At 43.1% G+C, this 67,297-nt stretch overlaps 1 protein-coding gene across 3 annotated transcripts; it reads right to left on the reverse strand.

Moving 5' to 3' along the window:
* Positions 1–39,931: 39,931 nt before the first annotated feature.
* Positions 39,932–56,627, reverse strand: DDX3X (DEAD-box helicase 3 X-linked). 3 transcript variants are annotated; one of them, XM_081793007.1, is made up of 17 exons: positions 55,747–56,627; positions 52,611–52,668; positions 50,645–50,692; positions 48,743–48,875; positions 47,648–47,806; positions 47,466–47,565; positions 46,931–47,066; positions 45,595–45,680; positions 45,183–45,281; positions 44,913–45,073; positions 44,360–44,504; positions 44,137–44,281; positions 43,759–43,940; positions 43,555–43,672; positions 43,170–43,323; positions 42,720–42,856; positions 39,932–42,514 (listed from the first exon to the last, which is right to left on the reverse strand). In XM_081793007.1, the coding sequence occupies exons 1-17, from the start codon at positions 55,789–55,791 to the stop codon at positions 42,435–42,437; spliced, it is 1,986 nt and encodes a 661-aa protein (XP_081649133.1). In that variant the 5' UTR covers positions 55,792–56,627; the 3' UTR covers positions 39,932–42,434. The 3 variants fall into 3 exon arrangements, with proteins under 3 accessions (XP_081649133.1, XP_081649131.1, XP_081649132.1); XM_081793005.1 differs by having other exon boundaries at positions 42,720–42,877; XM_081793006.1 differs by having other exon boundaries at positions 42,720–42,859; positions 55,747–56,626.
* Between the last annotated feature and the right edge of the window lie 10,670 nt (positions 56,628–67,297).

Raw genomic sequence — 67,297 nt, forward strand, 5'->3', positions numbered from 1 at the left:
GGATTTTCTGTTGCTTACATCATCCTTACTGATAAACCCACATTTATAAAACTGCCGGTTAAGAAAGGAAGTGTGGCTGTGGAGCATGATCTAGCTCAGCACTAAGCATTTGCATGGTCATAATAATATAAATGGTGAACTGTTTTAACCAGAAATTGTAAAAATAGCCCTGTTGGGGGAGTAAAAGCAGGGGAAAATGGGATCAGAGTATGTGAAAAGGCCCAGTCTTCATCAGCATGACAGGAAGTCACAAATGATGTCTAAATTTAAAAAATTAAACACAGTGGTTTTAAGTGTATTAATTATTGGAGCACCTGGCTGGCTCAGTTGGTTAAGCATCTGGCTCTTGATCTCAGCTCAGGTCATGATGTCACAGTTCATGGCATCGAGCTCTGTGTTGGGCTCTTTGTGGTCAGCGTGGAGCCTGACTGGGATTCTCTCTTTCCCTCTCTCTCTCTCTCTCTACCTCTCCCCCATGCTCTCACTTGCTCTTTCTCTCTCTCTCTCTCACAATAAACTTTAAGAAATAAATCTTCTTTTAAAAAGTGTATTAATTAGAAGTATGAAGATATATATGAGGAGAAAGAGAAAGGGCTGAAAATATCTCCTTTGGAAAAGAAGTCAAGGAGGTAGGGAAGCCTGGGACAGGGTGATTGGCATGATTCATCATGAAACTCTCAGTTCCACTTAACTCTTTTTAAAAAATGAACACATATTCTCTGATGAAAAATTAATGTCAAATCTCAAATTAAAAAAATATTATGGATTTGGAGACAAATTTCACAAACTAAGCCATGTCAAAGAGAAACACGCTAACAAAAGAAAATGAGTGATTCCATGACAGATTACTCATTAACATGCTCTAATACCATTTAATAATTATAAAAATGGGGGCACCTGGCGGGCTCAGTCAGAAGAGCATGCAACTCTTGATCTTGGGGTTGTGAGTTTGAGCCCCCACATTGGGCATAGAAATTACTAAAAACAAACAAACAAACAAAAACTTAAAAAACAACTATACAAATGGATGGAAGTTACAAAGACAGATATTTGAGGTTTGTGGTGACATATATGTATAATGAACATAGGCTATGTGGAGACAAAGCTTGAAATTTTTAACTTCCAGTTTAAGGCATCAATTTTTCAGTTTACAGAGACTAGTTTTTGCATACCACATGCTCAGTCTTATACTTGAATCTCTGTGGATCCCTGCAGTACAGAAGCCCAACATCCCAGCTGGGGAAGCAAGATTAACCAACAAACATAAAGCACAGAATGGCATAAGAAAACAGTCAAAAGGAATTGAGCGTCCATCAGTATAGTTAGGCACAGCCCTCTGGGTAATGTGGGTTTGAATTCTGGGCTGTAAAGAATGAATGGTGTTTCTGGAGGCTGGAGAAGGAGGGTGGTGTTCTAGGTAAAATAAATAGGACAAACAAAGTCATTAAGGTAGGAAATATCCTTAACCTATAAAGAGTTCATCCAAGAAAAAAAGAAAAAGACCAAGAATCCAATGGAAAAAAGGGCAAAAAATATTAGCAGATAGCATTCTCAAAAGAAAGAAAGAAAGAAAGAAAGAAAGAAAGAAAGAAAGAAAGAAAGAAAAGAAATAGGAAATGGGGGCACCTGGGTGGCTCAATCAGTTAAGCATCCGATTCTTGGTTTCAGCTCAACTCATGATCTCACATTTTGTAGGTTCGAGCCCCACATCGGACTCTGCACTAACAACAAGGAGCGTGCTTGGGATTCTCTCTCTCTCTGCCCCTCCCCTTCTTGCACACTCTTTCTCTCAAAATAAACAAACATTAAAAAAAATAAAAAATAAAATATTTGAAAGCATAGTAAGAGAAATAGCCAATAAATTCCATTGTCACCTCTCATATTGGTGAAGATCAAAAAGTTTCCTAACACTATGTGTAGCAGGCAGAAGTCTAATATGGTCCCCCAAATTCCCACCCCCTGGTGTACACACAGCTCCCAGTAATTCACTCTCACACTAATCTAGGTGTTGCTGTGAATTGGATTTTGTCGATGTAATTACGTTTCCAAATCAGGTGACCTTAAGATGATCTGGGTGGGCCTGAGCTAATCATATAAACCCTCTAAATCTAGGTCTAGGGGCACCTGGTTGGCTCAGTCAGTAGAGCCTGCACCTCTTGATCTTAGGGTCATGAGTTCAAGCCCCATATTTGGCATAGAGTTTACTTAAAAAAAAAAAAAAAAATGAGGGACACCTGGGTGGTTCAGTCAGTTAAGCGCCTGGTTTCAGCTCAGGTCATGATCTCAAGGTTTCATGAGTTCAAGCCCCAAGTCGGGCTCTGTGCTGGCAGCACAGAGCTTGAGATTCTCTGTCTCTCCCTCTCTCTGCCTGTCCCCCATTCGTGCAGTCTCTGTCTCTCCCAAATAAATAAATACACTTAAAAAAATGAATGAATAGATAAATAAATCTAGGCCTGGAGGTCAGAGACAGGGAAGTCAGAGATCCAAAGCATACGAAGGATTTGATTCACTGTTGTTCACTTGAAGAGGGAGGGAGCCACGTGGCAAAGAATGCCAGCAACTTCTATAGCTGAGTGCAGCCCAAAGCTGACCAGCCTGCAAGAGAGGCAGACCTCAGTCCTACAACCATAAGGAACTGAATTTCACCAAAAACAAGCTTGGAAGTAGACCTCTCCCTAGAGGCTCCAGACAAGAATTCAGTCTGGCTGACACTTTGGTTTTAACCTTATAATACCCTGAGCCGAGAACCCAGCCATGCTGTGCCACCTACAGAACTGTGAGCTAATAAATGGGTGTTGTTTTAAGCCACTGAGTTTGAGGCAATTTGTCATGCAGCCATAGAAAGCTAATGTGCTGTGTTAAAAGGGTGTGGTGAAATAGCTGCATTCATTTGTTGCTGGTTGTCATGTAAATACATACAACATCTATGGAGGACAAGTTGACAATATCTATGAAAATTAAAGTTGCTCATCCCTTTGACTCAGCAACTCCTTTAAGAATTCATCCTACAGATACACTCACACACGTGCCAGGTGATCTATAAACAAAGATATACATTGTAGCATTGTTGGTAACAGCAAAAGACTGTCTGCAACCTATGTATCTATCAATGGTAGGCTAGCCAAATACACAATGGAGTGGCTCCCAAGATGATGCCATGCGAGACACCCAGACATTGACCCCCAGGAATTATTTTTAGGTGAAAATGTAAGGTTTAGATGGTGTATAGAATGCTACTATTTGTCTGTAGCCAAAAAAATTAAAAGAGAAAAACATAACCATACATGTTCATAGATACATAGGATATTTCTGGAAGATACACAAGAAACACAAGGTTACCTTTACAGGAGGTGATCCATTGACTAGTGGACAGAAGAAGGACAACTGTTTCCATGTCACCTTGTTCTCTCTTTCCAGAACAAAGACGGTGTGTGTATTAGTTCAGAAAAAGAAATACAAACAAAAGAACAAGATTAGCTCTGCCCTTGTGGGTACTTGAAGAGAATAAAACTACGTTTCTTTAAAGGAAGTAAGCAGGGGCGTCTCGGTAGTTCAGTCGGTTGAGCGTCTGACTCTTAATTCAGCCCAGGTGATGGTCTCGGTTGTGGGATGAACCCCATTGGGATCTGCACTGAAAGCAAGGAGCCTGCTTGGAATTCTCGCTCTCTCTGTCTCTCTCTCTGTCTCTCTCTCTCTCTCTCTCTCTTTGCTCCTCCCCTGCTCATATGTGCTTTCTCTCTCTCAAATAAATAAATATTTAACAAAAAATAAATAAGGGAGGCAAGGAGAAGGAAAGAAGGGAGGGAGAAAACTAGAAAAGACTAAGGCAAGACTTAACTGCCCCTCGCCCTCTGTTCAACTAAATATTTCTCCTTGATATCAACGCTTTGGCTCATTTTCAGACAAAGGTCCGCTTGCAAGTCCTACAGAGACATCCTCTGTGAGAAGGATGCCCTGCCAGTTCCTTGTGCTGAGTGTGCACCCATCTGGCTCCCAGCAGGTGCCCTATAAATACTTACCCGCCAGAATAAGCTAGCGTTTATTGCTGTTTTATCCACCTTCCCTCCCTCATAAAGGTAGGATGCCAATGTGGTTTTGTTCCGATGTTAATCGAAGATTTCTTTTTTTTTTTTTTTTAGTTAAAGGCTTTATTTTTAGGTACTCTCTACAACCAAGGAAGGGCTCCGACTCGCAACCCCAGGATCAAAAGCTCTACTGACTGAGGCAGCCAGGCGTCCCCTTGGAAGATTTGTCGACATTCGCTAAAAAGTTGGAGTTTCAGTATTGGCTGCTGTCTTTTTTTCCAGCGGGCGCCAGCACGGTTAGAAGGCTGGGTAGAGGGTTTGCTCACGACCCACCAATTTTGAAATTGAGAACGGATTTTGGGGAGAACAGAGCCCAAGGTCGAGAGATACGAGATGAGGAAAGCCCACCGTAGGCCCCGCTACGCTGAAGATCCGTGTCCCGCCCACCCCTACAGCTCGCACTCGCGCCCCCTGCAGGCTGGTGGTTCTATCTGCAACTCTCCGCGGTTTCTCACACCTACAACCCTTTCCACCTGTTGGCCCCTCCGCCTGGAACCCGAGCCCTTCTCTGTCTTCTTCGCCTGACCAATTCGGGCTTCTCATCCGACTCGGTTCAAGGCTTTTTGTTTGGTGAAACTCATACGATTTCTGGCCTAGGGGTCCCTCCTCTGGGCCCCCATAGCACCCGCATTCACATCCCTCTTGTCTTTGTTTCCCCTCCCCCCCCAAAGCAAACCCCGAGACAAGGATTTGGAAGCAAATAGCTTAGGTGACCCCAGGAATCACAAGTGATTTCCTTCCTTTAAAGAACTGTGCTTTTGGGGCACCTGGGTGGCTCAGTTGGTTAAGCGTCCAACTCTCGGTTTTGGCTCAGTTCAGGATCTCACGGTTGGTGACAGCTCAGAGCCTAGAGCCTGCTTGGGATTCTCTCTCCTTCTCTCTCTGCTCCTCCCCTGCTTGCTCTCTATCTCTTCTCTCTCTCTCTCAAAATAAATGAATAAACTTTAAAAAAATTTTTAAAAAGAACTGTACTTTTATTCTCTTTGAGTAGGGAGAGTGAGACACAGAGGGAAGCCCAAAAGGATGAGTTTATGGGTTCATTAGCATCCTGGGCAGCTGGGGCTGAGGCCTGCTAGGGATCCTCTGAGAGGCCGGGAACACACCTCAAAACCATGACACTGGAGGACCAGGAGGCTGGGACATTTCTCTATCAACTTCCATGCCCTTTTGCTACCCCCCCCCCCACACACACTTCTGGTTGTGCCTCCAGGTGCTAAGGCTGGGAAGCTGAGAGGCAGGCCTCCAGGTAGAGTGGTCACCTGCCTACCAGAGCCGCAGCGGGGCTCAGGAGAGACGGGACAGGCCATTGCCAGCATCCTGCGGCACCGAGCCTAATGCTGGCACACGGAATGGTAAATTGGTTATTTTCTCCTTCCTGGCCCCTACAGACTGTAGTTTTCATCTCTGCATCCCCAGCGTCAAGCAGCACATTGTTACACATTTCGTGCTCAAAAACTATTGAAGGAAGGACGGAAGGAGGGAAGGAGGGAGTGAACAAGCTTGAAGTTGATGTCAATGAGCACTGAGGGAGAAGAATGATTTTCGTCCTGCTAGGATCAAATTACAGCGGCTTTGGGGTGCCTGGGTGGCTCAGTGGGTTAAGCAACCGACTTTGGCTCAGGTCATGGTTCATGAGTTCAAGCCCTGCATTGAGCTCTCTGCTGTCAGTGCAGGGCCCGCTTCGGATACTCTGTCTCCCTCTCTCTGCCCCTCCCCTACTCACTGTCTCTCTCAAAAATAAATAAACACACAAAAAAAATTACAGTGGCTTTGAATGCCAGAATGCTGTCTACTTTAATAATTTGAGGGAACAACTTTCACAGACAAAAATTGGCAGAGGAGCGCCTGGATGGTTCAGTTGGTTAAGCGTCCGACTCTAGATTTCCGCTCAGGTCATGACCTCACAGTTTGTGAGTTCAAGCCCCGCACTGTCAGTGCGGAGCCTGCTTGGGATTCTGTCTCTCCCTCCAGCTCTCTGCCCTTCCCCCACTCACGCTGTCTCTCTCTCTCTCTCTCTCAAAATAAATAAATTTAAAAAACAAGACAAGTCATGAAAAGTCTCAAAACAACTTGGTAAATGAGACTGTCCATATCCACCTTGTGTCACAAGGATGAATACGCCATTATTTGTCATTTCTGTAATTTCTCGTGGTCTCAGGAAGTGACGTCCCCGTTATTCCCTTCTCAACCAGGGCCTTGACAATCCATCCCCAAACTTCTCTGTGAGTCCAAATAGACGGGCTATTTCTTTTTCATTTCCTTCTTCAGTCCAAGGGCTATTGAAAGTAACAACCAAGGCAAAAAACTAAAATGACCCCAGACAGGATGAACAAGAAGCAGCAAGTCGTGTGGAAATCAGGGCTGTGTGCCTAGCCACTGTCGTCCTCAGTTAATTGCCTGACACGCCCTCCCGGCCCAGTTCAGGGATCTGGACCCGGCAGGCCTGCCCACGCAAGTGACCTGCCCACCTGCCCTTGGGCGCTCCCACGGCCTCCGCCACTCTGGCACTCGGAATTGGCCACCCTGCCCAGGTCGCAACCACGGAAGTGGAAGGAAAATTAGTTGCTCCCTTGTCTTCTGGCCGGCAGCCAGGACCCAGGCTCCCTGATGACGGGAAGTGCTCCCCTGCGCTGTTGAAGGCCCTGACTCACCTCTCCCCCTACAATAGGTGTGGCTTCAGAAGGGACTCTACCAGTAAGGGCCTGGGTGGCCTGGGATCCAAGAGGAGTACAGTCTCCTCAGAAAAGAGCACATTCAGGGTGCCTGGGTGGCTCAGTCGGTTGGGCATCCGACTTCGGCTCAGGTCATGATCTCACGGCTCATGAGTTGAAGCCCCGCGTCTGGCTCTATTCTAACAGCTCAAAGCCTGGAACCTGCTTTGTATTGTGTGTCTCCCTCTCTCTCTGTCCCTCCCCTCCTCATCTGCTCTCTCTCTGTCAAAAATAAATAAACATCAAAAAACAATTTTTTTTTAAAAGAGAAGAGTACATTCAAGGCCTAGAGAATTCAGCTTGCCCATCGTCAAATGTAAGGCAAGCACAATGCCCAGAGGCATATGAGGAACACAGCTCTTACCACATGGATTAGCCTAACTTGACCACCCAGCACAGCAGGTGTGCACCGACCACGTACAGAACTGAGCATCTGTCGTTGAAGCTGTGGCTTCCTCAAGATTCTTTGACACAGCACTTTTCCGGTTTTCCTCCTACACTTCCACTCTCTTCCATGACTGTCTTTTGTCCTCCCCTTGGCTGGGGCTGCTCTCAGGCTTCTGACCTAGTCTTCCCTAATGGATGGGTCTCCTCACCCTGTTTGTCAGCGAGTTCACCAAGCTTGGATTCAACAATCATTTTTTTAAGGTTTTTTTATTTATTTTTGAGAGAGCAAGAGCAGGGGAGGGGCAGAGAGAGAGGGAGACAGAGAATCGTAAGCAGGCTCCGTGCTGTCAGCACAGAGACAGATGCTGGGCTTGAACTCAGGAACTGTGAGATCATGACCTGAGCCAAAATCAAGGGTCAGACACCCAACGGACTGAGCCAGCCAGGTGCCCCTCAAGGATCATTTTTTGGGAGCTCAAAATGTAGTTCACCTTTATACCACTCTTTCTGTATTTCCCAGGGTAGAACTTTCTAGAGGTTCAGTATATGTTGATCCCTACATTTCTACCTATAGCCTGACTCCCTGTTCTTGGCCTAAATCCAGCCAGAACAGAAATTTCTCTACAAGCCATGCAGCACAGGAGGGAAATCCCGGACAGCTACACTCCTCCCGGCTCTATCTCACCATGCTGTAGTGCCTAGACATTCCCATGTGGCCCCTCTGTGTGTTTGATGGCAGGGGACAATGCAGAACACAGTCTCCTCTCAGGGTCCCAAATGTGAATCTGACCAAAGGCTTCCTGCTTCTGGCTTCCCATTCAACTTCTCCAACTTCTCACCCTTTCTCTGGCCATAAGCCCAGAAAAGTAACCTTGAGACCCACTGCCACTCCTCTCTTGGCTCTGCTTCCATGTTTCTTCCCACAATTCCTGTGGACCAGATGGGACAAATGTTGGACTTTCACTTCCTCTAGGTCACATCTTCCTACTCGAAAGCAACAGCCTGACCAATATTGATGGAAGGGGTAACATCTCTCCATCATGGAAGAACTACTGGGATCTGAACTCACCAGAATCATTTTTTTTTTTTTATTATTGAGGTATAACTGACATACAACATTACATTAGTTTCAGGTGATTTGATAGTTGTATGTGTTGTAAAATGATCACCACAATAAGTCTAGGTAACATCCATCCTATACATAGCTACAAATTTGTTTTCTTGCAATAAGAACTTTTAAGATCCACTCTCTTGGCAACCTTCAAATATGCAATACAAGGGCACCTGGCTGGCTCAGTCAGAGGAGCATGTAACTTTTGATCTCAAGGTTGTGAGTTCGAGCCCCATATTGGGAGTAGAGATTATTTAAAAAATAAAATAAAATCCGGGGTGCACGGGTGGCTCAGTCAGTTAAGTGTCTGACTCTTGATTTTGGCTCAGGTCGTGATGTCACAGTTCATGAGTTCGAGCCCCACATCGGGCTCTGCGCCGACAGCAAGGAGCCTGCTTGGGATTCTCTCTCTCTCCCTCTCACTCTGCCCCTTCCCTGCTCATGTTCACTCGATCTCTCTCTCTCTCTTTCTCGCTCTCTCTCAAAATAAATAAACTTTAAAAAAATAAAATAAAAATCTTAAAAAATATGGAAGACCGTATTATTAACTATAGTCACCATGCTGTACATTACATCCCCATGATTTATTTATTTTATAACTGAAAGTTTGTACCGTTTCACCCACATCCCAACCCCCACCTCTGGCAAACATTACTCTGTTCTCTGTATCTATGAGCTCGGTTTTTTTGTGTTTTGTTTTTTTAGATTCCACATGTAAGTGAGATCGTATGGTACTTGTCTTTCTCTGACTTCTCTCAGCTAGCCTAATGCCCTCAATCCTTCCACGTTGCTGTCCCACATGGCAAGATTTCATTCTTTTTTGTGGCTCAGTGATATCCCCCTACATATATGTATGCCACATTTTCTTTGTCCCTTTATCCGTTGGTGGACACTTGGGCTGCTTCCACATCTTGGCTATTATAAATAATGCTGCAATAAACACAGAGGTGCATGTATCTTTTCAAATTGGTGTTTTTGTTTTTTTCAGGTAAATACCCAGACAGGGGATTGCTGGATTATAAGGTAGTTCTGTTTTTAATTTTCTGAGGAACCTCCATGCTGTTTTCCACAGTGGCTGCACTAATTTTCATTCCCAACAGTGCACAAGGGTTCCTTTTTCTCCACATCCTCGCCAACACTTGTTTCTTGTCTTTTTGATAATAGTCATTAGAACAGGAGTGAGGATATCCCATTGTGATTTTGATTTGTATTTCCCTGACGATGAGTGACACTGAGCACCTTTTCATGTACCTGTTGGCCATCTATATGCCTTCTTTGGAAAAATGTCTTTTTTTTTTTTAAGCTCATTTATTTTTGAGAGAGAAAGAGAAAGTGTGAGTCGGGGAAGAGCAGAGAGAGAAGGAAAGAGAGAATTCCAAGCAGGCCCCACACTGTCAGTTTGGAGCCCGAAATGAGCTCGAACCCACAAACCATGACATCATGACCTGAGCCAAAGTCAGACACTTAACTGACTGAGCCACCCAGTCGCCCCTGGAAAAATGTCTATTCAGATCCTCTGCCCATTCTTTGTTGGATTGTTTGGGGATTTTTTTTGCTATTGAGGTGTATGAATTCTTTGTTTATTTTGGATCCTAGCCCTTATTCAGATATATGATTTGCAAATATTTTCTCCCACTCAGTAGGGTGCCTTTTCATTTTGCTGAGAGTTTCCTTTGTTGTGCAGAAACTTCTTAGTTTAATGTAGCCCTACTTGTCTGTTTTTACTCAGGATTAATTTTTAATTCAGTCAAGAAATTTGGAAAAACCTTTTCCTCTGCCAAGCAAATGGCTCCTCAGACTTTCCAAGGAGAAGGTGGCCAAAATAGAAACTCAAGAGGGAAAAGTCCACTTGAATTCTTCAAAGTGTCCCCTCTGTTTCATATGGATTTTCTCAGTTACTCATCAGGACAACCTATGGGGTCATTACTATTGTTATTTGAATTTTACCCTTAGAAGAGTAAAGCACAGAGGTCATGTGACTTGCCCCATGTCACAGAGCCAATTGTGGGAGAGCCAGGATTGAAACCAGGTCGTGGTCTGACTCGGGAAGCAGCCATGTTTCTTCCTTCTGTGTGCACAATGTAGGCTTCTCTCTGGTTCTACTCTTTCCCCCATTCTCCATTAGCCAATCTCATGCCAATTTCCTTTTTAAAGTCCTCTCCAAGGGGCGCCTGGGTGACTCAGTCGGTTAAGCGTCCGACTTCGGCTCAGGTCATGATCTCACAGTTCGTGGGTTCGAGCCCCGCGTCGGGCTCTGTGCCGACAGGCTCGGAGCCTGGAGCCTAATTCGGATTCTGTGTCTCCCTCTCTCTCTACCCCTCCCTTGCTCATGCTCTGTCTCTCTCTGTCTCAAAAATAAATAAAACATTAAAAAAAAAATTAAAAAAAAAACAAAACTTAAAGTCCTCTCTAAGACACTGTCAAGCCCCTGGCACAGACCCTCACTATTTTATTTCTCAATTCCTGCCCCAGGAATCTCTCTCTCTCCCTCTCCCTCTCTTTCTCTCTCATTTTAGTTTATTTATTTTGAGAAAGAGAGTGTGTGCGACCAAGGGAGGGGCAGAGAGAGAGAACCCCAAGCAGGCTCTGCACTGTCAGGGCAAAGCCTGACATGGGCCTCGAACCCACAAACTGTGACATCATGACCTGAGCAGAGATCAAGAGTAGGAGCGGAGATCAATAAACCACCCAGGCGCCCCCTGCCCCAGCTTTTCAATCGGCCTCTTACTGCCAGTCCTTGCCTTCAATGCATTTTTACATAAATGCCAGATTATTCCTCCTAAAACTCTGCTTTCTTTGCGTTGTTATAATCATCTTTGGCTCCACATCTCCCACCTCAGTGCTTCCTGGCTGGCACTCAGGGAGGACCCCAGCCCACTCCTCCAAGCCTGTCCTTCCCCAAACCCACAATTTCACCTTCCAGGTCAGTTCTAACAGACCCCAAACCATGCCAAGCTCATTGCCACCACCTCCGGACCTTTGCCAGTCCTGCCTGGAATTTGGCCCTCTGTCCTTTGTAAATCTTACCCACCCCTCCCAGGTCACCTTGACCCAAACCATCCTCTCTCTCCTGACCTTCTTATGTCCTCCCCTCTAGGATCACATAGTTTGACACTGAATTGTCCCCTAAGAGACTCCTGTGTTGCCCCAGTGTCACTGTGAGCTTGCTCTTTGGGAACATGAGTGATTTCATACAATTCTTTGCAAGCCACTCCCTCCCTGACATTTAGGGTACTTTAGAAAAAGGCAGAACTAATCTTTGACAAAACAGGAAAGAATGTCCAATGGAAAAAAGACAGTCTCTTTAACAAATGGTGCTGGGAGAACTCGACAGCATCATGCAGAAGAATGAAATTAGACCACTTTCTTACACCACTCACAAAAATAAACTCAAAATGGATGAAGGATCTGAATGTGAGATGGGAAACCATCAAAACCCTAGAGGAAAAAGCAGGAAAAAACCTCTCTGACCTCAGCCGCAGCAATTTCTTACTCGACACATCTCCAAAGGCAAAGGGATTAAAGGCAAAATGAACTATTGGGACCTCATCAAGATAAAAAGTTTCTGCACTGCAAAGGAAACAATCAACAAAACTAAAAGGCAACTGACGGAATGGGAAAAGATACTTGCAAATGACATATCGGATAAAGGGCTAATATCCAAAATCTATAAAGAACTCACCAAACTCCACACCCAAAAAACAAATAATCCAGTGAAGATATGGGCAGAAGGCATGAGTAGACACTTCTTTAAAGAAGACATCCAGATGGCCAACAGGCACATGAAAAGATGCTCAACGTCGTTCCTCATCAGGGAAATAAATACAAATCAAAACCACACTCAGATACGACCTCACGCCGGTCAGAGTGGCTAAAATGAACAAATCAGGAGACTATAGATGCTGGAGAGGATGTGGAGAAACGGGAACCCTCTTGTACTGTTGGTGGGAATGCAAACTGATGCAGCCACTCTGGAAAACAGTGTGGAGGTTCCTCAAAAAATTAAAAATAGACCTACCCTATGACCCAGCAATAGCACTGCTAGGAATTTACCCAAGGGATACAGGAATGCTGATGCATAGGGGCACTTGTACCCCAATATTTATAGCAGCACTTTCAACAATAGCCAAATTATGGAAAGAGCCTAAATGTCCATCAACTGAAGAATAGATAAAGAAATTGTGATTTGTATACACAATGGAATACTACTTGGCAATGAGAAAGAATGAACTATGGCCTTTTGTAGTAGCAACGTGGATGGACCTGGAGAATATTATGCTAAGTGAAATAAGTCATACAGAGAAAGACAGATGCCATATGTTTTCACTCTTATGTGGATCCTGAAAAACTTAACAGAAGACCAAGGGGGAGGGGCAGGGGAAAAAAAAGTTACAGAGAGGGAAGGAGGCAAACCATAAGAGACTCTTAAATACTGAGAATAAACTGAGGGTTGATGGGGGGGTGGGAGGGAGGGGAAAGTGGCCGATGGGCATTGAGGAGGGCACCTGTTGGGATGAGCACTGGGTGTTGTATGGAAACAAATTTGACAATAAATTACATATAAAAGAAGAAAAGAAAAGAAAAAAAAAGGCAGGTACTGGGGCGCCTGGGTGGCTCAGTCAGTTAAGCGTCCAACTCTTGATTTCTGCTCAAGTCATGATCTCACGAATCATGAGTTCGAGCCCTGCATCTGCAGAGCCTGCTTGGGATTCTCTCTCTCTCTCTCTCTCTCTCTCTCTCTCTCTCTCTTTCTGTTCCTCCCCCACTTGTGCTGTCTTTTTCTCTCTCAAAATAAATAAACTTAAAAGAAAGAAAAGAAAATAAATTGAAATGGCAGGTGCCCAGGTTTCATCTCATACTTGCTAAACCGGAATCTCTGAGGGTGGGCCCAGGCAATTTTTTTTTTTTTTTTTTTTTTTGGTAATAGCTTAACTGAGGTACAATTTATGTAGGATAAAATTCACCCTTTTACAGCATACAAGTCAGTGGTTTGTAGAATATTCACAGAGTTTTGCAACCCACTATCTAATTTTAGAACATTTTCATCACCCCAAAAGGAAATTCCAAACCCATTAGCAGTCCCTCCCCATCCCCCCGCTTCCTCCAGCCTCTGGCAACCACTAATTTACTTTCTGTCTCTGTGGATTTGCTTATTCTGGACATTGCATATAAATGGAATCATACAATATGTGGTCCTTTGGGGCGCCTGGGTGGCTCAGTTGGTTAAGCGTCTGACTTTAGCTCAGGTCGTGATCTCACAGTTCTTGGGTTCGAGCCCCACGTCGGGCTCTGTGCTCAGAGCCTGGAGCCTGCTTCAGATTCTGTGTCTCCCTCTCTCTCCCTCTCTCTGCCCTTCCCTGCTCACACTCTGTCTCTTTCTCTCTCAAAATAAATAAACATTGACAAAATTAAAAACAAAAAACAATATGTGGTCCTTTGTGTCTGGCTTCTTCACTCAGCATCATGTTTTCAAGGTTCATCCATGTTGTAGCAGGTGCCAATCCTTCTTTCCTTTTAATTGCTGAATAATATTTCATTGTACAGATAGACTACATTTTTTAAGTTTATTTCTTTATTTTGAGATAGACAGAGACAGCGCGAGTGGGGGAGAGGCAGAGAGCTAGGGAGAGAGAATCCCAAGCAGGCTCCACACTGTCAGCGGAGAGCCCAACACGGGGTTCGAACCCACGAACTGTGAGATCATGACCTGAACCGACATCAAGAGTCAGACGTTTAGGGGCACCTGGGTGGTTCAGTTGGTTGAGCGACCAACTTCAGCTCAGGTCATGATCTCACCGTTTCCGAGTTCGAGCCCTGCATCGGGCTCTCTGCTGACAGCTCAGAGCCTGGAGCTCATTTAGATTCTGTGCCTCCCTCGCTCTCTCTCTGCCCCTTCCCCACTCATGCCCTGTCTTTCTCTCTCAAAAATAAACATTAAAAAAAAAAGTCAGACATTTAACTGACTGAGCCACCCAGGCGCCCCCAGATTGACCACATTTGGCTTATCCATTCATCAGTTAGTGGACATTTGGGTCGGTTCCACTCTGAGGCTATTACACAAATGCCTCTGCGAACACTTGTGTACCAGTTTTTATGTGACCGTATGTTCTCACTTCCCTTGGGTAGGTACCCGGAAGTGGAATTGCTGGTTCTAGGGTACCTCTGTGCTTAATCTTTTGAGACTCTGCTAAGCTGTTTTCTACCACAGCCGCACCATTTAACAGTGCCACCAGCGGTGAGTGAGGGTGTCAGTTTCTCCACATCCTTGGCCCATGGATTTTTGCCATTGTTGCACAGGTATGATGGAGTTCGAACACGCTGTGCTAAGCTCTGGAAGCCCTCCTTGTTTACCATCCTGAGAACTCCCCAGGATTCCTCTGAGGTGTCGGGTGGCCCGGGGTTGGATCACCTTTCACAGAGAGCCCCAGGGTGGGGATGGGGGGAATGGCATGCCTGCCAGTGTGAGCATTGCCAAGGAAACAATCATGGCAGCCCCGGTGCTGAAACTCTGGGCCCAAGAAACTGAGTGCTTAGAGAGAGACATTTAGGAGGAAGTATCTGAGGTGGAGGGAGGGCTGAGACCAAGCCAGGCCCTGACTCAGCCTTTGAGCTGCTGTTTGACCATGATAGGGCCATTTAACCTCCCCAGGATGGCTGTGATGTGTTGAAAAACTGAGGATTGTGTCTGCTTCTCATCCCCACCCCCAGAAGGATGCCAGGAGGTTAAAATTAGCTCATTGAAAGCATCTGGTGCAAGTTCTGGGTAACTCCTATGCATTGTTATGGTATTATCTCTGTCTTGTCCTCGGGTGGGAACAGGAGGGCTTCGGTGGCCAGAGAGGCAACGCCACAGTTTTCTGGACTGATACAGCAGTTCTGATTCTTTCCGAGTGCAACCGCCATGGTTTAAATCCCTGCCCCCGTGGCTTTAATGGACTAAAATAAACAGGAAGTTTCCACTTCATCCAGACCTCACTGAGGCTTGTGTGGCATGTGACATGTGACTTCTGCTGTTCATTTCCTTTTCTCTCTGGAAGGACCTTTCAGACTTAGGCGTGGCTACATCTGTACTCACAGCAAAGCTTCATCCTTTTTTTTTTTTTTTTTTTTTTTGCCTACATAACTTCCTGTCCAGCAGTGATTCTAGTACTCCCCACCCCCCCACACACACACTTTTACGACATCAAAAGGACATGCGGAGAAATAAAAGGGTTAGAATTCACATCAAAGCCCAACGTCCAGAATCTTGTTGCAAATCCAGATGAAGCTATTTGTGTGGGCAGAGGCTGAGAGCTGTTACTCAAAAGCTGGGTCCCCAGGAGAAGGAAGATGGGGTTTAGTGTGTGTTTGTGTGTGTGTGTGTGTGTGTGTGTGTGTGTGTGTGTATGTTTTGAACAGAGTGAAACCTTAGTTCCTTGAGCAACATGAGGCTGTTGGTTTTCTTGCCTTGCCGCGCGGTAGGTCAGAAGAGAGACCCGGCTTGTCTTTGTCCCTGGGCCGAACTGGGGGGTTGTTTCCTTTCTGCACGTAAAGAACAGCAAATCCCCGAAATGGGTCTATGTGGAAATAGTCACAGAGGATAAATAGCTGTTCCCATCCTACGGCAGGCCTCCCTTCTCCCGCTTCCTGGAACTGTATTCCTTGGCTGGGGGATAGGCAGATAGTGTAAGTTCATTTGTGACTTTGGAATATTAAGGTCTGTGTGTGTGTGTGTGTGTGTGCACACGTTAATAGAAAAATGAACAGGGCGCATGAGTGGCTCAGTCAGTTAAGTGTCCGACTTTAGCTCAGGTCATGATCTCACAGTTTGGGGGTTCGAGCCCCGCGTCGGGCTCTGTGCTGACAGCTCGGAGCCTGGAGCCTGCTTGGAATTCTGTCTCTGTCTCTCTGCCCTTCCCCTGCTCAAGCTCTGTCTCTCTCTCTCAAATATAAACATTAAAAAAATTTTTTTAGAAAGAAAAAAAAATGAATGGATTCCTCAGCAGCCACAAAATGTTATCAAAGCTTTGTATGCTTCTCGTGTCACCTCGTCATCCAGATCTCAGTCATAAATGAAGAAGCCCAGCGGAATCTTTGGTCACCTCCTTCCCAGAAAGCCAGTGAGAATGTGGCTAGAGGGGGCTCTGCCCTGAGGGGAAACCAGGCAAGCCTCTGCCCCGTGCCCGCTTGCAGTCCTCTGCTTTCAGACAGTGGAGCTCCAGTCCCAGCAGTGGGGGCAGGGGGAGCTCTGTTCCTGACTGGAAGAGTCAAGAGTATTTTCATAAGAAGACTGAGAAACTTCCCAGAACTCTGAGGAGCCATGAGCAAGGGTGTCCTCGCCCCCCGTTTGAGCCTACTGGGCTACCCTTGAAGAACAGAAGCCACACAGCTGTCTGGCCTGTGTCCCCACGGCCGTGTCCTGGGGATACAGCCTATTTGAGAAAGGGCTTTGAACTGGAGAAAGAAATCCACAGGAAAGATCATGGTGCACCTTCTGTTGGCTCTAGCGTGCTTAGGGTCAGCCCTCAAACTTCACCCAGCCCCAGGCTGGGATTGAGGGACAGTGAGAATTGGACTCAAGAGCTTCCACACTGACCTTCCAGAAACTTCGTCTTCAGCCCCGTTCCAGGCCTCGCTCCAGGCCCCGCTCCTTTGAAGCACAGGTGGATTAGAGGTAGCTGTTCCTCACGAGGCATCCTGCCCACCCAGTTTGACGGGTTAGGAGCCCCTCCCTCCCCAGGGGCAGTTTCTAGCCTGGCACTAGCATCCGTGCACCTCAGACTCCAGAGCTCTGTCCAGAATGTTGATGGTTGGGAGATGACTCTGGAAAATAACCGGAGCTAAGCGGCGCTTCCCACTTGGCCACCCCAGGCCCCCTGCCTGGCTGTGTGGAAAGGGGGGGGACAAGAGCCTCATTTTCCAGGAAGTCAACTCATTGACTAATGATGCAAGCTCAAGACAGGGGGTCCTGAGAAGGCTGCCGAAGGTCTCTCAACCATCCCTCTGCCATCGTCATACCCTAGAAACCATTTGTTACTGTGGATTTAAAAACTTTTAGCGAAGCACAACCACTATCCTGACTTCTAATACCATGGATACATTTTGCCGGTTTTTGAACTTCTTATAAATGGAATCATACAGTATGGACTCATGGTTTTTTGATTTTTTTCCCCCCGCTCAACATTATGAGGTTCAGCCCTGTTGTATCAATAGCTTGTTCATTCATTCTCGTTGTTGTACACTATTCCACTGTCTGAATACACCATCTATTTCTCTGTTCCCTGTCAGTGGCAGGCACTTGGGCAGTTTCCAGCTTCGGGTTAGTACAAAGAACGCTGCCGTGACCATTTATGCCTTTGGGTAAATGTATATTTGCATCTCGGTTGGGCATATACCCAGGAACGGAAGTGCTGGATCAGAGAACGCATCTGTTCAATTTTGGTAGATACATACAAAGCTCTAAAGGAGCTCATACATCTTCACCCCCAGACCCCTAAATCTGGAGCCTTTCCCATGGATCTCACGCCTTCAGCAGCTCTGAAGCCAACGGTGATGAACTATACCCCTCGCACTTAGGTGGCAGGGGCAGTTGTTACCCCAAAGGAAGTAACAGTCAGCTAGGGTTGCCATTACAAAATACCATAGACGGGCTGGCTTTAACAACAGAAATGTTCTCACAGTTCTTGGAGGCTGGAAATTGGAGATCAGGGTGCCATCATGGTCAGGTTCTGGTGACGGCTCTTGTCCTGGCTTGCAGCCTTCTCCCAGTGTCCTTACATGACGGCAAGAGAGAGGGAGATCTCTGGTGTCTCTTCTGTTTTCTTTTTTTAAAACTCTCGTGCATAGTCGAGTTTTTATTTTGTATTTTTTAATTAATTTATTTGTTTATTTATTTATTTTTAATTTATTTTGAGAGAAAGAGCATGTGGGAGCCGAGGATGGGCAGAGAGACAGGAAGAGAGAGAAACCCAAGCAGGATCCTCGCTGTCGGCACAAAACCTGACACAGGGCTCAAACTCACAAAGAGTGAGATCATGACCTGAGTCGAAATCAAAAGTGGGATGCTCAACCAACTGAACCACACAGGCGTCCCTGTATTTTTTTAATGTTTACTTATTTTTGAGAGAGAGAGAGAAAGAGTGTGAGCAGGGGAGGGGCGGAGAGAGAAGGAGGCAGAGAATCCGAAGCAGGCTCCAGGCTCTCAGCTGTCAGCACAGAGCCCAACATGGGGCTGGAACTCATGAACCGTGAGATTGTGACCTGAGCCAAAGTCAGATGCTTAACCGACAGAGCCACCTGGGCACCCCTGTATTTTTTTTTTCTAAGTAAGCTATATGTAAGTATGCCCAATGTGGGGCTTGAACTCACGACCCTGAGATCAAAAGTCGCATGCTCTATCAACTGAGCCAACCAAGTGCCCCTCTGGTGTCTCCTCTTATACGGACACTAATCCCATCATGAGGGCCACACTGGCATGACCTCATCTAAACCTAATTACACTTCAAAGACCCCATTCTCCATATACCATCACCCTGGGGGGGTTAACATGCATAGGGCAAGGGGCAGTGGGGAGCTTTCCAGTGAGAGGAGAGGCTGTTTCTTCCTATGTCTATCATCTGTCTAGCTGCTTCACCACTGCATCCCCAGTGTCTGCTAGCAAAGGGTCTGGCACGCAGTGTGTGCTCCATAAATAGTGTTTTGAAACCTATTTTATGGGAACTCTCAAGCATACAAAAGCTATAGAGAGACCAGCATAATGAGCCCCTCTATTCTCATTGCCCAGCTTCAACCATTATGAACATTTTGCCCATCTAATTTCACTTACCACTTGTCACGGTTGGTATTCCAAGGAGAGGGAACAGCATATAAAAGGCACAGGGGTGTGAAGACTGTATGGTGTGTTCAGCCCCCGAAGGGCCGAAGGGTGGCCAGATTCGGGAATAGACAGTCCCTGTGACTATTCCAGCTCCGGCCTTCATTGCCTTGATCTCATCTCTTCTCACGACACATTGAGCACTTCCTGTGGGTGGGCCATCCCTGAGCAGGAGTAATGGGGTGAATGAGATGTAGCCCTTCTTGTCATGAGGCTGACTCTCTAGGAGAGAGACCCACAACAGAAGAGCCATATGGCATGACACTGCTCTGGGAGGAGTCTGTGGGCACCTAGCCAGACTTGGGGTCGGGAAAGGATTCTTGGAGGAAGTGTTAGCTTTTGAAGATCATTCTCCATTTGCCCCCAAATCCATTCTTTGTTTCTCTATGCCCCTGAAAGTGACCTTTAACAGACTTCAACCAGACCGCTTTGCCTCTTTGGCCTTCAGGTGAGTTCAGACAATCAGAAAGACAGGCAGCAGACTGAGAGTTGGGAAGAAAAACAAGTTTGAGTCTATTTCTCTTGCTTGCTGCTCCACGGTGGTTCTGGCAGTGGCTGGAACCTTCCATGGCCACAGCTCCTGTCAAGCGGCCCCTTTTCATGGCACCAGTGCTCGCTAGCCTCCAGTGACATAATTTCCTCGACCTACCCCTTTGGACCTATGGGTGTTAATGGCTTCCTGCTGTTGATAGTTCCTGGGTGCCTCAACATCCCTTGTGAATTCCCCCAATCCTGCCAACACATTTGTCAATAGTACCTTCAATAAAAAGTCTCCCCCAAAATTCTACATAAAGAAAGTAAGGAATTGCTCACAAAAGGATAAAAACATGTTGAAAGGACACAGCAGCCAACCTGAGGGCACTCCCAATAGCCAAAGCTAGAATAACTCAAACAAAATAAATAATGACAGTATTGCATTATAACCCATAGAATAAAATAAATATCCAGAAGTCCATACTGATATTGATAACTAAATAAATTAATTAAAAAGGGAGAAGGGACAGCACTTTCTTACAGAAGAATTCCGATTAATAAATATAGAAGGAACGAAATATAAACAACACAGTAATAATTGTCCAAGGCAAGATCTACTGACAGATGCTAAAATCAGTGAGCAAAATTTGAAGAAAAACAGGATAGACACATAGTCTCAAAGTATCTTCTCCAAAATATTTTTTTAATATTTATTTATTTTTGAGAGAGAGAGAGAGGCAGAGCATGAGCAAGGGAGGGGCAGAGAGAAAGGAAGACACAGAATCCGAAGCAGGCTCCAGGCTCTGAGCTGTCAGCACAGAGCTCAACATAGGGCTTGAACTCATGAATCGTGAGATCATGACCTGAGCCGAAGTCAGACGCTTAACGGACTGAGCCACCCAGGCGCCCCTCCAAAATACTTGTTAATAACAATGGGGTGGGGTGCACCTGGTTGGTTCAGTTGGTAGAACGTGTGATACTTGATCTCAGGGTTGTGAGTTCAAGCCCCACATTGGGTGTAGAGCTTACTTAAAAATAAAATCTTAAAAAAAAATAATAACGGGGGACATAGTAATTTTACAGTGAAGAAACGCAGCAGAAACCACCTTAACCAATGATCAGGATTAACATTGCCAGTATTAAGACACCTTGACATCCTGTAACCCCATGATGAGACAAGAGGAGCACATCATTTCTGTGGTATTCTTACCCAAAATGCATAACCTCAATTTTTCTAAGATCTTATTTTTAAGTAGTCTCTACACCCAATGTGGGACTCGAACCCATAACCCTGAGATCAAGAGTTGCACGCTCCACCAACTGAGCCAGCCAGGTGCCCCACATAACCTCAGTCTAATCATGAGAAAACATCAGACAAACTCAAGTCAAAAGTTACTCCACAAAGCACATGACTAAGACACTTCACGAGTGTCAAGAAAAGACTGAAGAGCTATCAGAGACTGGAAGACACTAGGAGACGTAATAGCTACATGCAATGTGGAATCCTGGGTTGGATCCTGAAAGAGAAAGAGGACATTTGTGAAAGCACTGGTGACACTGAGATTAGGTCCACAGTTTAGGGAATAGTGACATAACTAAATGCAGCGTGGGATCTGCAGGGATTGAGCTAAAACCCGTTCGTTTAGCAAAGGCACCCCCAGAGATTCTGATGTTGCGTTAAAAACACTTGCATTGCAGTGTTGACAATAATTGAAGCTGCATGTAGCTCCATGGGGATTCGCTATACCACACCTTCTCTACTTTTGCATTTTTTTCCCAAAAATTCTCTAATCCCAAGGCTCGCTCTTCAATTGTTCTCAATAGCAAAATAGTAGAAAATGATCCAAATGTCCAGCGGTGAGAGAATGAATGGATTAACTACATCGTGCTCTTCATGAAATGGAATATTATACAGCAAAGAAAGCTCAAAACAGGCAAAACTAGTATTTAAGACGGCATGTCTATGTGATAAAGCTATACAGCAAGGAAGGCATAGTGGTTACCTCTAAGAAGAGGGGCTGAGATTAGAAAGGAAGATGTGATGGGCCTCTGGGAGGCCGGCAAAGCTCTGTTCTTGATCTGGAGATGGTTAGATGGGTATTTATAACTATTTATGAAATTATACGAGCATAGGATAGGCACTTGTATGTATTTTTTGTATTTTTTGTTAAATGTTTATTTTTGAGGGAGACAGACAGAGCATGAGCGGGGGAGGGGCAGAGAGAGAGGGAGACACAGAATCGGAAGCAGGCTCCAGGCTCCGAGCCGTCAGCACAGAGCCTGACACGGGGTTTGAATCCACGAACTGTGAGATCATGACCTGAGCAAAGTCAGTCACTTAACCAACTGAGCCACCCAGGTGCCCCTATGTAGTTTTATAAACCAGCACTGCAAAAAAATTATTTAAAAAAAAAAACAAAAAACAAAAAACAAAAAACCAGCACTGCAGAATTTGTCTAAGCGGGAGAATAACATGATCGATTTGCCACTTATTTGTTTATTTATTTATTTATTATTTTAGAGAGTGTGCACACGAGTGGTGGAGGGGCAGAGGGAGAGACAGAATCCCAAGCAAGCTCCTCACCCAGCATGGAGCCCGACAAAGGGCTTGATCCCACGACCCTGGGATCGTGACCTGAGCTGAAATCAATAGTCGGATGCCCAACTGACTGAGCCACCCATACGTCCCCCAACTGGCCCTTTAGAAAGATTATGCTGACCTCTGGGTGGTGAGTGGATTTGGGGGTGAGAATAAGACCGGGCGGACCAGCTCTGAAACTGTTGCAGCAATTCAAGGGAGAGGCATAGATGCGTGGAGAACCCCAACCGGGGCAACAGCAATGGGGTTTTAAGGAGAAGTGAGTGGTTCCAAGGAACACCTGGGATTAGGGTCAACTGGAGGTAGTGTTTTGGGGTGTTGCCGAAGGGACCGGGGCTGGTCCCAAGCATCGTTTTGAGCCGCAAAGTCCACATTCTGCTAATATCAGCCTTCTGCAGTGCTCCTTTAGCCCACACAGCGGGCTGAAACAAGCGTGTCCTTTGCCTGTTTTTCAAATAGTTTACATTGGGAGAAGGGGAATGTGCTTCAGGATCCATACACTGGAGTTTGGACACACACGGCGATCACCCACCACTAGCAGTGTGGAGAGGAATCAATGCCATAATCCAATGTAAAACTCGTAAATGATCCCATTCTTTGACCCATAACCCCAGTCCTGGGAATTTCTCCTAAAGGAATTTTTTTTTTAAGTTTATTTTTGAGAGAGAGAGAGAGAGAGAGAGAGAGTGCATGCACACTCAAGCAGGGGAGGGCAGAGAGAGATAGAGGGAGAGAGTAAATCCCCAAGCAGGCTCCACACCATCAGTAGAGCCCGATGGAGGGCTTGAACCCACAAACCATGAGATCACAACCCGAGTCTAGATGAAACAAGAGTCAGATCTCGACTGACTGAGCCAGCCAGGTGCCCCAATCCTGAGGGAATCTTTTTAAAAAGACTTACCCACCATCCAGCTTCAACAAATGTCAACTCATGGACAACCTTGTTTCATCTATACTCTGACCCACTTCTGCCCCTCGATTATTTTGAAGCAAATTCCAGACATCACTTCATTTTGTTGGTAAATATGTGTCTCTCAAAGGTAAGAATCCCCCTCAAGGGGCGACTGGGTGGCTCAGTTGGTTAAGCATCCAACTCTTCATTTCAGCTCAGGTCATGATCTCAGAGCTCATAAGATCAAGCCCCACATCGGGCTCTGTGCTAAGAGTGGGGGGGGGGGGCCTGCTTGGGATTCTCTCTCTCTCCCTCTCTCCCTGCCCCTCCCCTGCTTACACTCATGCACACATGAGCACACTTCCTCTCTCCCTCTCTCAAAATAAATAAACTATAAACACACACACACACACACAAAGAATCCTCCTCAAAAAAAGTAACTGCACTACCATTATCACACTTAAAGAAAACCACCATAATTCCTTAACATCAGGGTGCTTGCAAGAACTAGGGAGAGCAATGTCAGGCTCGCAGAGAAAACTTAAACTCAAGAGTGGTGGTACTTATTGTTGAGCCACTGGTTCTTGATCTTTCTGTGCAATGGGCTCACCTCCATCATAGTGGCACTAAGATAACACAGTGTCACCACAGCCAGATGCTCTCCATATTCCTGAGAGGAGTGTGTATGTGTGTGTGTGAACGTGTGTGTGTGTGTGAGAGAGAGAGAGGGAGATCTTTTTTTTTTTAACAGTAAAATAGGCAGTTAGAATTTTAAACCAAGAAACTGATTTCAGGAGCGCCTGGGTGGCTTGGTCGGTTAAGCGTCCTACTCGTGATTTAGCTCAGGTCGTGATCTCACAGCTCATGGGTTCGAGCTCAGAATTGGGCTCTGCATGACATCGCGGAGCCTGCTTGAAATTCTCTCTTGGCCCCTCCCTGCGTGTGCTCTCCCTCTGTTGCTCAAAAAATAAATAAACTTAAAAAATAAATTATATATAAAAAAAGAAGAGTCATCAGCCTCCGCAGCTCCTGCCCCGCCTTTTGTAGACAAGGCACTGGCTCAGGGCCCTGTCAGAGGTTACACAGCTTTTTCCTTCCTTGGTACTTTAATTAGAGTAGCTAGCTAAGAATGTCAGGACCTCTGAAGAGGCGACATTTGGGCTGAGACCTGAATGAGCAGGAGTCAGCCATGAGAAGAAGGGAAGTTCTAGAAGGAAGGATGAACGTGGCGTGGCTAAGGAAGTGAAAGGAAGTTGGTATGAGAGGAACATGCAGTGGATGAGGGGAGGAACCCAATCAGGTAGAATCTTCTAAGCCATAACGGAGGCCGGGAGACCAGCGAACAAGCCAGTTATAGCCATTCGGGAAAGAAAGGAGGTTAACTTGGACTGGGATTTTAGCAGTGGTGATGGTGAAGTGGTCAGGTTTGGAAGTAGAATTTATGAGAGGTGCTGATGAAGGTACGAGAGAAAGAGAAAAAAGGAATGACTTCTAAGCCTTTGGCCTGAATGAGTAGGTGAAAAATCAAGCCACTTAAGGAAATGGGGGAAGGGCCCTGGAGAGGTCAGGGAAAAGGGGGAAGGTACAAGTATCTATTGGTATCCGCTACTATTCAGTTCTTTAGTTCAGATGATGAAGAGTATCCCATCCTTTGAATACTATAAAATCTATGAAAATATGTATGTATATTAATAAATCTGGGGGGAAAATACATATAATCATTTCTGCAGAGGCTGATCAAAACTCAAAATTCAAAATACGGGGGCACCTGGGTGGCTCAGCGGGTTGAGCATCAGACTTCAGCTCAGATTATGATCTCACAGTTTGTGGGTTCGAGACCCACGGCGGGCTCTATGCTGACAGCTCAGAACCTGGAGCCTGATTCAGATTCTTTGTCTCCCTCTCTCTCTGCCCTTCCTCCTCTTGTGGACTCTCGGCCTCAAAAGATAAATAAAACATTTCAAAAAATTCAAAATACGAATGGACTAATACCCTTAACATTATTCCATCATCACGCTTAATGGCAAACACCGGAAGAATTCACAGTTATTATTTTAGCATTATAATGGAGATACCAACTGAGGTGATTGGACAAGAGAAACAAATCGGAGGTCTGATAGGATAGTTTTAAGGAAGAATTAGAATTACTTTATATATTATTTGAATGATTTCAGTACCTAGTATATCTTTAATAAATTGTACCATTTCTGCAATTTAAATAAATAAATAAATAAATAAATAAATAAATAAAAGAAACATAACCTAGCTAGTGTTGCCCTCCCCCAATTACAGGTCTAATAACTGGAAAGGAGGAAGTAGAACTATTATTATTTGTACATGACATAATCATATACCTGGAAAAGCAAGAGAATCAACCAAGAAACTACTACAAATGATATAATTCAATAAGGTAGCAAAAGGTAAAATTTACAGAAACCAACAGCTTTCCTATATACAATTACCAACTAGAAAATATAATGGAAGAAGATACCTCACTTATAATAGCAACAAATAATACAAAATACACAGAAATAAACTTCATATGAAATGTGCAAGATGTATATAAAGAAAACATTAAAAACACTATGGGTTACAAAAAGACAACTTGAACAGAGTCATCTTAAATGTCAATGATCCCTAAATTAGTTTATAAATTAACACCATTCCAAAACAACCTGAAAAATTTCTAGAACTAGAAAAAATGACTATAAATGGTGGGGGATTTTTTTTGTTTATTTATGTATTGGGGTGGGGGGGCAGAGAGAGAGGGAGAAAGAGAATCCCAAGCAGGCTCCACATTGTCAGTGCAGAGCCGGATGTGAAGCTCAAACTCATGAACCATGAGATCATGACCTGAGCCAAAATCAGATGCATAACCAACTGAGCTACCCAGCTGCCCCTGTGAATGCTGTTTCTAAAAAATAAGCAAGCAAAGGGTGCCTGGCTGGCTCAGTCAGTGGAGTACGCAACTTGATCTCAGGCTTGAGGCTTTGAGCCCCATGGTGAATGTAGAGATTACTTAAAAATAAAATCTTTTTTTTTCATAAGATCGTCAAAAAAAGAAAAAAAAAGCAAGAAGAGCAAAACAAAACTCTTAAAAAAAAGAGCACTGGAGGACTGACTACATATTAAAGATACTAAAACATATTACAAAGCCTCAATTATTAAAACTATGTGGTCCTAGCATATGACTCAAAAAAGCCAGTGTTGGGGCACCTGGGTGGCTCGGTTAAATGTCCAACTTTGGCTCAGGTCGCAATCCCACAGGTCATGAGTTTGAGCCCTGCATCAGGCTCTCTGCAATGGGCACAGAGCCTGCTTCAGATCCTATGTCTCCCTCTCTCTGCCCTTCCCCGCTCATGAGCGTGCATGCTCTCTCTCAAAAATAATAAAATAAACATTAAAAAAAAAAGCCAGTGTTAACACAGTAGAAATTCCAGAAGTAACCATATTTGTATAATGGGAGTTTTGCATCTGATCACTGTTGGCCGCATTGGAGACTCTTAGCTATCCTCTCAATGTGCCCAGCTACATGACACTACCCAGCCTCCTTTGCAGTTAGAGGTGGTCATGTGACCCACATTTTGCCAAAAATGGCATGAGTGATGTGTGCCCCTTCTGTACTGACACATGAAAAACAGCTGGAGTGCCTCCTCCAACCTCTTTTTTTTTTTTCTGTCTGCAAATCAGGTTTATTTGAACCACACAGATGAGGACAATGTCCTAAATCAGCGGTTCCCAAATGTTAGCAGACATCAGAACCCCCAGAGAGCTTGTTAAAACACAAATGGCTAGGGACACCTGGGTGACTCAGTCAGTTAAGCATCCGACTTCAGCTCAGATCATGATCTCTCCGTTCCTGAGCTCAGGTCCCCCATCGGGCTCCGTGCTGACAGCTCAGAGCCTGGAGCCTGCCTCAGATTCTGTGTCTCCCTCTCTCTCTGCCCCTCCCCTGCTTGTACTCTGTCTCTCTCTCAAAAATAAATAAAACATTAAACACACACACACACACAAGTGGCTGAACTCCATCTGCAGAGTTTTGGATACAACAGGTCTGGGGTGATACTTAAGAATTTCTATTTCTAACCAATTCCCAGGCGGTGCTGATGCTGCTGGTCTAGAGACCACATTTTGAGAACTACTTCCCTGAAGTTGAGAAGTAAACTGGAAGGAACCTCAATCCTGAATGACTGAGAGCAAAAGTCACCCACTGACCTGAGAATATGAATTCTGAAATGGTAGGTAAGAGAAGTCATTTCTATCTTAAGCTGTTGTATTTCAGAGCCTCCTCATTACAACACTTCAGGCTTATGCTAACAAATGCAGTGTAGAAAAGATAGATGTTTCAATAGATGGTGTTGGGTCATATAGAAAAAAAATGTTGGATCCACACACCATTATCATATATCAAGATAAACTTCAAATTAATTTAAAAAATGTGAAAATAAAACCATAAAGGTAGAAATATAATTATAAGAAGAAAACACAGAAGAATTCTTTTATGACATGTTGGAGTAAGAAAAGAAATATGGCTTAATATTCGGAAGCCCTAAAAGAAAAGATGAAATAAAGTACACATTTAAAAAAACAAAAACAACTCTCAGGACCACCTGGCTGGCTCAGTCAGTAAAGCATGTGACTGTTGATCTCGGGGTCGTGAGTTTGAACCCCAGGTTGGGCGTAGAGATTACTTAATTAAAAACAAATGGGGGGGGGGCATCTGGGTGGCTCAGTCGGTTGAGTGACTGACTCTTGATTTCAGCTCAGGACATTGTATCACGTTTCGTGACACTGAGCCCCGAGTCAGGCTCTGCTCTGACAGCACAGAGCCTGCTTGGGAATTCTCTCTCTCTCTTTGTGCCCCTCCCCCTGCTTGTGCTCTGTCTCTCTCTCTCTCTCTCTCTCTCTTTGTGCCCCTCCCCCTGCTTGTGCTCTGTCTCTCTCTCTCTCTCTCTCTCTCTCTCTCTTTGTGCCCCTCCCCCTGCTTGTGCTCTGTCTCTCTCTCTCTCTCTCTAAAAAATAAACATTAAAAAAAAAAAAGAAATAGACCAATAACACAAAAGAAAAAACGGCCCAAATCATTGTGAATAGTTAACAGAAAAAGAAATACAAATAGCCCTTTAACATATGGGAGGGTGTTTGAGCTCACTCAGAAGAGAACTATAAATTAAAACTATCCAGCTAAAAAAACAGTATCAATTACATTAGCCAAAATATAAGTTTGCCAACGCACTCATACACAAAACTATGGAAAAAGAAGCATTCTTGTATGTTGCTGGTGGCAGTGCAAATTGATACAACTCCTGTAGGAAACTTGACCACATGTACCCAAATTTCAATGGATATACTTTTTTTTCTTAATGAATATACTTCTGTGTACAAAATTCATCATTCAATGCAGTATTGTTGGAAATAGCAAATGATGGAAAACAACCTGTATGTTCATCAATAGGATAGTTGCATAATTATGGTGTAGCCACACAATAGAATATTCTGGTTACACAACTGTAAAAAAGAATGGATTCTGTGTATTGACATGCAAAATTTCCCATTATATATTGTTTAGTAGAAAAGAGGTATGGAACAATATGGTGTGCTATCTATTTTTTTCTAAGTAAGCTCTGTGTCCTATGTGGGGCTCGAACTCACAACCCTGAGAACAAGAGTCACATGCTAGGGGCAGCTTGATGGCTCAGTAGGTTAAGGGTCCATCTCTTGGTTTCGGCTCAGGTCATGATCTCACAGTTTGTGGGCTCAAGCCCCACGTCAGGCTCTGCACTGACAGCATGGAGCCTTCTTGGGATTCTCTGTCTCCCTCTCTCTCTCTGCCCCTCCCCTGCTTGTGCTCTCTTTCTCTCTCAAAATAAATAAACTTTAAAAAAAAAGTCACATGCTCTACTGACTGAGCCAGCTGTTTTCATGTGTCAGTGCAAAAGGGGCACACATCATTCACTCATGCCATTTTTGGCAAAATCTGGGTCACATGACCACCTCTAACTGCAAGGGAGGCTGGGTAGTGTCATGTAGCTGGGCGCATTGAGAGGATAGCTAACAGTCTCCAATGTGGCCAACAATGAGGTTTTGCAGGGGGACGGCTAGAGGAAAACGGAGTCACAAGCTAGAGAGAGACATGTTTATTTTATTATTTTTGAGAGTTTTAATAATTGAGGCTTTGTAATATGTTTTAATATCTTTAATATGTAGTCAGTCCTTCAGATATTTTAGTTACTTCAAAGAGTAAGCCTGTGATCGGTCTAACTGGCGTCTGGGTGGCTCAGTCGGTTAAGTGTCCGACTTCAGCTCAGGTCATGATCTCGTGGGTTCGAGCCCCACGTCCAGCTCTGTGCTGACAGCTCAGAGCCTGGAGCCTGCTTCGGATTCTGTACCTCCCCCTCTCTCTGCCCCTCCCCATCTTGTGCTCTGTTTCTCTCTGTCTCTCAAAAATAAATAAATAAATGTTTTTTTAAAAAGGAAAAAAAAGATGAGGCTTTGAGGTGGATGATGTGAAGGGAATGATCCAGGAGAAAGGGAAATACAGATAATGCATTCATAGGTGAGAGGCCACCACAGCCCTAAGTGGTTGAGAAAGGCATAGCTAGGAGGTCAGGCCCTAAACAGGAACACTCCATACTTCCTCTACTGGGAGAGAATGGAAAACATCTAAGAGAAGACAAAGTACCAGGGTGCCTGGGTGGCTCAATTGGTTAAGCATCCGATTTTGGCTCAGGTCGTGATTCCAGGGCTCATGAGTTCAAGCCCTGTGTTGGGCTCTGTGCTGACAGTGAGAAGCCTGCTTGGGACTCTCTCTCTTTACCTTGTTCTCTTCCCCTCCCCCATTCATGTTCTCTCTGTCTCTCTCTCTCTCACCCTCTGTCAAAAATAAATAAACATTAAAACAAATTTTTTTAATTTTTTTTAATGTTTATTTCTGAGACAGAGAGAGACAGAGCATGACTGGGGGAGGGGCAGAGAGAGAGGGAGACACAGAATCCGAAGCAGGCTCCAGGCTCTGAGCCGTCAGCACGGAGCCCGATTCGGGGCTCAAACTCACGGACCGTGAGATCATGACCTGAGCCAAAGTCGGAGGCTCAACTGACTGAGCCACCCAGGCATCCCAAATGTTAAAAATTTTTTAAAAAAGAAAGACAAAATACTAATTTGACCATGGGTGACACCAGTTCCTCTCTTTGCTTAGGGTTTTCAACAGAGCTGTTACCAAATACATCCTTACCTTCTGTTACTAAATGTCTTTAAAAAACACCTTTGCTTTGACTGCTTGATCACTAAAACATATAAGCCTATACAGCTGCGTCCACACAACAAAACTCATTAGCTCTCTCCCAGTAGAGAACACAATCATAGGGGTCATCCAGTCTTGATAAGCTAGTTTTTGGAAAGCCACAGATAGGAATATAAACCCAACTTCCTAGAGAATTAGATGAAACCCAAGAGCTGTACTCCACCCGACTCCAAAGCAGGAAATAAATAGGATTACCTAGATTGCTACCCTGCCAAAATTGAATCGACACATACTTTATTTTTTATTATCATTGTTAAGTCTCAATTCCCATATCAAGATATTCCTTCCTATGATAAGAAACTGAAACAGACAAAAAATAGCATTAAGTTTCACTTTATATATTTATACCTTATTTCCCTCCAAAATTTGGAGGCAAGTTTCAGATGCCCGTGGAAGAAAATGAAAAAAGTTGGAAGAGACAAATGAGTAGGCTAAGATTCAACCGGGGTATGGTTAATAAATGCCACAGACTTCATTTCTAGGAGTAGGCCGAAGTGAAAACTTGTATAATTTTTGTTGCTCACAAGAGAAAAACATGTTTCTTAGAAACAAAGCCTATTTATGACACTGATACCCAAAATAAATTTATTCCCCAGGTCCTATTACAAGAAATACTGTTAGCATTGCAGATCTCTTAGAAATCCACCGAACAGGGATGCCTGGGTGGCCCAGTCGGTTAAGCCTCTGACTCTTAATTTCCGCTCAGGTTATGTCTCGAAGTTCATGGGGTCGAGCCCCACGTCCAGCTCCATGCTGACAGTGCAGAGCCTGCTTCAGATACTCTCTCTCTGCCCTTCCCCCACTCGCGCACACACGCTCTCTCTCAAAAATGAAAAAACATTAAAAAAAAGAAAAAGAAATCCACAGAATAAACAGACTTGCAAATTGCACACGGTAGCTTCTGTGCCTCCTGTGAAAAAGAAGGCTTTGCCTGAGTGTATGCCAATTAAAGAAGTTCTACAGGAAGTCACCACAGTACAATCCAAGGACATCGTTCCCCTGATGAAAACTGACATTAAAATTTTGTTATTAAAATTCTGGGACATTATGGTAATTAAGTTCAACGCATGCCGAGAATTAATATTCAAGTAAGACTCCCAAGTACTCTCAAAATGATGAGTTTTAAGAAGATGAAACCAAAAAGGTGTAAGGTTTCTTCAAGTTTGAGATTAACTGAATATTGTATTTTCTGCATCGTTACTGACTTGACTTTTGGGAAGCCTCTGTCTCCGTTCCTAACAGGAAACTTTCCAGAGGGTGCTTACTGGATCAGAAGGGGAATGCCTGCATTAAATTTACATGCATTTTTAGGGTTGTCTTCAGCAGAAGGGTTGCTCTGAAATACCTAGGCTATCATGAGTAGCAGATGGGCTCCTTCATATATTCCTACATGAACTTCCTTCACAAAATGCCTTCCTTCACGGAGGCACCTGCTCCATGGACATGCTCCACACAAGGAGCTTAATCCTAGGATGAATAAATAGGAGTGCTCCGTGTAGGAAGTGGCAGATGATTTTTCCTGTTGGCTGGATATTCTGAGTTCACAACTTAAAAATATGTTTTAGACTCGGGGTGCCTGGGTGGCTCTGTTGGCTAAGTGTCCGATTCAATTTCAGCTCAGGTCATGATCTCACAGTTTGTGAGTTCGAGCCCTACATCGGGCTCTGTGCTGACAGCATGGAGTCTGCTTGGAATTCTCTCTTGTTCTCTGCCCCTCCCCCATTCACATTCTCTCTGTCTCTCTCAAAATAAAAATAAACTTAAAGATTTATAAATATATACATATGTTTTAGACTCAAAATAGTAAAGACGTCAATTCTCTCCCAAATTGATCTAGAGGTTCAGCACAATTACCATCAAAACCCCAGCCAGATTTTTTGTAAAGAAAATCTTATTCTAGGGGCGCTTGGCTGGCCAGTTGGTAGAGCATGTGACTCTTGATCTCGGGGTTGTGAGTTCAAGCCCCACGTTGGGCATAGAGATTACTCAAAAAAAAAAAAAAAAGAAAAGAAAAAAAAGGAAAGAAAAGAGGGCACCTGGGTGGCTCAGTCAGTTAAGCGTCTGACTTTGGCTCAGGTCATGACCTCACAGTTCGTGAGTTCAGGTCCCACATTGGGCTCTGTGCTGACAGATTAGAGCCTGGAGACTGCTTCAGATTCTGTCTCTGTCTCTCTACCCCTCCTTTCCTCATGCACTGTTTCTCTCTGAAATATAAATCAAACATCAAATAATTTTTAAAAAAAGCTTATTCTAAAATTTATGTGAAATGACAAAGGAACTAGATAACTAAAACAAATTTGAAAAAGAATAAAGTGGGAGGAATCACTCTACCAAATTTTAAGACTTACTATATAGCTAGAAGTAATGGAAACAGTATGGTATTGGTGGAGGGATAGACACATAGATCAATGAAATAGAAGAGAACCCGAAAGAGACCCACACAAGGATGGTCAACTGAGTTTTGACAAAGTTGCAAAGGCATTTCAACAAGGGAAGGAGAGTCTTTTCAACAAATGGTGCTAGAGCAACTGGACATCCATCGATTAAAAAGGGAACCTTAACCTAAACCTCACACCTTAAAAACGGACGCAAAGTGGATCATAGATTTCAATGTAAAATTATAAAATTACTAGGAAAAATAGAAAATCTTTAGGACCAAGGCTAAGCGAAGTATCCTTAGACATGACACCAAAATCACAATCCACAAAAGGAAACATTGGTGATTGGATTGCATCAAACTTAAAATTTTTTTTTAATTAATGAATTTTTTGTTTTGTTTTGAGAGAGAGACAAGAGTGCAAGTGGGGGAGGAGCAGAGAGAGTGGGGGACAGAGGATATAAAGCAGGCTCTGTGCTGACAGCAGAAAGCCTGACACGGTGCTCAAACTCAAAAGCTGTGAGTCATGACCTGAACCAAAGTTGGACGCTTAACCAACTGAGCCACTCAGGCACCCCAAAATTTAAAATGTTTTTAAAAAATTAAAAATGGGTGTGCCTGGGTGACTCAGTAAGTTGAGTCTGACTTTTTTTTTAATGTTTTTTTAATGTTTATTTTTGAGAGAGACAGCGATAGAGTGCGAATGGGGGAGGGGCAGAGAGAAAAGGAGACACAGAATCTGAAGCAGGCTCCAGGCTCTGAGCTATCAGCACAGAGCCCGATGCAGGGTTCGAACTCTCGAACCGTGAGATCATGACCTGAGCCGAAGTCAGATGCCCAACTGACTGAGCCACCTAGGCGCCCCAAGAATCTGACTCTTGATCTCAGCTCAGGTCATGATTTCACGGTTCATGAGTTGAAGCCCCTCGTTGGGCTCAGCACAGAGCCTGCTTGGGATTCTCTCTCCTTCTCTCTGCTCCTCCCCCCTTATGCTCTCTATCAAAATAAATAAAAACTTTTAAAAAATTTAAATGTTTGCTCTGCAAAAGACCCAGTTAAGAACAAAAATAAGCTGAGTGTCCATTAATAGATGAGTGGATAAAGAAGTGGTATATACAAAGGAATATTATTCAGCCATAAAAAAGAATGAAATCTTGCCATTTGCAACAACATGGATGGAACCAGAGTGTATTATGCTAAGTCAAATAAGCCAGTCAGATAAAGACAAATACTATATGATTTCACTCCTATGTGGAATATAAAAAGCAAAACAAACAAAGGGGAAAAAAAGAAAGACAAACCAAATGAGGATTAACAGGGAGGAGGTGGGAAGAGGGATGGGTGAAATAGGTGATGGGGATTAAGAGTACACTTACCTTTTTTTTTTTTTTTAAGTAATTTCTGCACCCAACATGGGGCTCGAACTCATGACCCTGAGATCAAGAGTCACATGTTTTTCTGACTGAGCCAGCCAGACATCCCAAGAGTACACTTACCTTGATGAGCATTGCAAGTGTCGAATCGTTATATTGTACACCTGACATTAAAATAATGCTGCATGTTAATTACATTGGAATTAAAATAAAATAATAATAAAAAGAAGATAAATAGACAAGCTACAGACCGGGAAAAGATATTTGCAAATCATACATCTGATAAAGGACTTGTACCTAGAATATACAGAAAACTCTCAAAACTCAGCAGTACAAAGCAAACAAACAAACAGAAACAGACTCCTAAATACAGAGATCTACTGGTTGCCAGAGGGGAGGGAGTTAGGGGGAATGAAGGAAATAGGTGAAGGGGATTAAGAGGTACAAACTTAGAGTTATAAAATAAATAAATCATAGGGATGAAAAGTAACAGCATTAGGGAATACTGTTGTAATGTTGTAATAACTTTGTATGGTGACAAAGGGTAACTACACTTACTGTGGTGAGCACTGTGAATGTCCAGAATTGTCAAATCCCCGAAACTAATGTAACATTGTATGTCAACTTTACTTCAATAACTTAAAAGAAACCTCAGCAGTAAAAAATAATCAATTATTTTACAAGGGGTCACAGACACAAACATTTATTTTACCAAAGAGAATATAAGGATGGCATATAAGTACATGAAAAGAAGTTCAACATCACTAGCCCATAGGGAAATGCAGATTAAGACCACAATGAGATGCCACCGTGCACCAATTAGAACAGCCAAAATAAAAATATGACAATACCAAACGCTGGTGAGGATGCACAGAAACTGGACCTCTCGTGCATCGCTGGTGGGAATGTAAAATGGTATAGCCACTCAGGAAAATGGGTTAGCAGGTTCTTAAAGTAAACATATACTTACCATGTGATCCAACAATTGCATTTATGCCAGAAAAATGAAAACTTATGTCCACACAAAAATCTGTACATGAATGTTCATAGCAACCTTGATTTGTAATGGTCAAAAACTGGAAATAAGCCAACTATCCTTCAACGACTGAATAAACAAAACTATGGAACATCCATACCACTCAGCAGTAAAGAAACAAACTATTTGCAACAACTTGGACAGCTCTCAAGGACATTCTGCTGAGTGACAACAAGCCAATCTCAAAAGGTCACATACTGCACAGTTCCATTTATGTTAACAATTTTGAAATGACATTTTAGAAATGGAAAACAGATGAGCGGTTGCCAGGGGTTAGTGACAGGGTGGAGAAGCAGGAAGGGGTGGGGGGCAGGTGTGACTATAAAGAGGTAACACGAGGGAGACTGTGGTGATAGAACAGTTCTTTGGAAGTTGCTATAGAAATCAACATGTAGTAAAACTGCATAGAAACACACACACACACACACACACACACACACACACACACACACGGCACACACAAAACTGGTGAAGTCTGGATGAGGTCTGTGGATTGTACCAATGTCAATTTCCTGGTTTTGATGTACTAGTTATGCCAGATGTTACTAACAGGGGAAACTGCGTGAAAGGTACACATGATCTCTCTGTACTATTTCACAACTTCCTGTGAATTTATAATCATCTCAGACTAAAACAATTAAAAACTTATGTTTTGTTAGAAAATATAATTGTACAAAATTTGCTCAGTACAGGAAATTATGAAGCAGCAGAAAATCATTTCATTTCAACCAGAAACAAGAACTGTCACTATTTTTGCAGATTTCCTTCTAGTTTTCTACATATTTTCCAAATAGTTGAGCTCATTCTGCCCATGCCAGTTGAAACCTACTCCTTCCTCAACCCATTAGAGCAATTATTTTCTCTACATTGTTAATAATTGTAAATGGCAGCTCAGTATTCTGAGTACTATCTATAAAATTAAACTTTCAGCCCCAATTCTAGTTAGAAGGAACAGGGTGCACAAAAACCAAGGCAAAGGCAGACTGCAGGATGTGTCTGCACAATAGCATCATATTCAGCTACAGTATAAGGTATGGGAAATAAGTTAAAAGCTGCAAAGGTAGACTAGTACCACACCAAAGGACCAACTTAATAGACCATCATTAGCTTGATTGCAGTTAACTATTGTAATTTGGAATATAGAGATGCTTCTGCTATGAAGTACCTGAAACACCATCATGGTAACTGGAAGTTTTGGAACAGATAATAGAAAGTAGAGAACAGCAGAGTCCGTACCTAAGCTTGCTGCATCAAAATTGCCTGGGGAAATTAGGAACAAAAGCAAATGCAAAACAGATTGCTGAGTGAACCCCAGGGATGGATTCTATTAGGAGAGTCGCCATAGAATCATTTCCCAGATTCTTCTGTTGCAACATCAAGTTGGGGAGCCACAAAAGAAAAACTAGGTTCCAAGAGGGCAAGGAGTACGTTTGAATTCATAGCTACATTCCCCAACACTCAGCAGACGCCAATCGGTTTTTCAATGAGCCCTAAATCAACCTTGGCACTCCAAATGTCTACCAGATAACCCACTAGATCCTATCAGGTGACTGGGTCCGGAATGGAGGTTCAGAGACCATTCTGCATTCAACTAATCCACTGATGTCAGGTAAATGAGATGGTCTGTTGAAAATTTAAGTGAGTATGGAGTAGAATTAAGAGTGAAAAAGGGAGCGCCTGGGTCCGACTTTGGCTCAGGTCATGATCTCATGGTTCGTGGGCTCGAGCCCCGCATCGGGCTCTGTGCTGGCAGCTCAGAGCCTGGAGCCTGTTTCAGATTCTGTGTCTCCCTCTCTCTCTGCCCCTCCCCTGTTCATGCTCTGTCTGTCTCAAGAATAAATAAACATTAAAAAAAAAAGTTAAATGTCGGGGTGCCTGGCCAGCCCAGTCAATAGAGCACACAATTCTTGATCTCAGGGTCATGAGTTCAAGTCTCATGTTGGGAATGGAGCCTATTAAAAAAAAAAAAAAGGCAAAATGTCATCTTTGGTGCAACAAGGAAAACAGGAACCCTCAAATTATAAACCATGACTATATCTGCTAACAAAATAAAATCAGGACTGAAACTGGACACACATCCACAGAAAACCTTAAGTCAGAATACAGACATGTATCACAGCACTAACAGGCCCACCTAATGATCCTTTGAAGAGGGGAAAGGAAATTAGGGATATGGTCATGTCCCCAGAGGATAGAGATAGCGTCAGTACTTCCTTCTTTTTATTGCCAAACAGCATTCCATTCCATGTATACACATTTTGTTTGTCCCTCCACCAGCTGATTGGCATTTGGGTGGTTTCCACTCTTGGGTTATTGTGAATGCTATGAACATTCGCATGCAAATAGTAAGTTGTCGGCTTGTTTTCGTTTTTCCTGGGTAGAATTCTCCTAGGAGTGAAATTGCTGAGTCATGTGGTAATTCTATGTTCAACACCTGTTTTGAGACATCTCCTCCTCTTAATGTGCTTATCTGTTTTATGGTGTTTTCTCCCATAATAAACATGTTTCCAGGTCATGATCTACTCTTCCACACTATAATTAAACATAGTGTCCGGTGTCAAAATAATCCTATTTCAAAATTATCCTGAAGAAAACTCGGTCAAGTTTTTCCCAAGGGGGAGGTGGGAATCAACAACGAAAATGAGGAAAGAAATGGAGAACAGTCACTATACAGGAAACCACATTAGAAACAGACTAAACATGTTGAAAAATAGATCAACTGAAATGAGGGCAAGATACGAAGCAAAGCAGGTTTCAACATATCCGGAATCGTGTTCAGTGAGAAGAGAAAAAAGCCTGAGATATTCCTAAAATGCAGTGAATGGAATTTCTGCTTTTCAGTGGGAAGGCAGGTAAGACCAGTGTCAACACCCAGATATCTTAGTTACTTCAAAGAGTAAGTCTGTGATCGGTCTAACTAGGTCACTTAGGAGCATAGGGGCAAGGGAAACAAGCCACCCGTCATAGAAAAAAAAACAATTATATAGGTTCAAGCAGACACTGAACAATTTTCAAACATGGTTCCTAGAAGTCATTTTTGAAAAAAATTATGTGGTGTTGAAATTCAGCCAAGAGATGGTTAGAGCAAACCATTACCGAAACCAAACATTAATGACTGGGGGAGGCAGACAGTGACAATAGCATTTAAGTATATATTTAAACAAATCGCTTAAACTACAAAAATTAAAAAAAAAAAACTACAAAAATTAACATAGTATGCAAATAAACCTGACTACTATAATCTTAATACTGCTAGACTAGAAATAATCTCAATTAAGAATTAGTTCCCCCAGATAGCTTGTGTTCACTTTTTTGTGTGTGTGTTTATTTTTGAAAGAGACAGAGTGCGAGTGGGAGAAGGCAGATAGGGAGACACAGAATCTGAAGCAGGCCCCAGGCTCTGAGCTGTCAGCACAGAGCCCGACGCAGGGCTGGAACTCACAAACCATGAGATCACAACCTGAGCCGAAGCTGGACGCTTAACTGAGCCACACAGGTGCCCGCACCCCCCTTTTATCAGTGACTTTGAACCATCCTTAGAATCCAATTTCACTCCATTAACTTTTCCATCTAGCTGTCCTAACATAACCTCTTTCCACACTTTTGAGAGTGCAAGTGGGGGAGCGGCAGAAAAAGAGGATCTGAAGCGGGCCCCGCACTTAGAGCAGCAAGCCTGATGTGGGGCTTGAACTCATGAAATGAGAGATCATGATCTGAGCCTAAGACAGTCAACCGACAGCCACCCAGGTGCCCCTCTTTCCACACTTTTGTCTAAACTCCTACTTCCCTTCCCTCTTTCCATTCTCCAAAACTAATATGGCATATTAGGCTTCAAAATTCTGCCCTATAAATTTAGGCTTGCTACTTTGAGATGACTCTGAACAATGATACCGATCCAGAATCAAGTATTTCTTTACAATACCAAAAAGAAAAAAGAAAAAAAATTGTTCATCATACCGCAAAGAACTCAAAAAAGCTGTATCAAGTACTTTCCTTAGGTTTAATCATAGCCACCTACCAACATTTGACCATGTTTGACCCCCAAAACAGGAGTCCTTTCATATGGTTCAACCTAATTGCTTACAAAGTGTCTATTCAGTTCTGGTTCACATACCGTCTGTTAATTGGTAGCAGCTGCCCGCAGCAGTAATGGATGCCAGCAAAGAAACTGAAGGGGGTAAGGGGGTAGCCATGCCAGACATCTCTATCATCATAACCCCAAATACTTTTAAAAAGTAGGTTCCACTCCCTACGTGAGGCCTGAACTCCCAACCCTGAGCCTGAGTCGCATGCTCTACCAACTGAGCCAGCCAGACACCCCACCCCACCCCCCACCACCAAATATTTTGGATCCATTAGCATTCACCATCACTTAGATTACTAGTCCATTTGACTTTTACCCAACATTCTTCCACCGTCTAAATGTCCTTCAAATCAAGTGCTTCCAAGAACGAAAGATTCCCACCCATATTGAGTTGAAGTACAAACTGATTTGCAATACAATGCAATACGTCCACCTAAGGACGTCCTAGATTTCCATTAGAGCAATCTTTTTTTTCACCTTCACCTTTTATTACAAATCCTTATGGCATCAGTCATTCTGTCTCCCAAGAGGCATCTCAAAATTAGCACTCGACAGCAAAACCAAAAAAATTACACCTTACAATTCTTCAGGCAAGAGCACAACTTTATTTTCACCTATAATAATAAACCACAATTGACAACAACAAAGGAGACTGTGCAGTTCAACTTTTTATTTTAATAAAATCAGAATATGCACAGCACATGCAGTGCTAGCATCTAAACTAATACAATAAGCAATTACTAAAGCTACAGTGACTTGAGGTTCAATCTTTACATTCAGCAAGTTTAAATCCATTCTTATGTGATTTTTGAAACCTTATTAACTGAAAACATTGCTTGCTGATAAAACTTGCTCAAATGCTATCGCTGAATGTACAAGTCACTGAATATGCCAATACAACAAAGATAACCACATGTTTGAGGATAGCAATGTGCCAGACATTCACTGAAAAAAAAAAAAAAATACACACAACTAAACAAAACTCACGCAACAAACATCTGAGAATCTGGACACTTCTTATCAGTGTTTTGAAGTGTTTCATTAATATCTTAAGACAAGTGTATCAAAACCTTGGCATGATTTAATTTCAAGTCGCCAATTTTGTTTTTACTAACATCAGAAAGTTATGGCTACACTGCCAATGCCGGGTCTGCTTAATTTGACTTAAGAGTTTAATATGACTTAACATTAAAAGCTCACACTACCCCGAAATATATAATTTCACGCATACGGTGACATTCAACATTCAAGTGCCAGTGTTTTTGTACTGTCTTTTGGTCAAGTTTCTTTAAACTTTCAAAGAATCACTTTTAGGCTTACAAAAATAAATATTTGTCAAAATGTTCAATAAATATTACATAAAACTAGCAGCAAAAAGTATCTAGAAATCTGTCGTGTGCAAATAGTTTTCTTCCCAACTATTATTCCCGTGGTCCCAAATAAATTTTAGAATCTAGTCCCATCCCCTTCCTAGACAAGCTGCGTTCAACAATCTCCAAGAGACAAAATAAGATTGGAAGTTTAAGGACACGCACACAAGACATATATATAAAATTCTCTGAATGTGCAATAAAAGAAGTACTTTGTAAAAAGTTATGGGCAAAATGTACAAGGGCCTAAACCTAGACTAATTGAAATAGCACCATAACAAATGACCTCAATACTGTCAAGTGCACCTACTTAATAAAAGTTTTAGAACAAGGCACAATACACTTGAAAATCTATTGCACTTTAGGAAATTTTTGCCGTCTTCCTATGCCACTGTAAAAAGATTGAGCGTTTTGATCACCGCATTCTGGCCACAAAATTAGCACAGAATTCAGAGTGGCAGAGGCATTTTAGTGGTGGACACTGCTCATCTTTGGCCAGATTTAGCATAAACAGACTATAAATACAATGGAAACCTATGCAACTAAAACTGACTACAACTGCACTGTATAGCAGAATTGACACCTTGTGCAGTTATGTACATATTTCCAACCTGTGTGATCTCAAAGATTTCAGTTTGTTACTCTTCTGGAGCCATTTTTACAAAGTCTATAGTAAGCCAGTTTAACATCTCAACGCAGCTTGAACAGAGTAATGTGAATCGGCATTTAAAATAAAGCCTGCTGCATTAATTCTTCCTGTTCATACCCTCTTGACCAAAAAACATCAACACTAGCATGCGTTATTAGACCAAAAATCACCCAGGGCCCCAATGAGGGCTGGTCATTGCTGTGGTCAGCCATTCTACCATTTCAATTTCATTTATGGCAGGCATTTAAAAAGTCTAAGTAGATGAATTCTCCTAAAAACCTATTTCAAGTTATCAGACCTTTAAACTTTCCCTGTAATAATATGCCCACATTTGGCTAGCTCATAATTAATGATCTGCCTAAACATTGAAAGAGGAATTGCTGTATTTACTTGCATTAACTTTGAAAACAGTGCTTTGAATGTATGCATGTATTCATACATCACCTCATCATGACTGGAATGGCTTGTTTAAAGACTATCAGGTTCTAAATACCTATCCAGGATAGAGTGAGCAAATCAGAACTTTAACTTAATACAGTTTGCCACATTAGAAACTAATTCCGTTAATATGCTTCAAGACGTTTGTTGTTTATTTTCCCCCAATCTGCAAGTATCAGAAAGCCCTAATGCAGGCTACCGCATAAGTTTTTTCCTTATAATATTTATGGATGAATCGATGATTCCTGTTAAGTTGTATCACACCTGTGTGCCAAGGTTTGATTTTAGCCCAAGTTCAGTAAATTTATTTTGTCAAAACAATTGATATCTTGAGCATTACTGAGCCAACAGGACATCAAAATAAAAAGTTGTCTAAAGTTAAAGGCACAGTACATTAACAAACAAATGATCCTCAGTCACAAAATTATAAATGCAGTTTGGGATGGGGGTTGGCGGGAGGGGAGTTAATCCAAACTACAGCAATGAAGTCTTCGAACCACCTTCTGAACAGGGCTGCTGATTGTTCCTTTCATCTTTTCATGTGACCTTGAGCTCCCTTAAAAAAAAAATTTCAGTGGAGAATCACAGCTGGTAATGTACTGCGAGTTCTTGAAGCTACACAAGGTATAGTCTGGCTAAGTTACATGTGGTTTCCATATTAGCTTGTTTGGCAGGGTGACCTGCTGTAAAGCAGGTTCAGTTACCCCACCAGTCAACCCCCTGGGAGTTATAATTTCCTCCGTATCCATCACTGTTGTAAAAGCCTCCGTAGCCACCTAATGAGAGATGTGAAAAAGAGAGAAATTAATTAAGTCATCCACTGTTAAATACAACCATTCCCCTCCTTAAGTACTTTGACATCAAATTATGAAAAGCAATCCATGGGGCCAAACTTCTCCAGTGTTTTTAACTATGCTTTGAAAAAAGAGGACTACAAGAAGAAGCTCTCCCCAAAGACAGGAGGTGAAAAATGAACATCACCTCCACCAAACCCTCTGCTGCTGCCGTGGCCGCCTCCTCCGCTGCGGCTGCTGCTGGCGCGGCTGCTGCTGAAGCTGGAACTGCTGGCCCCGCTGCTTTGTCGATAGTCTCGGGCACCGAAGCCTCCGCTGAATCTACTACTGCAACGACAGAATGTGCTGGTGGTTCGAAGGAAGAGGAGATCCCACCAGACAAGCCAGTTCTTGTTAAAACCTCCTGATGGTCAATTTCTGATTTTTCGATTCAAATGATTCCCCATCCAGCCCTGTTTTCCCTAATGCGATCTTAAAGACTGTAGCCCGTAAACGGCTGGCGTTAACTTTGTGACAACCCCTTCTCCAAATGATCCAGGCAACCGAAGAAAATAAAGCCTGTTCCACTAAGTACTTGAAAAGTTAACTTTGGACACAGCACCCACCCCATTCTTTATATGCCACCTGTATGCCTCACCTCTTAGACCGTCCACGACTGCTACCCTTGTAGTGGTGTTCGTAAGCCATGTTTTCTAACCAAGACGGCACTTCTTGTTTAGCTTCAACAAGAAGATCCAACAAATCCTTGGTAATATTTATGTTCCTCTCATTAAAGAATGAGGTGGCGAGGCCTAAACCAGTCCCAAAAAGTACATAAATTAAAGTCTTCCATAAGAGCACAGTATTCTTACTTTCCTACATAAAATAGTAAGTAGAACACTGAAAAGACCACAAGTCACTTCTATTGCTAAGATAGATTTTAACAGCATTCCTTAGTAACAGAGTTCTCAAATTAAGATCCTGAAAAGTTCTTTGCTACATCCCACTGAAAAAACCACCAGACCATCAATCTGAACACTTACCAAGGTTTCCTACACGTCCTGTACGGCCAATGCGATGTACGTACTCCTCAATATCACTTGGCAAGTCAAAATTGATAACATGTTTCACATTTGAAATGTCCAGTCCTCTTGCTGCTACCTAGAAAATAACTTTTGTTACACATGGCACACTTGAAGCCAAAGTTGAACAGCGGCAACTTGAAAATACACTTGTATTATACATACGGCTGTAGCCACTAGAATTGGGCTTTTTCCTGAGCGGAACTGGTGAAGAGCCTCTTCTCGGTCTCTCTGAGATCGGTCTCCGTGGATGCTGGTACAAGCATACCCTTCATGGTACAAGAAATCCTCCAGAGAATCTGCACCCTTTTTGGTCTCCACAAACACTAATGTCAGCGAATCCTTGCCTAATTGTGAAAAATTACCAGATATTTGTCTTTAATAGGGACTTAGTTCTCTTAACATTTAGTCAACATCTAAACAGAGACAAATAAATATACTTTTAATGGGATGTTTTAAAGGGGGAGGAAAAGCAATAAAGGTGATCCAAATGGATTCCCATTACCTGAGCCAGAGTGACACTAAAATTATTCGTAATTTTACCTGTTGCATTCAGAAGATCAAGCAAAAAGGACCGTTTGTCAGACTCTTCCACCCAAACAACTTTCTGTGTGATGTTCTCAGAGGTAGAGCCAACTCTTCCTACAGCCAAAAAGATATACTCATCCAAGAAATCACGAGCAAGCATCTGAAAAGAAAAAATCATCATCATCTACTGAGACCAACAAATTCCTCAGTAAATAAAACTTGCAGCATCACACAGTACCTGTATTTCCTTAGGGAAAGTAGCACTAAACATCATAGTGTGACGAACTCCCTTTGGAGGCATGGTATCTTGTTCAACTATTCTACGTATCTGAGGTTCAAACCCCATATCCAACATCCGATCAGCTTCATCTAACACCAAGTATCTGTCATAAAAATATTCAGTTTAGAATTTGAGAAGAAAAGATAGTTTTAGTACAGCTGTTTTCTATATACAATCATATATTCACTGATGGTTAAATTCCTCACACTGCAGATTTAACACACGTACACGAGACAAAGCACAGGACTTGTGCCACGAAACAAATCATTCACAAGCACACAGGAAAACTAGCTCTTACTACTTCTGACTCCGTCCCAGTCCAATCATTCTCAGCCTCTACTAAAAGGTCACCAATTTATCAACATTAAAACTACAATCAGCATCTCATAAAAGAGGGCTAAAATGAATCACTTCTGGATCTTAAAATTTAAACAATGCTGGTAAGTACTACAAAATGAATGGCCAGTAATTTAAAAAATATTACATTTTATGCATTTAAAAATGAACATACTTGCAGAAGTCCAATCCAATCTTTCCTCTTTCCATCATATCTACTAGACGTCCTGGAGTAGCTACTAACAAGTGGCATCCACGCTCTAAGTCTCGAATCTGCTGACCAATATCAGCACCACCATAAACCACGCAAGGTCGAACTCTAGATCGGTATGAAAACTACAAGCAAAGAAATTTTTACAATTTCAAGGCCAACACTTTTTCATAGTCCTAAAACAGTTCAATAGAATCAACGAGAAAGCTAAAAATCCCTGAAATGTGTACTTACTTTTCTAGCTTCCTCATAGATCTGTACTGCCAATTCTCTGGTTGGTGCTAATACCAAGGAGATTGGGTACTGTTTGCGACGCCCATACCTTCCATTTTCCTAAAAAATAATTTAAAAGTTCAACTCTTAACATCCTCTTTTAAAGGTCCATTACGACATAATTCCCTTCTGTAGTTTACAGATTACACTTGAAAACTGTTTTTCATTAAATAATTTGGAATAAGTAGATGTGCCATTTAGAAAGTTCTCAACAGCTATCTACAAAGTTCTACAATAATGGTACATTTCGGGGAGCCTGGCAGGTTCAGTCAGTACAGTGTACAGCTCTTGATTTCAGGGTAGTGAGGTTAAGCCCCAAGTTGGCCATAAAACTTACTTAAAAGTATAAATGTCCCACATAACAAATATTTACCTTCATGGCCCTCAAAGCTTCGCCTGGACCATCTGAATAAATCTGACTCAAGATGGGCAAAAGAAATGCTGCAGTTTTTCCAGACCCTGTTTAAGAGAAAGCATATTCAGAGAAGGACTGCTTATTATTTTTGAATAAATATTGGTAGAGGACGGTTTTTTAACTGCCCTATTACTAATTAGTGGTTTTACTTTATACCCCAATAAATTTTCTAAAAACTAACAGCTAAGTTAAAAATACCAAGAAATGACTTCTTTGACCCATCTGTAACAGAAGTCAGCAAACTAAGGTCCTATGTATCTTTGTAAATAAAGCTTTATTGGAATACAACCACGCCCAATAATTTACACGGGATCTACAGGTGCTTTCACACTATGACAGCAGAAACGAGTAGATTGGCAACAGAGACTACGTGGCCCATAAAAACCAAAAATGTTTATTTTGCTTCCTTACAGAGAAAGTATACCAAACTCTGATCAATAACAATGTAGTGTTCACTTATTTGCATTTGTAAAAAGAACAGAAATTTTCCCTCAAAAATGATGTCAATTTCAATTTGTAACACATATATACAGACATACTGTATATATTCTGGTGTACAAAGGATGAAATTTTCACTCTTCCATAAGGAAGCAAAGATATCAGATAATTATATTTATTTTTAATGGGGGGGACAGTTGCCACCCTCCTTCAAATTGGTCAAACTTACAGACACAGCAAAACTTGTGCTCAATTTAGAGGCTATAAACCATCCCCATTCCCAAAAGGTGGGAAGTGCTTCTTTACCATGAAGGTACCTTTCTTTCCCTTGGCCACATTCCTATGGATCACAGACTATTCTGATCTTACAATTCTTACTGATCTCACGATTTGGGAGTTCGAGCCCCACATCGAGCTCTGCACTGACAGTGAGGAGCCTGCTTAGGATTCTCTCTCTCCCTCTCTCTCCAACCCTCCCCTGTTCGTGTCCTCTCCTTCTCTAAATTAATAAATAAACTTAAAAAAAAAAATGTTATAGTGCTAATTTCCCACCATTGCAATGACAATAATCTAACCCTGTTGCAACAGTTAACAGGCTGAGGGCTTTCTATAGGCCTCCCCAAGATGCCCTAATGGGAACACTAAAGATAACAAAATCCAAAGGTCTGTAAGACAAGAAATACCAGCCAACTACTCCATACCTGTATCAAAATATACCAGTTAGGCTATATGTCTAGGACTCAAACTTCCCCATGAAACTTAGATATCCCATGTGGTTTTTTTGGTACTAGTTGTACAAGGGTAATCCCAATTAAGTTATTCTTTATAACTTTTTACTTTTATTAAGTAGACTTACCTGTTTGGGCACAAGCCATCAAGTCTCTTTTCTCTTTGATAATAGGAATAGCATGCTTTTGTACTGGAGTTGGGCGAGTATAACGAGTAAGCTCAATGTTTCCCATAATAATTTCTCCCATCTCAACATCACTGAACTGTCAAGAAATTCAATGGGGTTAAATTGCTAGAAATGCTATCCTGGAGCCATTTTTGTTTTACACTAATACAATAACAGGGAGGAAAAACCCTAACACCTGATTTGTACTTTATAGCTGCTTTAAATAAAACTACATTATATTTTGAAGAAAACCAGTCCTCCAGGCTTAATCTACACTGAAGAAGTCTGGGGTCCTCCTACATTTGACGCATTTTCTATTTCTAATTATTAGTAATGGTGACACTTAACATTCCACAAATCAATCAGGCAGGTTTTTAATGTAACTAAAGAATTATTCAAGTAGGTATGATCTATATTTGCTTTTTGAAAGCCCACCTTATTTTGATGTGCTGTGAGAAGATTTACACTTCTTAAAAAGTCAAGCAAAAATACTTACACTTTCAATGTGTGGAGGACAGTTGTTGCCTGTTGCCTCAACTGGAATGTCATCATATTTCTCAAAGTTAATCCCAGTGTTTCCTCCAGAAAAGAGTTCCCTGAAATCAAGATTGGTTAAGTTTATTTGTTATATTAGCTAATGAGGCTTTATCACAATTAACATACGTTTCAAAAACTTACTGTTCCAAGCGTTCACTTGGTGGGAGTGGTTTTGACCAATCATCTTCATCTGATTTGTCACACCAGCGACTATTTCCACCACGTTCAAATTTGCCAAAGCCACTTCTGTCACCACGGCTGCCAATGCCGTCATAGTCACTCCGTCCACGATCATCAAACCTGAACAGCATAAGAAACTAATCAGAATCATTTAACCATTATCAGATTACTGTCACTACTCTAGAACCGTACCTGGAGAGAAGCTGAATGACTCATCACGGCTCACTTTTATTTGACAAATAAGGTCCTCTAATTAATCACATCAAATGTACCATTTACATAGCTTTACTTTCTAAAGGAAGTATCCTTGATTTCTATAAAATTATACAGCCTACACAGGCCTCATACACGCTGAAATTAAGAACCAAGTCTTAAATATTTGGTATCAGCACATAACTTGTACTTTCATTTAAAGTTCTCATCCAAATACATTTTAGTGGTAGGAAAAATAGCACTCCAAATATCAATTGTCCCAGTTACAACTAGGATGTCATTTAAAAGGACAATCAATTCACCTGTGTGACAGACTGTGGATAAAAGGTAGAAAATAATCCTTACCTGAATTAAGATGTTTTTAGTTTTAGGCCTGTTTGCGAAAAATCAGGACACACAGGACTAACCACAGCTATTAGGCGCATGAGGTCAGTTCACCACTTGTGTAATCAAAGATATAAGGTATTTAAAATTGTCATAAAGAATACCCACAAAAATCTCAACCAAATTAGGCCATTCACTAAATAAACTTACTGCTTTAAATATAAATAAAGCTAGATTAATTACAAAAATAACTGATTTCATTATGTCCAGGGGCATGTTCTTATTCACCTCTAATTTCTATGGAACAAATTCAACTTAGTTCTAAGACCTCTTACAGCTAAGAAAACACGATTACACAGATATAATGCTTATTAACACATCCAAATAGGAGGTCTGTTAAGGGGGGAAAAAAAGCATCATGCTTCATAGTAAGAGTACAAGAACAAGCATTTACCAAAATAAAGACCAATTCCTAAATTTCATATACACAAGGTGAAAAGATCAATAAAAATCACATACCTTCCCCTTGATCCACTTCCACGATCACTAAAGAAACTAGACTTCCCTCGTGAATCGCTACGAGATCCAAAACTGCTGTATGCATCCTTATCTTTACTAGAACTCCACCCTGAACTGTCTTTATCGTAGAATCCTTCAATAAAAAAAAGCAAACCCATTTTATTGTATTAAATAGAAATTTACAATACCTAGGTTTCTGAATTTGAAGCCCTCCACTAATTTTATCTTATCTCTGTGAACTAAAAGGACAATGGAAATATTCCTATCATGGTACTAGAAGAGAACCAAGATTTAGAGCTGGTTTACAATGGCACACAGAATTTTTTAGATTTTCTCCACTGGAAAATACTGTGCACTAAACCAAGCAACTTAACAGTCTAAAAATGTTCTAAATGAATACCACCTCTAAAAAGGTCAATAGCTTTGCCTATAAACAATGATTATGGTATAGTTATATGACCACCACAATTAAATCCATTCGTTTTATAGGCATGAACAAGTTTACTGGGAAACAGTTATTGTTTCAGTGTTTCTCAGAGGTGATATTTAAGACATTCCTAAAGGTGTCAGATTACCTGATTTAATACATTATTTTCCAATTTCAATAGTAAAAAGTAGTACAATGCTCCATTCGCATGAAAATACAGACAAGAATCAGGAATACGAGGAAAATCTTCATCCCTACACTGTTAGTGTGGACAGATTCCTAGGGTACAAACTATAAACATTCAGTAAGAGGGAATGAGAAAGGTGTAAATTAGCCCAAGAGGTAGAGGGTTTAAAGACGAATAAATTAAACAGATTAAATGTTTAAAAGTTAAGTTACTTTCCTTCAGCCTTAAGCCTCTACCATTAGCCGCCAGCCAGGTGATCAACACCTCAGCAAGCAATAGAGTCGAATTAGATTTCTAACAGCCCTTTCAGTTCTGAAAGGTCTGTGATACTGCCCCTTCCCTTTGATCTGTCACTGCAATGAAGAGGGAAAAGCACTAAATATACATGGGGGCCAGTTTCAGCTAGAACACTAGAATGAGAACCCATGACAATAAAGACAAACTCTGCAGGTAACTAAGAAAAATGATATGATAGTTACGAAATTATAATACAGATTTTATATACATGTATTGCCAGGGACAGTGAAGCTAATATATATAGACTGCATATGCACATGGAGGAATGATAGCAAATCACATGCTCCTGTGGACTTCTGCACCCTTCCAATTCTGCCTTCTTTATCTTCCTTCTTCTTGACCTTTAAATAGTTTTCCAAACCTTCACTTTTCCTCCAAATCTCAGATCACCTATTTCACAGAATATACAGCACCCAAACAATTGTCCCATAATGAGGTATCCACTAGTTATCACATTACAAACACAACCAGAAAAGACCAGGCGTTGTGATACATTTTAGACAAAACTTTTCAAATGAAGCACTTAAGGGCAAGGAGATGAAACCAGAGAATCACTCCCAACTTACTGGGAGCATGCCCAATGCTATAATCTGTTACCTAATCTGCAATAACACATCTTTCTTTTGACAGCTCTGCAAAACAGAAATAACTGGGTTATTACTGTGCAGTTTGGTTTACACAGTAGGACACCCACTCACCTTTTTCAAACTGAAATCATGATATCAATGATTACAGATTACAAAGTACAACACTAGTAAACTGTACAAAACCATGCCCTTGGCCAGAGGAATCTGACATAGGAAATAGAGAATTTTCCACTGTGTGACTTTAGAGGAGTTTTTTCAGAGTAAGTCCTAATAATTTGAACCAATTCTGACAGAGGCACAGGAGAGCACAATGTTCACAGACTTCCCAAAGTGCCTCATTTTTCCCTAGGCTCTGACTTCTAAACAACAAGAATTAGGTCTACCAAGTTGCTCAAAAGACTTACCTTTAGTAGCTTCTCTGTTCCTTAAGTGAGGAGGAATATAGCGTCCTTCTAAAAGAAAGAATATAAAATTAAATGCCAAAACTTAAAGCTTTTTACCAAAATTTGCACTATTAAAAAAACGGTCCTGGGGGCACCTGAGTGGCTCAGTTGGTTATGTATCCAACTCTTGGTTTCCGCTGAGGTCATGACCTCATGGTTCATGGGTACAAGCCTTGTGTCGGGCTCTGCACTCATGGTGCAGAGCCTGTTTGGGATTGTCTCTCTCTCTCTGCCCCCCCCTCCTCACACTTTCTCTAAATAAAGAAATAAAGCTTTTTTAAAAAATGTAAAAAAAGGTCCTAGAAAAAAAATTTAATATCTAGCCCACCAGTCTGACTTACTTGGAAATGGGGGAGGGGGATGAGTCTACTTTTATTTTAAATGGGTTATTGCCTTTTAAGAACTTTAAAAGGGGAGGGGAGGAGGAAAAAAGTTTGGTAAATAAAAATTTGACTTGGAACCTAATCATTGAAATCCACAAATATAACTTGCTACTAGTGGTTAATACAACACAATTTTTTTAAAGGCCTGCTACTATTTGAGAACTGTCAGCAATAGTTACAAGGAAAGTATAACTGTAACAACCTAAAACTGCTATGTAATAAATCCTGCAATTAGCCACTAAGAGGCTTTTTTGTTTCTAACCTGGTAAGTTGCGATGGGGAAATGATTTCAAGGAATTGAGAGTTTTAATTTGGGGCTTGCCAGAGTCTACAGTCAACTGCTGTTGCTTACAGAAGTCTGCAGGCAAGAAATACAGCCTAGATAATGGATGAGAAGCAAAAGCAAATAATGTATATCCACCAAGTAAAAGAAAGTCAACCTGCTTTATTACTAATAAATCTGCAATTTAACTGTCTCTTCCACTTTTGGGTTGAACTAAATATTAAAGATCTCTATTAGGATGATCAACTCGTAACAGATCTTTAGCATGACAAAGTCAAATCTAAAAAATACCAAGCAACTTTGTGCCCAAAGAGGCCTTTCTTCCCTAAAAATGAGGTCACATCCTTTACCACGTAACACAATGAAAAAACGCTTTCAGACCCTACAGCCTGTACCCATTTGCCCCCTCCCTCTTTTTTTGGTGGGAGTTAATAGGAAGAGATCGATCCTGAAGGGACCCAAAGCAGGTCTACTGCCAAATAATAAATCCCTACACCTTAATACTAATCTCTAACAAGTTTCAAACAAAACAAAACAACTCTCTGAAAAAATAAAATGAAATAAAACTTTTGTATCTAACTTCTTTCCCAGACAATGATACAATTCAGCATTTAAAATCCTAACCACCACTTCAAGATCCGGTATAGCTTTGTTCTATCAGTAAGTCTCATGTTCCTCACAGGAAAGGGTTAGCTATAGCTGATGAACAAGAATGTTCCCTTTATTGGGGCTCAGTCAGTTAAGCGTCCAACTCCGGCTCGGGAGTTGAGCCCCACATCCGGCTCTGTGCTGACAGTGAGGAGCCTGCTAGGGATTGATTCTAGCTCTCTCTCTGCCCCTCCCCCACTTGTGCTTTTCTCTCTCAAAATAAACTTAAAAAAAAAAAGAATGTTTCTTTTATTGAATTTAATTCTGGTAGATTCACTCTAATAGGGATAAACACATGCCCACTACCTCTAAGCGGGGTCAAGATTCATAATGGACATAATCAAATTCTTCCAAAGGTAATGTGTGTTGTATCAAGTTCTTTTTAATGATTATTTTTATTCAGAAAATGAGTCCCTTTTATTATTACCCAAAGGCCACAATGCTTTAAGAGTGATCACTAAGTACACTACATAATTTTACTTAACACTGACTACATAGTAACTCTACACAGTAAAAACTGGAAGGGAAACTCTTAAGCTTTAAAATAAGTCCAATGGAACATTAAGTTATTAAAGCTCTAATATTCAAGTAATCCATAAAATGATTTACTTACTGCTTGCTGTACTTCCTCCACTCTGATTATCTGAAGAGTTCAGGTCTAGGCCAGCAAACTAGGAGAAGAGAGTTAAATGGTTAGCTGCCCGTGTGCTGAAATATTATGAAGAGAAAACTAGTCCTTCTCTGTAGCATTGACTAGCACTAGTTGCCCTGCCTGCTTCATGGAGCTGATGTGAAACTCTTAATAAGAGTGTTAACGAAGAATGCGTTTTGAAAACTGTAAAATTCTAAGCAAACAGAAAATAGCACAAACTGCTTATACTATGGAAAGCAGCACACTAACATGCTGGTGTTATCCAGTAGAAACTGGGTCAAAATTTAAGTGATTCAATTCAAAGTGAATTTTCCCTGTAACATTTTCTAAAGTAAAAGCTCCAAGAAATTAAAATTATTTTAAAATGTCAAATAGGAAAACGATTTATTTTTACTCCCATCATATTTGATAAATGTTCCTAATACCACCAACTTTCTACTTGGAATTACTTTGAACCTATAGAGCACACCTGAAAAACAGAACAAAATTTTAATTGACCATTTCTTAGTTTTTTATCCCTAAGTATTGCACAAGTATTTTTAATTAGGGTAGCACTCTGATGAACAACTCTGTGGGGGCACCTGGATGGTCATGATCTCAAGGTTCAAGCCCTGCATCGGACTGTGCACTGTGACAGTGCCGAGTTGGCTTGGGATTCTTTCTCCCCCTCTCTGCCCCTCCCACACTCTCTCTCAAAATAAACAAACAAACTTAAAAAAAAAAAAAACCTCTGTGAAGTAGGTACCACCTATTTATTCTCCCATTTTTAAGATTGAGATTAAGCTCAGAAGACTTTGGACATAAATGGCACAACTGGCATTGAATGCTTTTAAACAGTAGGACACATTTCACTGTCTTTAATCTCGATTTCTACTCACCCCCTTACACTAGAAGCTCAAAGCCTCAACATTCCACAAAAAGCCCTGCTATGTTCATCACATTCTGTAGTGACCAGGAAGTACTTGCAAGCAATATCCGGGGGAAAAACTACACCTGTCAAAAAACTTTTAAGAAAGCCACAAAAGACATCACACAGTACTGATGCCACCTGTTTGCAAAAGTAGTATAAATCTTCTGTTAAAAGCTCAAAATTGATAGTCAAATTGTAAGCACCATCAATGGAGTCACTGAAAATTGGAAGGAGATGCTAAATCTTAATAAAAAAAAGAAAGTAAGTACAAGACTTTTAGGCACCTCGCTTCCAAAATTTGCATTAGCAAAAACACGGCCATGCTTTCTGTTATTCAAGAGACTGATACTTTAAAGCACAAGAGGAACAAAAACTCTTTTTGCACTTGTTACAGTGTAAGTTTTGTTATTAATTTTACACTTGGCAACATGAACCATAAAGCAGGATACTGTAAACTGTTAGGATTACATTGTTGCAATTTTGTTTTCAATTTGCTTGCTGCTTAATTCTAACGAGTTTACATACTTTTTGAATTATATCACAAATTTAAATAAGACTCATTCCTGCCTATAATCTTTTTAAATTGGCACCACCTATATACAAAATGTTAAAAATGGGGATAGCCTGTGCTGTTGACAACAGATTTTCTATGTGCTTCATTCAACATATGACGTATCAGCAATTTGAAGGATTTAATACAATTCATTAATGGAAGAAAAAAACGCTCCATTTATTGACAAGGAACAAGAAACAGATCGTTAAATCTGCAAAAATATATTACACACGACTACGTTAAAAATCCATCAATTTGTGTCACTAAACTTCGTTTCAGGATTGTTCTGGAGTTTGGGGTAAGCAAAAGTTTACTTAAAGGTCTCCAAACATCCCACCGAAAAGCTTATCTGTAGCATGGTGCCTCTACTGCAGAAGGATCCAGACTTCCTGCCACCGAAGCCCATCCTCCGTTAATCTACCCCCAAACCCTTAGAAGAGGGGATTCCGGTTAAGATGACAGACCCAGAGCTCTAACCTATTTCACAATCTCACTCCACAGGCAGCAACAAGTCAACAACAAAACTGTTTATTTCCCCCAAGCTACATTCCGGGTATTTTTCCTGCGGCCGATTCCTGGATCAAACGTCACTAACACGGGAACAGTCATACAACCCGTGGTACCACCCAAAACAACGCGCGGCCCTCGGCTAAAGCGCCACTCACTATGTGGAGCAAGTAAGGAAAAGGGGCCACTCCAGGTCTCTAACCTCCCGGATGTCTCCCCGCCGCGTCCAATCTCTATCTAGAGCCCAGCGCTACCGCGCACGCAGAGACCCACTCCCCCCCCCTTCCCCCCACTCCTCCCCGAATCTTCTGCGTCACAAAACTTTCCACTCCGGAAACGCGGCCTCAGCGGCCGCGGCACCCAGCGTGCGATGGCCCCTGCGGAAACCGGGCTCGAGCAAAAAGGCCTGCGGAAGGAAGCCCGGGAGGAACAAGATGTCCATTCCATCCTTCTTTCCAGCCCACGCCGGCCCGGGACCCACTCTCTCCCGCTAGTGGGCCGCAGCGCCGCCCAGCCACCCAGCCCCACACAAAGAAGGCCGCCGCCATTACCCCCAGAGAAGGCCACCCCCCGCGCCGCCCCCTTCCACATTCCAGGGCTGCGTCCCTCCTGCTCACACGGGCGCACACACACCGCTGCTGCCGCGCGCGGACACACGCGCACGCACACACACACACGAACGCCGCAGGGTCTCTGGGACAGGAATCCACGCCGCGAGCGCAAAGAGAATCGAAAGCCCTCGAGGCCAAAAGGGTCCCCATTCGCGCACTGCCGCGCCACTCACCTCCCCCCCACCACCCATGGGTCACAAACCAGTCTAGGTTCGCGCGTGCGCGTCTCCGCGAGAGCGCGCGCACCCCCTCCCCCTCCGCCCGCCTGCGCACGCACACACAAAAGCCGCCATTGTGCTCGGCCCGGGGACAATACCGCGGGCCAAGCCGGGGCCCCGGCCCGAGCGATAGCCATAACCAGCATTCCTACCACCTTCCCGTTCCTCCATAGCCCCAAATCACTGACACTGGCCAGCCCGAAGTATGCAGGAGATGGGAACTAAGCGTGCCAGTTAGCGCTGCGCCATAAGCCAAGTTAGGTCCAGCAACCACCCCGGTAGGCTCCTTGCACCTCACCTGCTGGTCCAGCCCGAGCGCATTTTCCACCGCCACATGACTCATCCCTGAAGAGTACCGAGAACTCGGAGTCTTCCGCTGCTAAGCGAGTGTGTTTGGTTCACCGCGATGGCCCTCTCACGGGAGAACTGCGGCTCTGGAACGCACGGCGCGGCCACCGATCTAATATACCCACTCGAAGGGCTCCTACGTCAGCACGTAAGACGTAGCCCCTCCCTCTCACACCCGAACCCCTCCTGCTGCTGTGACTTCTGCCTAGCTACTGCGCGTTCGTTTAGTCCAAACCTCGCGTGATTTCCTCAGCAGTCCCGTCCCTGGCTCTTCGTCCTACCTTGGAGCTCAGAGCGCCAAATGCTGCCCTAGTTCGCCTGAGCTTCAGTTCTCCTGTCCTCCGCTAATACCCTAGACTAAGTCTTTGAGTTCTTGAGATCTCGCGATAACTCGTCGTGTCCCCTTTTGCGCCTGCTAGGAGGTCTTAAGATTTAACCTAGGTTTCTTTCCCTTTTATCTCCTTATGCCCCTAGTTTTTGCTGTTCCTTTCAACTGCGCACTCGCTCATTTCTCTCAGTCCTTGGACTTGGTGATGTCGGGAGATTTCTCCGAAGTAGTCAGCCCTCGTTCTTCCATGGGCGGCCTCCTTGAAATCGGGAGTTAGGCGAAAAAAAGCCCGAAGCCGGGAGGACGGCGGGTCACGTGGCCGCAGGTGTCGCTCTCGGTGGCCATTTTGTGGAGCAAACCTTGGCCTGAATTGAGTGCACGGAGTGCGGGGGGAGGAGGGGGGAGAGAGGACCTAAGGGGAAAGAGGGGCAAAGGAGGAGGGAAGAAGCGGAAAAGGGGGAGGAGGAGGAGGAAGGAGGGCGGAATGGTGACCGGAGCTGTGGTCGGGATCTGGGGGACCTGTGCTGGTGGCGGGACACTTAACTGCGCGGTTGCCTAGGCAGCAGGGGCGCCGCCTAGGAACGCAATAGCCCCTTCTGATCCACCCTCCCGACGCGAGCGCGCTCCTCGCGCTCCACCCCCCCCCCCCCCACCCGCGGTGAGGAAACAATGAGACAATCAAGCGCTGAACTTGAGCCGTCGCTAGCGTACCCTCTCGGGACCCCGAGTCCCCGGCCGTCCGTGGGAACAACGGCTACATTAACCCCTTAGTTTCCTCCCGCGGGGCGTTCAGCGGCTCAGGGCCAGTGGCCTCCAGTGCGCTGCTTCCCCCAAAGCTAGGGGACCCTGAGGCTTGCAAACGGCTTTCCTAGGGAGTGGGCACTGTCTGTGGCTGGGCTCAGTCAAGGCCTGCGGGAGGAAATGCTAAGGCGTTATCGGCTTGGGGTGGGGATGACCCTCAGGCCACTGCGGTGGATGAGGAATGGGAGGAAATGGGTTTCTGCCGTAGGAGGAACCCCTTCTTTAGCCCCCTCCGAAGCAAGCCACCCCTAGTCTTGCTTGAGTGCCACAGGCCCTTAAATAGAAGAAAATGTCTTGACTAGTAGATCCCTGGCTTTAAGTGAGAAGCCGCGTATACGTGGTTCTTTTAAACGCTGTTCCCCTCTCTTCTAACCCTCGGACTGACAAATAATACGCGGTTTTTTCACCATCCCTCAAAGGGTCTTCTGCCAGAATTCAAATAGCTCGGGCTCGTCACATACATTACCACATAACTTCTCTCCCTTTCCAATTTTTAAAGTTGAAACTGAAATTCTGACGAGATCGGGAGATAATATTAACACTTGTGTCCTGAGGCCAGTTGCTTAACTGCTTTGGGTCTCCGTTTCCTCATCTATATAAGGAGTTAGCTGGACTACATAACCCTGTAAAAGACTCAGTTCCTTTTTATGTCTACTGTTTGTTACCGCCCCCCCTTAACCGTGCCGAAATAACAAATCTTATCTAATATAACCTAAACCTAACAACACACAATTTCAAAAAACGTTATCTCACTGTAGAACAGAAACAAAACGATGGTAAACAATGCTCCCGCACAAGGACACTAACGTGATAGACACCTGCCCAGCATAGTCACAAATGCAAACTGAAAGTGTTTTCGCAACTCAAGTACCAGGAGCAGCGTTGCGGTTGGTGCCCTGCTTTTCCAAAATGATGAACTCTGTTTGAAACAAAACAATACAATCTTTTCTCCATTGTTACGGTATTTACAATACTAGAGAATTCGGGGTGTATCGAAAACTGAGCAAAAATATTTTTGTTTATATGTAAAATAGTGTTCCAGGCTTTAAATCATGATGAACTAGTTTTTCACTTTCGATTCTTTGCAGTAGGGGACTGACCAGCATTGTAGAACAACTAGCATGCCTGGTCCCTGACTCTAACTGCCAGTAGCCATGCTAGTCATGGTGACAACCAAAAATGCAGATTTCCACAATGCCCCCTTGAGAACCATTAAGCTTAGTGATCATTAAGTCCCCTTTTGGCCCTGAAATTCGTGAATTCTCACGGAGAATTAGGTGTTTCTGTTTGGTTTGGCTTCAGCTTCCTTTTCATATAGACCAGGGTAAACGGATTCAAAAGGTAATGGTTCTGACAGTTCAAACTGCATCTAGCAACAATGGGATGTACTGATATCCCTGGTCCTGGACTTTCTTTTACTTTTCAGTACAGCCAACATACAGGGTACTGCCATGGGAATACTTAGAAAGAATTAAAATATACAGCAGTTTCCTATTTTCAATTAACCCCTGCTCATAGGCATACTCAGTTCAAACCACCAGGGTGTTTTGTTAATCGATATGTTATCACTGGAATATCAAATTGGAAAGGAAGCAGGGAAACATACAAAGCTTTGTCTCCAAACACATTCACTCTGAAAAAGAATGATGTGCGCACTTGAGGTAGCTAAATGAGCCAACTTTCATAGCACTCCAAAGGACTTTTCCACTAAGCAGTCATTTGCATATCTTCTCCACCCAGCCGTCATTTGCAAATTTCATTTGAAGTGACCTAAAAAGGGTTAGGAAAAGCTGAAACCAGGGAAACTTTTTTTGCATTCTCACTTGCTTACACTCCCAGACAATGTTAAGTTGATGGCCCATAATTGAGGCAAATATATGATTTGCACCACGCCCACCCCCCAATCCTTTGAGGCAGGTGAGCAGACAAAAGCCTAGAAACTGCGGATCCTGGAACCAGCAGTTCAGATTCCTGCTCTACTGCTTACAAACTGTGTGACTGGGGGCACTTACTTGACATCTCAGTACCTCAGTTTCCTTGTCTATCAAGTTAGAAGAAAAATAGTTTCTGTCTCGCAGCACCTGGACGGCTTAGCCGGAACAGCGTGCAACTCTTGATCTTGGGGTCATGGGTTTGAGCCCATGATTACTAAAATAAATAAATAAATAAATAAACTAAAAAAATCGTTTCTGTCTCAAAAGGTAGTTGGAATTCAAGGGCTAGTGCCTGAAAGTGCTTTGCAAGGAGTAAGAGATTAGTACGTGATAGATACATGTACATATACACTTGTCTTCCTCCCGATTGTCTCAAACCACCGCCCCCCCCCCCCTCCCAGCACACACCCAGCAGAGTGAGTTGCTCTGGCACAGGACTCCCGAAGCACCCACTGCTCAAGCCACTGTTACATTCACCGTGTTGTACTGCGGTTGTGTGTGAGCCCACGGAGGAGAGGGCACTTGTCACACCCCAGGACAGCCCAATAGTGATGATGAGTAAATAGTGCAAATGCCCGCCTTGGGCAAGTTAAGGGGTCTAAAACCATTATTTTGCTTCCGCAAATGGTTTTAAGTAAATTTCATCACTATTCTGTGAGACTGAGATAAACCGAAATCACATTGTCGTGATGCAAATAATGTGCCCAAGTAATTTAAAACCTTGCAGAAAAATAATCAGACTATTATGCAGCTTGAAGAAAAGCAGTAGGAAAAGGGATTCTAAGAGATAGAAACCTCAGAGCCTTTAGTGAACCTCATGATTACCAGTCATTTTCCTGCAAGGTCCAGAGGAAAGGTCTCCTGGGTCTAACTGACCCATACTCCCTTTAGTGTAGAATAAAGTTCAAGGAGGGCGGAACTCCCTTGTAATCAGAAGGATAATTACAGGTGTGGAGGTAAAAGCAATGCCCACTGAGTCTCCTTTTATGTTTTAAAGTGTAATAGCCTTTTTGAGTTTTTGTTTCGGGCTCCCAATAAAGCAGATCAGCTTCCAAAGCCAGGTAGTTTACAGTACAGTTAACCATTGAACTGCGCGGTCTATTTATTCTTTTTTTTTTTTTTTTTTTTTTTACAATACCGTAAATGTATTTTCTTTTCCTTGTGATTTTTTTTTAAAGTAAGCTCTACGGCCAACATGGGGCTTGACCTCACAACCCCGAGATCAGGAGTCGCATGCTCTACCGACTGAGCCAGCCAGACGCCCCTTCCTTATGATTTTCTTAATAACATTTTCTTTTCTCTAACTTACTTTATTGTAAAAATACAATATGTCGTACATATAACATATAAAATGTGTTAATCAACTGTTTATGCTATCAGAAAGGCTTCTGGTCAACAGTAAGCTATTAGTAGTTAAGTTTTGGGGGAGTCCGGAGTTACACAGGGATTTTCAACTGGTCGGGGTCAACTGTGATTAGGAAAATGTTACTGTGAAGGCTGATAAAAGTTCTAAAGGGAAAAGAGGAGTCTTAGTCTTTGAGATATTGCTGTACACCCTTATTCTCTAAGGGTGAGAGCCGATACATTCAAAACTGGGCATGTGTCAGACAATTATTTATCCCCAGATAGCAAATCTGGCCTGGAATCCGCTTTCCTCCCACAAAGATGTTAAGATGAAAAACAAAATTATATCGGAGGGATTCTTCTCTACCACTAACATTGCTAAAAATATTTTCAAACAGAAAAATCCAGTGTACCTCTGCCTTCATTCATGTAAAGCGACTAGGCGATACAAGGGATAAATAGGGAAGTCGTGGGTAGAGGCTCTGAACCAGAGGGAACAAGGGCAGTGAGACTGCCTTGCCTTGAGAGAGAAGGGGGGGACCCTGGGAAATACAACGAAAAGGGCCACATGCCTTCAAGATTCCATGCTGCATCTTAGGTGATGGCATTTTTAGCAGTTTCTCTCTCTCGAGCGCGGGTGATGCAGAACTTGGCCATAATCTCACAGCGGTCCTGTGTTGGACTTATAGACTCTGTGCTTCGTAACATGAATTAATTCTTTTCCCTACACCTTCCTACTTGGCGATTATTGCTGTCGTTATCTTACAGACCTTGGTTGCTACTAGGTTTAATCGTTTTTAAAGGTTTTTAGACCTTTTCAACTTTTGAATTTTTATTTCTTTAAAGACCTCTGGTTATGACTGTCAACGATATTGTGATTTAGAATAAAAAATAGATATTTGGTCTTCGACCCCCATTCCTGGCACAGAGCTCCTAAAACCCTTGGAATTTCCTGTGAGGAGAGTGAGCGATAAAGGGCTTTTGTTATGTTAACGAGGTGACATCTGGAAAGTGCCAAAGGAAGGGGGCTGGTTGGCGGCTCGGACGTTTCAGTCCCACCCCACTGACGTGAGAGGGGGTGGGGAGCTGGAGGTTAAATTCAATCCCCAATGGCCAGTGATGTAATCGTGCCTACTTCATAAACCTGCATAAACACCCAAGAAGACTGGTTTGGAGAGCCCGGTTTGTGAGCATATGGAGATGTGGGGGGATTGGAGGGCCTGGAAAGGGCATGGAGCTCCCTGCCCTTTCTCCCCTACCTTGCCCTATGCGTTTCTTCCATCTGGCTGTTCCGAGTTATCCTTTGATAATAAACCAGTGACCTATTAAGTGACATATTTCTCTGAGTTCTGTGAGTCGCTCTAGCAAATTAATCACACCGAAGGTGGGGGTTGATAGACTCCAATCTATAGCTGATTAGTCAGAAGCACAGGTGATAATCTGGATTTATGGCATCCGAACTGGGGGAAGGGGGCAATCTTGTAGGACTGTGGGATCTGACGCTGTCTTCCAGGTAGATAGTGTCAGAAAGGATCTGAATGTAGGGCTCCCAGCTGTGTCACGGGATTCTTTGATGGTGTAAAAAAAAAAATACACATTGTAATTGGAGTCAGAATCCTACCGTCCAACCCACTGTACTCTATTAATGCAGAATTGTGTGCTTAGGCAGAACCCCGGACCCTTTTCTGCGAAGTTTTCCTTCATGTTGGCCATCCTAAGGTTATGAACCAAAAAGCAGGAAAGATTCGTCATGGAAATTCAGTTTAATTACAGTCTGTGAGTGTCACCACCCACACAGGGCAGATGAGCCCTCCTGGAATGTGGAGACCAGCAGGGAAAGTGCTTTGCAACTCTTTTCCTTTTTCTGGGAAGATGGGGCTGCATTTTCAACGGTCTGTTTTTCTGTGCCTGTTTAGAAGCATTGTTCTAAATTCTTCACATGTGTGGTTAGCTCATCGAATCCTCACAGCAGCCCTAGAAGGGAGGTACGTGCCCCCAACCCAGGATACAGACGGAGGGCCCAAGGACACGCTGTCATTCACAGGCGGGGTGGGGGGCGGGGGGGGGGGAATGGGTGGACACCGTTGGGGATCAAGCCACGCCCATGAAGCCAAGGCCCCTCCTACACTTCAAACTCCGCAAGGTCTAAACAGGATTCCCCATTACCTCCCAAACAACTTGTGCCTCTGGTGTTTATCTCAGATAGTAGAATCATCATTTCTCCCACGCAGACTTAAAACCCCAGTGATATTTTGCACTCCATTTCTCTTCTGAGCGTACCTGCTGTCCATAAACAGACCCTTCCTCCTTCCCACCTTATGCCTCTCAAACTGGTCTCCTTGTCTCATTGCCTAGTTCAGGCTTTTATTTACTTTTACATCAGTAGTGAGCAATTTCTCGCGCGCGCGCGTGTCAGTTTAAAAACAATATACACGTTTATAAGAATTCTCCCTGATAGTTCAAGCTTTGCTCAAGCCTGCTCTTGATTATCCCAGAAACTTCCTCACTGCCCTTCCTGCCTCACTCTTTCCCCTCTGCCCAACCCTTTATACAGGTCAAGATTTTCTTCTTTTTTTTTTTTTTTAAGTTTTTAAATGTTTATTTATTTTTGAAAGAAAAAGAGCACACGCAAGTGGGGGAGGGGAAGAAAAAGACAGAGCACACGCAAGTGGGGGAGGGGAAGAGAGAGCAGGACAGAGGAACTGAAGCGGGCTCTGTGTTGAGAGCAGAGAGCCCGACGCAGGGCTCAAACTCACAATTCGCGAGATGATGGCCTGAGCCCAAGTCAGACACTTAACCGACAGAGCCACCCTGGCGCCCCGGCCCAAGGTTTTCTTAAAACAGTCCTACTGTGCCACTTCCCTGTTCAAAACACTTTGACACCTCCCCCCAGCTGACTGCATTCAAGGTCTGATCCCATTTTCTCCTGTCCCCCACCATTCCCCCACCCCTCTCGTCCACCTTGCCCCCTGTCACCACCCCCAGCACTATCGTGCTTTACGCTCCTCCACTGCACCGCTCATTATTCTTTGAACATACTCAGCACTAACCCTGCCTCTGATCCTTTGTTCACAGTGTTCCCTCCTCACAAAATCTACCCTGCAGATTTCAGACTGGCCAGCCCCACAGTCATGTGAGCCCATGTCTTAAAATCTAGTGGTTCTATTTCTCTGGAGAACCCTGACCGACATACTTTCTGCCTGCTTTGTGCTCTTACACCCTTTTCCCATTCCCAATGTTGTCTGTCTTCCGTAATATGCAATTGTACACAGCTCGCATTCAGCAAAGGCTAAGACAGTCTCTTCTCATCTGTGGATCTCCAAGGAGCCTAGCGCAGCTTAAAGGTCCTGCCCTACCCAGAAAAGAAATGCCCTGGAGCAGAGGCAGAAGAACTAGGGAAAGGGAGGTCTTGAATTGTGTCAAAGGAGAGAAAGCCAACCCGGAAAGCAAACACACATACCAGGGATTATGAACTCAGATGCCTTGGGGCCAGATGGGTCATGTGGATGAAGGAAGTGCTGAACTGGAGGAGTGACCCGATCCATTATGTCCCTACAGGAATGCAGGTTTTTCAGGAGAAGCTGAATGGGGGTGCCTGGGTGGTTCAGGCAATTAAGCGTCTGACTCTTGGTTTCAGCTCAGGTCATGATTTTACAGCTTTGTGAGTTCGAACCCTGCAATCGGGCTCTGTGCTAATGGCACAGAACTTGCTCGGGATGCTCTCTCTCCCTCTCTCTCTCTGTCCCTCCCCTACTTGCACTGTCTCTGTCTCTCTCAAAATAAATAAATAAACTTACAAAAAAAAAAAAAGCTGGATATCCAGGTTTTTACGTGAAATGTCTTGATTTTTTAACTGCTGACAGCTCATTCCTATTGTTTCTAGCCACTGAGTGTGGCTAGAAAGCTTCAGGACCATTGGTACTCTTCTAGTTTGTTAAGCTAGGTTGATGGGTACATGAGGGTTTGCTTTTCCTGTATTCGTGCCCCACAGATATATTGTAAATATCCTTTTATCCATATTCCAAATTGAAACTGTAAACCTTTTGTGTGAATTCAATTTTGCAGCCGCCTTCTCATTCCCATCCTCTACTGTATGTTACTTTTGCAAAACTTGCAGAGGAAGGTTTGCAGCTACACACCTTCCCTTGAATAATAATTAGATTAGTTAAGTGTTACTTTGTGCTGAAAATAGAAAAAGGCAGCAATGCCATTTCTTCCACAAGAATTATTCTATGAAAAGAAACATGTTGCATCTCACCAGCTGCCGCCCACTCTTTCCTCTCTGGAATGTGTTGGAATCTATCAGACATTACCTTTCATACAACTTGATCTTGAATAGAATAATATTAATTATTCTGCACAAACCAAACTATGACTTCCAACATACACCTCTTCCTCTCCGTGATTTTGATGGAAGTCTATATGTGTGTGTAATAGGGCACAGCTGACGCTCAGTGTCTAAGAGAGATCTACATTCTGGCACCATGGAAATAGAGCTGTCTTTGGTTCCAAAACGGTTCAGCCTCTATTTTGAATGAAGCAACCATGACTCACTTGCAGTCTGGAAGAAGTTACTTTACCGTTCTGTGTTTCAGTCTCCTCATTGATAAAATAAGGGTAATGAGAGCCATCCCCTAAGTATCACAAATGGGTAACAGGACATTATTTTATCTGGGTGGAGGAAGAAAACCACAGAGGGGGGAAATATCAAGTCAAATCATTCGTTTAGTCATTCAGAAGATGTTTATTGGAAAAAGAAAAAAAAAGATGTTTATTCAACACCATGCTAAGGGCCAGGCATGGGGGGGGGGGGGCACAAATCAGTTTAAAACATGGCCTCTGCCAGAGCACCTAGGTGGCTCCATTGGTTAAGTGTTTGGCTCAGGTCATGATCTCATGGTTTGTGAGATCGATCCCCACATCAGGCTCCATGCTGACAGCGCAGAGCCTGTTTGGGATTCTCCCTCTTCCTCTCTCTCTCTGCCATTTCACTGCTCATTCTGTCTCTCTCTCTCTCAAAAATAAATAAAGTTTAAAAAAAAAATGGCCTCTGCCCTCACAGAACTGGGAGACAAGACATACACACAGAAGGATCATTAATCCAATATGAGGCAATATGTAGTAAATCTAGACTATGAGAGTGTGAGCTCCTCTACTGCAGGGCCCATGTTCTGTTCCATCTTAGTAAATGTGGAGTAAATGCATGAGTGGTACCAAAAGTGCAGTAGCTCTTCTAAGGAGGAAGATATGGTGGGCTAGAAAGTTCTGGAAGCCTTTAAATTTGGAACTTGAGCCAAACCTGGAGACACGGATAAGATTCAGATAATCAGAGAGGAAGGGAAACGTGGTTTCTGGCGGTGGGAATGAGGGAGAAGACACCTAGTATGTGGGTATATGGGGCCTAGGGAGTAGGAATGGCCAAGGAGCTTTTGGAAGCAGTGAGTTTGGGAAATGGTGGCTGGAAAGGCTGGTTCATTTATTCACTCAGGAAAACCCACAACGCAGAGATACAGTGGTGGATGAGCAAGGCACCAGTCCTGGATGTCATGGGGCTGCCCATCTGTTGACCATGGTGTTTAAATGTGTGTTTAGAAAAATAGCAGGAGATTAAAAGGTAGGTTGAAAAGGTCGATTGGGACAGATTATGGAGAATAAAGCATTTGGGCTTTATTTGTAAGCATTGAGCAGCAACTAAAGATTTCTTTTTTTTTTTTTATTTAAAAAAAGTGTTTTAATGTTTACTTATTTTTGAAACAGAGAGAGACAGAGCATGAACGGGGGAGGGTCAGAGAGAGGGAGACACAGAATCTGAAACAGGCTCCAGGCTCTGAGCTGTCAGCACAGAGCCGGATGCGGGGCTCGAACTCACGGACCGTGAGATTATGACCTGAGCCGAGGTCGGATGCTCAACTGACTGAGCCACCCAGGCGCCCCATAAAGATTTCTTAGCAGGGGAGTGACAAGAGGAAATGCCTCTCCACGATTTTGATGGAAGTCTGTCCTTGTTGCTGTCTTAGCTTGGACTACTATATTAGAATACCGGATACCTTATAAACAACAGGCATTTATTTCTCACAGTGTTGGGAGGCTGGAAAGCCAAGAACAAGATGTTGGCAGATTTGGTGTCTAGTGAGAGCCCACTTTCTGGTTCCTAGATGACACCTTCTTGCTCTGTCCTCACATGGTGGAAGGGGCAAGACTGTTATCTGGGCCTCTTTTATAAGGGCACTAATCCTACTCATGAGAGTGCCACCCTTAGGACCTAGTCACCTCCTCCAAATACCATCACTTGGGAGATGGGCTTCAATATATGAATTTGGTGGTGGGGGGATACATTTAATCTATCACAGTTATGTACAGGATGATTTGGGGCAGAAAGAAACTGAGACTGGATAGCTGGATGTCAAAGTGTCTCTGGACCAAACTGCAGTAGAAACAAGAAGGAAGGAGAAGGGTGCCTGGGTGGCTTAGTCAGTTAGGCATCTGACTTCAGCTCGGGCCATGATCATGTGGGTTCATACGTCAACCCCCACGTCGGGTGTCTCACTGACAGTGCGGAGTCTGCCTGGGATTCTCTCTCTCCCTCTCTCTACCCCTCTCCAATTTGTGCACTTGAGTGCATGCACGCGCGCTCTCTGTCTCTCATTCTAAAAAAAAAAAAAAAAATAGAAAGAGAATGTAAGGGGGGGGGAACATCACCCAGTGAGAACTGACATTGATTAGGCATGAACACAAAACCACTCAGGTTTTGAGCCTCAATTATTTGTGATAGTAATGATTTGATCAGTCCTATATAAGCAAGATCAGGCCTTACACTTTTAAAAATTCTTGGAGCAGAACTGTGGCCTAAACCAAGGGTTCATTCTTTTCTTCTCACCAAAGTATCTCTAGGTTCCTCCTGAATGTGTCACAGGACATATTTTTCTACTTACCTGGGTAGAGAACATTATACTCTATTTGGAACATAGGCCACTGTGTAATAAATCTCATCTTGTCTTCTTCGAAGAGTCAGTGCAAAATGAGGCAGCTTGTCATGTGAGTCAAGTCTTTTAAGCTTCTCAGATGAACGTTGCTATATTAGGACCAAGGACTGT

The sequence above is a fragment of the Panthera onca genome, chromosome X, assembly GCF_046562875.1.
Source record: "Panthera onca isolate mPanOnc1 chromosome X, mPanOnc1 haplotype 2, whole genome shotgun sequence".
Classification (NCBI taxonomy): domain Eukaryota; kingdom Metazoa; phylum Chordata; class Mammalia; order Carnivora; family Felidae; genus Panthera; species Panthera onca.

What these genes read in the sequence shown, in the direction of transcription:
- DDX3X (XM_081793005.1), bottom strand. Translation starts at nt 55,791, where the DNA reads ATGAGTCATGTGGCGGTGGAAAATGCGCTCGGGCTGGACCAGCAG. An exon ending in GTCCTCCACACATTGAAAGT is followed by an intron (nt 47,067 to 47,465) that starts GTAAGTATTTTT and finishes ATTTCTTGACAG; the next exon opens with TTCAGTGATGTTGAGATGGG. An exon ending in CAGCAGAGGGTTTGGTGGAG is followed by an intron (nt 42,515 to 42,719) that starts GTGATGTTCATT and finishes ATCTCTCATTAG; the next exon opens with GTGGCTACGGAGGCTTTTAC.